The 68,299-nt window shown below is 43.6% G+C and overlaps 3 protein-coding genes across 5 annotated transcripts in view; all 3 read left to right on the top strand.

Annotated features, from left to right (window-relative positions):
- The first annotated feature begins 16,802 nt into the window (after positions 1-16,802).
- On the top strand, positions 16,803-41,400 carry GPR173 (G protein-coupled receptor 173). Its single transcript, XM_059385522.1, has 2 exons — positions 16,803-17,533; positions 37,370-41,400. The coding sequence occupies exon 2, from the start codon at positions 37,467-37,469 to the stop codon at positions 38,586-38,588; it is 1,122 nt and encodes a 373-aa protein (XP_059241505.1). The 5' UTR covers positions 16,803-17,533; positions 37,370-37,466; the 3' UTR covers positions 38,589-41,400.
- A 1,159-nt stretch (positions 41,401-42,559) lies between these two features.
- TSPYL2 (TSPY like 2) lies at positions 42,560-49,777 on the top strand. 2 transcript variants are annotated; one of them, XM_059385063.1, is made up of 7 exons: positions 42,560-43,525; positions 44,797-44,874; positions 45,002-45,113; positions 45,201-45,346; positions 45,482-45,579; positions 46,087-46,922; positions 49,033-49,777. In XM_059385063.1, the coding sequence occupies exons 1-7, from the start codon at positions 42,725-42,727 to the stop codon at positions 49,233-49,235; spliced, it is 2,274 nt and encodes a 757-aa protein (XP_059241046.1). In that variant the 5' UTR covers positions 42,560-42,724; the 3' UTR covers positions 49,236-49,777. The 2 variants fall into 2 exon arrangements, with proteins under 2 accessions (XP_059241046.1, XP_059241045.1); XM_059385062.1 differs by having other exon boundaries at positions 46,075-46,922.
- A 4,602-nt stretch (positions 49,778-54,379) lies between these two features.
- KANTR (KANTR integral membrane protein) overlaps positions 54,380-68,299 on the top strand; it is a 19,278-nt gene continuing 5,358 nt past the window's right edge. Inside the window, exons 1-3 of one of the 2 annotated variants that reach the window (XM_059384708.1) lie at positions 54,380-54,678; positions 54,790-54,863; positions 67,457-67,687. The gene's annotated coding sequence lies outside the window, so the exon portion shown is untranslated. The remainder of the gene's footprint in view (positions 54,679-54,789; positions 54,864-67,456; positions 67,688-68,299) is intronic. The other variant, XM_059384707.1, reaches the window with a different exon arrangement.

The raw sequence follows: 68,299 nt of genomic DNA, 5'->3' as shown, positions 1-68,299 counted from the left end.
GAAGCAAAATAACACTTCTAAATATTGTGTCAAGGAAGAAATAAAAAGGGGCAACAGAAAAAAATTCTTCAGCTTTATTGAGGTATGATTGACAAATGGAATTGGGGGAAGATGGGTGGGAAGAGGGGTGAAATAGGTGAAAGGAATTAAGCGCAGACTTACTGTGATGAGCACTGAGTAACGTATAGAACTGTTGAATCATTACATTATACACCTGAAACTATGTATGTTAATTATACTTGAATTTAAAAATACGTAAAATTTAAAAAATAAAAATAAAAGAAAAAATAAAGTGTGCAACATGATAGTTTGATATAAGTTTGCATTGTGGAGGTATTCCCACCATCATGTCCACTGCCTCACATAATAACTTGTGTTTGTGTGTGTGTGTGTGTGTGTGTGTGTTTTTGTAAGAACATTTAAGTTTCACTCTCTTAGCAGATTTCAATTATATAAAATAGTATTATCAAGTAGAGTAATCACCATGTTATATATTATATCCTCAGACATTATTTATCTTATAAGTGAACGTTTGTACCCTTTTACCTGCCTCTCCCTATTTTCCCCTGTCACCATTCTACTTTCTATTTCTGTAACTTCAACTTTTTTTAAATAGATTCCACATTTAAGTGATATCCTGCACAATGCCCTTCAAGGTCATCCATGCTGTTGCAAATGGCAAGATTTCCATCTTTTTATAAAGTAGTTTTCTAGAGCATCTAGGGATGAACCTTGGAAGAGGAGGATGGCAGAGCCAGAGCCAGGGGCTGAGGCTGTGACCATTTTGGTGGGAGACAGAAGGCTCCAGGCCCAACATGGAACCCAATGTGGAACTTGAACTCATGATTGTGAAATCAAGACCTGAGCTGAGATCAAGGCTCAGACACGTGACTGACTGAGCCACTCATGCACCCAAAGGGACCACGTTTCAAACTCCTTTACCAATTTGGGACAACCGAAGATTAAGCCTATAAAATCATTCCCCAACTGGTTAAGCCCTGTCACTAGAAGTAACAGTTGTTCCCATGTGCTACGAAATCCAGACAGGTGAAGTCCTGTTTGTAGTTTTGATTGCTGAAGGACAACAACAAGAGCAACAAAAGTGAGGTGAATAGTACTTGCTGGTATATGCTAAATGTGCCTACTGGAAAGACGAAACTACTTTAAATCAAGTTGGTTTCTGTGTCCGGCTGTGACTACAGTCTAACCATAAAAGCTTCTTACTTTGGAAGCTGAAGTTTCATCAGGCTGCCCTGCTACCATCCTAGTGGCTTGAACTTCTACCCTTTCATAAAGTCCACTTCTTGTTTATCCCTTAACTGAAAGAACTTCAGTTTAAAGTATGTATATGCATCTTCACAGCTACTGAACCTCCCTTTCACCTGAACACCTTGTTGAGAACTATTTAGGAGCCTGGCTTCATACTTCCTTTACAATAAAGAACAAAATGCTCCCGGCATAGTTTTCTTTCTCTCTTCCTTCCTTCCTTCCTTCCTTCCTTCCTTCCTTCCTTTCTTTCTTTCTTTTTTTTTAAAGATTAATTCACCCATTTTTTAGAGAGAGGAGGAGGGGCAGAGGGAGAAGGAGAGAAAATCTCAAGCAGACTCTGTGCTGAGCATGGAGCCCAGTGTGGGGCTTGATCCACAGCCCGAGATCACGACCTGAGCTGGAACCAAGGGTGAGACACTCAACCGCCTGCACCACCCAAGCGCCCCAAGATTTCCTTCTTCTTTAAGGCTGAATAATGTTCTTTTTTGTGTGTATGTATATATGTTATATATGCATATATATGCCCCATATATAAATATAGATAACCTTTGTGTATATGTATGTGTATATATGTATATGTATGATATATGTACATATAACACGCACACACACACACACAAACCACATTTCCTTTACTCATTCATCTGTTGATGGACACAGGTTGTTCCTGTGCATTGTCTATTGTGAATAATGCTGTAGTGAACATGGAAGTACAGATCTTTTTGAGATAGTGGTTTCATTTCCTTTTGATATATACCCAGACGTGGATTGCTGGATCATATGGTATTTCTATTTTTCATTTCTTGAGAAACCTCCATACTGTTTTCCATAATGGTTGCACCAGTTTACATTCCCACCAACAGTGCACAAGGGTTCCTCTTTCTATACATCCTCACCAGCACGTTATCCCTTGTCTTTTTAAATAACAGACATCGAAACAGGTGTGCGATGATATCTTATTGTGATTTTGATTTGCATTTCCCTGATGATAAATGATGTTGAGCAGCTTTAAAAATCCTACAGCTAATATCATACTCTATGGAGGAAAGACTGAATGCTTTCTCTTTAAGATCAGCAATAAGGCAAGAATGTCTGACCCTGCTTCTATTCAACATTGTACTGGAGGTTCAAGCCCTTGCAGTATGGTAAGAAAAAGAAGTAAAAAGTATCCAAATGTAAAGAAAGAAGTAAAACAGTCCTTTTCTCATATAACAACATTGTCTATAGAAAAATCCTAAAAAGCTACAAACAAAAACTAAAAACCTCTACCAAATGAGTTTAACAAGATTGTAGGATAAAAGCTCAATATTCAAAATAAACTACATGTCTATATACTAGCAATTAACAATTGGAATTTGAAATAAAAATACCATTTATGATAGCATTATAATATACAAAATACTTAGAGATAAATTTGACAAAAATGTGCAAGGCCTATAAGCCAAAAATTTCAAAACATTACTAGGAGCAATTAAAGAAGATCTAAATAAATAGAAAGGTATCTTGTGTTCACAGACTGGAAGACCCAATATTACAAAGATGCATAAGTTGACAACCCAATTATAAAATTCATATGAAAATGCAAAGGATCTAGAATAGCCAAAAAAAATTTTTTTAAGGAACAAAGTTAGAGCACTTACACTACCTGATTTCAAGCTGTAGTGATTAAGACAATGTGGTACTGGTGTAAAGATCAGTGAAAAGGAAGAGAGTCAAGAAGTAAACCCATTTCTTATAAATATATATACATATATAAAAATATATACTATATATATGTGTGTATGTATGTATATATATATATATATATATATATATATATATATATGGTTAATTAATTTTCCACTAGAGTATGTGATTCAATGAGGATAAGAATATTTTCAGTAAGTGGTGCTGGAACGATTGGACAGCCATATGCAAAAAAAAAATGAAGTTTGACAGTTATCTCACAACATATACAAAAATTAATGCAACATAGATCATATAACTTAATGTCAAACCAAAAACTACAAGAATTTATTAAAGAAAACATAGAAGGAAATCTTAGTCACCTTTGGTTTGGCAAATATTTCCTAACTAGGACTCAAAAAGCATAGGTGTAAAATAAACATTGATAACTTGGAGTTCATCAAAACTAGAAATTTTTCTTCAAAAAGAGATTGTTAAGAAATTCAAAAGCAAAAAATAAAAAAAAAAGAGAGAAAGAGAGAAGAAAAGAATTCAAAAGCAAGCCACAGACTGGGAAAATTTTTTTTGCAAAGTATGTATGTAATAAAGAACTTGTATCCAGGATATGTAAAGAACTCTGAAAACTCAGTAATAAGAAATCGAACAACCCAATTTTTTAAGTGGACAAAAGATCTGAATAGATACTTATCTAAAGAAAATATACAGATGACAAACATGCATGTGAAAAAATGCTCCTCATCATCAGTCATGAGTCAAATGCAAGTCAAAACCATGATTAAGTAAAACTACACACTTATTAAGATGACTAAAATTTGAAAGACTGATGATAGCAAGTTTTGGCAAAGAACGAAGGAACTGGAAGTCTCATACACTGATGATGGGAATGAAATGGTATAGCTGCTTTGGAAAATGGTTTAACTGTTTCTTACAAAATTAAACATACATGTACTATACAATCCAGTCTACTCATTCTTATGTATTTACCCAGGAGAAATGAAAGCATATGTCCATACAAAGATGTGTGCACTAATCTTCATAGCAGCTTTATTTGTAGTAGACAGAAACTAGAAACAACCCAGATGTCCATCAACAGGTGAATGGATAAAGAAATTGTGGTATATACATATAATGATATACTACTCAGCACGAAAAGGAATGAACTATTGACACATGCAACCTCAAGTTTGAATGGCAAACTAATTATGCTGAGTGAAAGAAGGAAGGCAGAAAAGAAGAAAATAGATTGTATGATTTCATTTATATGGAATCTAGGAAATGCAAATGAATATGTTAGTAGACTTCGGGATGGACTGGGTGCGAGGCGTGAAGGAGAGAGGAGTGAAAAAGAACTCTAAGAATGTGGCCTGAGCACTGGAAGGGCTGGAATTGCCAACACAGTAAGAAAGGCTGTGAGAGGAACCGGTTTTTAGGGTAAGGTCAGGAGTTCATTGTTGGTTGTGTTGAGTTTGAGAATGCCTATTAAATATTCAAGTGGAGATGTTGAGTGGAAAGTTGGATATGAGAGTCTAGAGATCAAGAGAGAACTGGGCTGAACAAACTCTGGAAGCCTGACTCCAGGACTTTCACTCTTAACAACCAATATGTCTCCTAGCCTCCTGCTCTTGCCCCTCCGATCCATCATTCCTGCCACGGCCAGAGGGACCCTTCAAAACTGCAAAATAGTCCATATGATGACGCTGCATTAAAAATAATGCGAAAAACATGGGGGCACCTGGCTGGCTCGGTTGGTTAAGCATCTATCTTCGGCCTGGGTATGATTTCAGGGTCTTGGGATCAAGCCCCTTGTGGGGCTCCCTGCTCAGCTCAGAGTCTGCTTTTCCCTCTTCTTCTGTCCCTCCGCCCTCTCGTGCTCTCTTTCTCAAATAAGTGAATAGAATCTTTCTAAAAATAAAAACAAATAAATAAATATAAGGAAAAAAATCAATGAGGAGGAGAGAAAACAATCTTTCGGTAGCGTTCAAATCCCCTAAGAGATAAAGTCTCATCTTTATCCTAACACCCTAGAACTTTCATGACACATCCTTTGCCTTACCAACTTTCCCTGCAACTGCAATTCTCCCCTACACCTCTAAAAGCAGCTCCCTCTGACTCAGACTTCCCCCAAACGCTACCAGGTCCCAGATCTTCACCAGGCTCTCCCTCTGCCTCGAAGCACCCTGTCTCTTTCTGTCTCTTTCTTCCTGTATCTTCTTAGAGAGACCCTATCTTCTCATCCTTTGAAACTTACCTCTGACATCTCAAAGTCCATTTATCCATAACTCCACATGTATAACCCTCATGGAGAGCTTGTTCTGCAACTCTGCCTCACTTGCCTGTCTTACCTATGGGGCTATGATCTGCAGGTTATTTTTTTTTCTTTTACAAGCCATGTACACACAACTCAAGTTCCCAACAATGCCAGTGAAGCAGATATTTTAAATTGTGATGTATTTATACAATGGGATGCTATTCAGCAATAAGAATGAACTATCTTCAGACAACAGAGTGGATAAATCTCACAAACATAATTAAGTAAAAGAAGCACATGCTCTTTTAGCTTTCCACTTAAATAGAGAGAAAAGTAAACCATGGTCTTAGAAATCAGACTAGTGGCTGGGAGGGGACAAGGTTGGGGCTTCTGAGGTGCTGGTCATGATCTGTTTCTTGACTTGGGTATATTGGCTTTGTGAAAACTCAACAAGTTGTCAATAATTTTTGTGCACTTTTATGTGTGTGTTATCCTTGAGTAAAGGCAAATCTAAACTATGGTGGCTAACCATAAAGAAAAGCCAAGAAATTACATGTCAGTTGTAGTTAAATAAAAAAAAAAAAAGAAAGAAAGAAAAAAGAAAAGCAAAGAAGTACATGCCATAACACTCAGGATGAGAGAGAGGGAGCTGTGATTGACAAAAGTCGCCCAGAGGACTTTTAGGGTGCTGACAATGTCTATTTCTTAACCTATGTGGTGGTTATATAATTATTACTTTAAAAGAATGTATGTTCACTCATATGTGAAATATAAGAAATAGTGCAAGTAAGGGAGGGAAAACTGACTGTAAGTCATCGGAGAGAGAGAAAAACCACGAGAAACTCTTAACTATGGGATACAAACTGAAGCTTACTGGAGGGGAGGTAGGCGGGGGTATGGGGTAATTGGGTGATGGGCATTAAGGAGGGCATGTGATGTGATGGACTTTGGGCATTATATACAACTGATAAATTACTGAATTTACTACACCTGAAACATAGTATGTACTATATGTTGGCCAATTGAATTTACATAAAAATAAATAAATAAAATGAATGTATGTTTTATGTACCTTTCTGTATTACATTTTACCACTAAAGTGTTTTTGTAAGTATTTACAGTTTCAAAATGTACTTGTGGGACGCCTGGGTGGCTCAGTTGGTTGAGCAGCTGCCTTTGGCTCAGGTCATGATCCCAGCGTCCTGGGATCGAGTCTCACATCGGGCTCCTTGCTCAGCAGGGAGCCTGCTTCTCCCTCTGCCTCTGCCTGCCATTCTGTCTGCCTGTGCTCGCTCTCTCCCCCACGCCCTGATAAATAAATAAAATCTTTAAAAAAAAATGTACTTGTAAAGCAAATAGTGCAAAAAAAAAAAGCAAAGTACAAGACAGTATAGTATGCTAAATTTTGTGTAAGAAAGAAGAAGAAATGAAAAACACATATTGTTTATTTGTGCAAAAAGAAACACAGTAAGGGTAAACCAGAAAGTAGTGGGATTTATTACCCACAGGGATGAGTGGGAATGGGTTGAAAAGAATTGGAGGATGGAAATGGGGTACAGAGGATGGGAATTATACTAATTTTTTTTGGTTATAGTTTTTGTATACTTTTGACTTTTAAAATCATGTTAATGTTTTACACAATCAACCAATCAACAAAACAAAATGGAATACGAACAGAAACAAATGAGCCCAATTCAAATGAATAACATAACTACACCAAAGGGGAAAAACAGAAAGAACTGTAAAGAAATATTAAGCCCTTGTTAGTAGCTTTATTTTTCACAGTGGTGTGGGTTGACAGTTCTGAAACTACTGAACGTGTATACATTAGAATGTGTATACATTAGAACTGAACAAGTAAGTATATTGTGGATAATGAGAACCAGGTTTCTCACTGTTAGAGAAGGGAGTTAGAAATATAGAAAGGGAGAAGACTAGAATGAACATTGTAGTTTGAGATTGGAACTGGAGTACCAGGATGAACTCATGATTTTTAAGATGATAACAGAGATTGCATAATAGATAGATTATATATATATTATATAGTATATATAGGAATGTATATATAGAGAGAGGATAATCCTAGCATAGAAAAAGGAATATATATGTAAGTATTATATATAAGTAAGTAAATATATATATATATATATATATATATATATATATATATATATAATCCTAATCTAGCTCTGTCCATTGAAATGGCCCAGAAGATGGGACGCCTGGGTGGCTCAGTTGGTTGGACGACTGCCTTCGGCTCAGGTCATGATCCTGGAGTCACGGGATCGAGTCCCACATCAGGCTCCCAGCTCCATGGGGAGTCTGCTTCGCTCTCTGACCTTCTCCTCGCTCATGCTCTCTCTCACTGTCTCTCTCTCAAATAAATAAATAAAATCTTTAAAAAAAAAAAAAAGAAATGGCCCAGAAGCAAAGAGTACACCTAATACCAATATCTTGGTATCGCTAACAAAAGGAACCAAGTCTGAATTCTTGGAGAAGTGGCTGATTCCAGAGCTGGGACAGGAAAAGTACAAGATGAGCCTGGAACAACTTGCTGCTCCAGAAAATTAAGAAGTGTTCAGGGAATGATGGGCATATCGAAAGGACATGAAAGCAAGCTTGAAAAGACTCCCCTTGTCAAATTCTGGGACAATTTGGGCATCAAAATAAATAATGAATGTTGCAATCTATAACCCACTGGAAAAAAATGAGAATCAACAAATCCATATGACTAAACTAAATAAGTGAACAAAGAAATAAATGGAGGAGAGGTTTTTCTCTTCCTTATTGTAGAATGTGAGCTAATAAATGTAGAAAGAATAATAGAATTAGAAAGCTACCATTTGGGGGCCCCTGGGTGGTTCAGTCGGTTAAAGGTCTGCCTCTCGGGGCGCCTGGGTGGCTCAGTGGGTTAAGCCACTGCCTTCGGCTCAGGTCATGATCTCAGGGTCCTGGGATCGAGTCCCGCATCGGGCTCTCTGCTCGGCAGGGAGCCTGCTTCCCTCTCTCTCTCTCTCTGCCTGCCTCTCTGCCTAATTGTGATCTCTCTCTGTCAAATAAATAAATAAAATCTTTAAAAAAAAAAAAAAAAAAAAAAGGTCTGCCTCTCGTCTCAGGTCATGATCCTGAGGTCCTGGGTTGGAGCCTTGCATGACATCAGGTTCCCCACTCAGCTAGGAACCTGCTTCTCCCTTTCCTCCCTGCTCCTGCTCTCTCTCGCTATCTCTCTGTGTGTGTTTCTTTCTCAAATAACTAAAATTGATTTTTAAAAAAGAAAAGAAAATCACCACTTGTCAACCACCATCAGAATAATTCTTTCAGTCAAGTGTAGTGGGATTAGGTGAGAGTGAGGGCAAACAATGGCTTGTTATTCCATACACTTCTGTGTTGTTCAAGCATTTCACGATGTGCATGTTCTCATGCATAACTTGTGTAATTAAAAATATGTTTATTCTTTTGACATGCTGAGGGACAAGTGTTTGTCACCGTCCGTGCTTACTGCAAGATAGTAAGAGATAAACAAGTCACACTAAGGTGGCACCCAGGGCACAGTCTCCTGAGAGACAGAGATAACAGCAGCAGCCCTAATTAACTGTAATACTGAGAAATACACTAGAACATTGTGATAAGTGGGGTTGTTCTTGCCTGAGTTGCTCAGCCCAGTGCCAGAAATATAATAACCACTGAATAGATGCTTGCAAAAGGTGAAAACAGTATATCCAGTCTGCTACCTTTGCTCAAGAAAGGGAGGAATGCAAAGTGTCAGTATTACATATATTCCAGGTCTGGAACAGGAAATACCCAGTATGAGTTCCAGACATCTTTTCATACAGAAACCAAGAAAACCATCAAAAACTACTAGTGTCACATCAAAAAAAGCACAGAAACAAGCCTGAACGGCTTCCCACCGGCCAAATGTGGGATAATTTGAACATCAAGCAGAATAATGGTTACAATGGATTGAAACACACTAAATGCATATTTTTTAAAACGCATAAGTTCAGAGTGACCTTAAAAACAAGAAGAAGTAAAAACCAAGCAGTCCAAACAAAAACCTCATTTGAACACTGGAATGATAAAGCCTCAATTAATCTAAAAATTGACATTTGTAATGTCAGAATTACAACTTTATCTTGTATTAACTGTATTTTGGATAACACAATAGCCCAAGTTGATGAAGGAAATTTTTTACTTACATAAGAATGTAGAAAATTGGTAGAATTTTAGAAAAGTTTTCAAAAAATTTCTGATTCAGGGGCGTCTGTGTGGCTCAGTCAGTTAAGCGTCTGCCTTTAGCTCAGGTCGTGACCCCAGGGTCCTGGGATCAAGCCTCACATTGGGTTCCCTGCTCTGTGGGGAGCCTGCTTCTTCCTCTCCCATTCCCCCTGCTTGTGTTCCCTCTCTCGCTGTATCTCTCTCTGTCAAATAAATAAATAAAATCTTTTTAAAAATTTCTGATTCAGGCAAAAATCATCAACAGCTGAGATCATTAGATGGCGAAATTTTCCATGGAGGGATCAGGCTATTACCACCTTAACCTACTGATGACCCTTAACATCATTAAAAGTAGGACCACCAGATATTGTATGCCTCCTGGTGTGATGAAATAGAAATCTCATAGTATCACCTATGAAGTGTTCTTGCAATAATAATAATAATAATAATAATAATAAATGACCTGAGTGCAATAAAGCTTCAGAGCTAACTTCCATCTCCAGGAATAATGGAGAGTAAAGATCATTGTTAATGACACCATCAGGAAGCAAACAAACAAAATCAGAAGATGAGTCCATCTATAGCACAACTGCAACGAGTCAAGAGCATGACACAAAGAAAGCAAGAAGAGAGGACCTGCTCTTGATTAAGGGACTCTCAAGAGACACATCAGACATTGCAGTGCATTCTGATTAGAACAAGCCCACTGTAAAAAGACATTTCACTATGAAGACAATTGGGTGACCGTGGATTTGCTTATTACTAGGCATTAACAAGGAATTGTTGCTATGCTTAAGTGTAATAATGGCATGGGATTTTAAAATTATGCCTCTTTTTATTATGCTAAATGAAGTAAGTCAATCAGAAAAAGACAATGATCATGTGATGTCACTGATATGAGGAATTTGAGAAACAAGACAGAGGGTCATAGGGGAAGGAAGGGAAAAATGAAGCAAGATGAAACCAGAGAGGGAGACAAACCTTAAGAGACTCTTAATCTCAGGAAACAAACTGAGGATTGCTAGGGGTGCAGATAGGGTGGCTGAGTGATGGACATTGGCAAGGTTATGTGCTATTGTGAGTGCTGTGAATTGCATAAGACTGATGAATCACAGACTTATACCCCTGAAACAAATAGTACGTTATATGTTAATTAAAAAAACAATAAAATTATGTCCCTTTTTAGAAATGCATACTGAAGTATAGAGGAATGTGATGTGATGTTTGGGATTTGCTTTGAAATACTTCCAAAAGGAAAAAAATGGAAAAGATGGAACAAATATTGCGGAATCTTATTGTCCAATCTTTGTGGGGTGTGTGTGTGTGTGTGTGTGTGTGTGTGTTCACGCTATTCTCTTCTTTATATGTTCGAAATGCTCATAAAAAATTTAAGTTTGTTGAAAGAATGAATGAGAGCCCTAAGAAAAATTGCAGAATAAATTGGAAAAGAAGCATTTTTATTCAAGCCTGGGGTAAAAGCCTCATCTAGATTCAGTAACTAGGACAGTTAAACATGGATGAGAAATGTACCAAACTATTTCCAGCTGTTTAGAGACCAAGTAAAACATTCCTTATGATAGGACTGTGTTCTTTCTTCTTATAAAGATTTTTATTTTATTTTTTTTATTTATCAGAGAGAGAGAGCGAGCACAGGCAGACAGAATGGCAGGCAGAGGCAGAGGGAGAAGCAGGCTTCCTGCTGAGCAAGGAGCCCGATGTGAGACTCGATCCCAGGATGCTGGGATCATGACCTGAGCCGAAGGCAGTTGCTTAACCAACTGAGCCACCCAGGCGTCTGTCTTCTTTAAAATAAGAGAATCATTAATGCTAGGGGCTTCTGGACACCATTAATATTCTATTTCTTGAGTTGAGCCGTGGTTACATGGGTGTTCACTTTCTAACTATTTGTTAATCTTATGTACATTTCTATCTATATATTACATCTCACACTTTAAAATGTTAAACTTCTCAAAGCATAACTGAGTGGTAAAACATGGCCCTCTTTCTCCCAATTCAGTATAGAAGACCCATCAAGGAGAACACAGCAGCCCACCAAGGTGTTTTTACCCACCTGGTGGTGGGTCTCAGTCATCTCATCTCAGAGATGGAACTCTCAGAGAAAGGAACATATTAGAGAAAGGAACAAGAGGAAAAAGAACTTCAAAAATCCTCTAAAAAATATGCTTACGTCCTTACCTGCTCAGGGGGTATACATAGGGACAAAAGCAGAAGGAAAGCAGGGTTCTCCCATTCCTAGAATGTTGGAGTGGACCCAAGATGGGAGACTGTGGCTATAAGTTTATGACTCAGTTTCCCCTATCTTCCCCCCTGCACCCCCCATGGCCTTGCCTGTTGGCTCTTATTTTCTCATAGAGATGGGCCTTTTTTTTTTTTTTTAGGTTTTATTTCTTTATTTGACACAGAGAGAGAGACAGTGAGAGAGAGAACACAAGCAGGGGGAGTGGAAGAGGGAGAACCCGGCTCCACACAGAGCAGGGAGCCCGATGTGGGGCTTGATCCCTGGACCCTGGGATCACAATCCAAGCTGAAGGCAAATGCCCCAAAACTGAGCCAAACAGGCACCCCGAGATGCCTTTTTGGAGAACCCTTTTCCCCCCTGCCAAGGGAAGAAGGCTGCTTCAGGCAGGAGGATAGGGTGGGGGGCTTGAATTCAGCTGGCCTCTCCTATGCTCCTTTTTGTGAGCCCTATCTTCCTCATTGTTGTTCCTCACTATCTCCAGTGGTCTCACCAGAACAACCCTTTCTCCTGAGGGCCTTAGAAAGACATGGGTTGGAGGCTAACTGAGGGGAAACCAAGCTAGCAGGAGTCAAGGTCAGGATCTCTGTCTTCAAGAAAAAGTCTAAAATCATCATCCTAACATTCAGGGCCTGGCCTGTGCCAGAGCAACACCACTTATCCGGGCCACAGCAAATTACTTTCACCATGCTCCAAGTGCATCTTGCCTCCTGGGACCCCCAAACTTTTGTATAGGATGTTCCACTTCCCTAGACCACCACTTTTTTTTTAAAGATTTTATTTATTTACTTGACAGACAGAGATCCCAAGTAGGCAGAGAGGCAGGCAGAGAGAGAGGAAGAAGCAGGCTCCCTGCTGAGCAGAGAGCACGATGTGGGGCTTGATCCCAGGACCCCAGGACCATGACCTGAGCCGAAGGCAGAGGCTTTAACCCACTGAGCCACCCAGGCACCCCCACTTTTTTTTGTAAACTTAATCATGATGTGCATAGTACTAATTATATGTCTTGGCATTATTTTTTTTAAGATTTTATTTATTTATTTGACAGACAGAGATCACAAGTAGGCAGAGGGGCAGGCAGAGAGAGGGGGGGAAGCAGGCTCCCCGCTGAGCAGAGAGCCCGATGCTGGGCTCCATCCCAGGACCCTGAGATCATGACCCGAGCCAAAGGCAGAGGCTTAACCCACTGAGCTACCCAGGCGCCCCATGTCTCGGCATTATTATAAACACTTTACAAATATTACCTCATCTATCCTCACAACCCCATGCTGTAAGCACTATTATGACCCCATTTAACAGATAAGGAATTTAAGATGCAAGCTGGGTGGGAGGAAGGGATTCAAACCCAAGCAGCCTGGAGCCAGAGTAAATGCTCTTAGCCATTACACTATATTGTCTCTTAAACTTCTTCCAACTTATTTGCATTTCTTCCACGCTTATCTTCGGTATCAACACCTCTCCCCACACTGCCCTGACATCCTTGAGCACCCACAGCTCCCATTTCCCATCTTTACCTCCCATTAGGATAAAACAATCTGACTGCTTATTTTACTCTTTCTTGATTGAAGTATAACACACATAAAGAAAAGTACAAAGAGGCATAAATGCACAGCTCTCAGTGAATTGTTACTAAGTAACCACCCATGTAATCAGCATGGAAATCAAGAAACACAACGTTCCTAGCACTCCGGAAGTTTCCTTAAGCCTCCTACTCAGTCCTTCAAGGCAATCACGAATCTGACTTCTATCACCATAGATTAGTTTCTTCCCATCAATGTGTAGTATTCCATTGTGTAAATATACCACAATATATTTTTCATGTTTCTGTTGTTGGCACTTGAGTAGTTTCCAGTTTGGATTATTACAAATAGTATTTTTATGAGCATTATTGCATATGTCTTTTGGTAAACACGTATAAGCATTTCTGTTGGGAATATACCTAGAAGGATTGCTGGGCTATGGGGTGTGCATATGGTCACCTTTACTTGATATTGCTAAGCAGTTTCCGAAGTGATTATATCAATTTATACTCTCATCAGCATTTTATGAGAATTTCATCCAATTCCACATTCTCAGCAACATTCAGTATTAATCTTATTCTTTTTAGTCTTTTTTGTGTGTTGATTTCTTTTGTATTTTCTTAACTAATGATGTTGTATTTTCATATCTTCCCTTATAATCCTTATGTCCTTTATTTATTTTTCTTATTTTAGTGTACTAGCCAGGACTCCAGTACAATTTGAATAAAAGTTGTTATTGTGGGTGTCCTTGCAGAAACCATTCAACATCTCTCATTAGGTATGATATTTGCTATAGGGTTTTTTTTGTAGATAACATGTATTAAATTAAAGAATTTCCCTTATGTTCTTAGCAAACTTTGTCATGATGCTTTTTTTGCATATATAGATCATATGATTTTTCTTCAATTTTCTGGAAGAAGTTGTGTAAAATTAGAAAATTGGGGGCCCTGGGTGGCTCAGTGGGTTAAAGCCTCTGCCTTTGGCTCAGGTCATGATCCCAGGGTCCTGGGATCTAGCCTCGCATCGAGCTCTCTGCTCAGCACAGAGCCTGCTTCCTCCTCCTCTCTCTCTCTGCCTGCCTCTCTGCCTACTTGTGATCTCTGTCAAATTAATAAATAAATAAAATCTTTTTTTAAAAAAAGAAAATTGGTGAGTTTAAGTATCCTGTAGAATTCACTATTGACTGTCACCAAATCTGGAGGGCTATGGAAAGCTATTTATTTATTTATTTATGAAGATTTTATTTATTTATTTATTTTACAGAGAGAGAGAAAAGGAATACAAGCAGAGGGAGTGGGAGAGGGAGAAGCAGGGTTCCCGCTGAGCAGGGAGCCTGATGATGATGATGATGATGATGATGATGATGATGATGATGATGTAGGGCTTGATCCTAGGACCCTGGGATCATGACCAGAGCTGAAGGCAGATGCTTAACAACTGAGTTACACAGGCGTCCCTATGGAAAGCTTTTAAATTGTAAATTCAATTATTTAATAGCTATAGGATTATTTATCTTTAAATTATTTTCTTGTGTGAGTTTTAGTGTATTGTATTGTTCCAGGAATTTTCCCATTTATCAAAGTTTTGAAATTTGTTAATATAAAGTTCTTCATAATACTGTCTTATATTTTAATGTATCCATGACTCATATTGTACTTCCTCTTTTGCTCCTGTTAATAGTTATGTGACTTCTATATGTATTTTTGGGGATCAGTTTTAATGATTTATCATTTTTCTTGTTTTTTAAAAGAACCCATGTTCAGCTTTGTTGATCTTCTCTGTAGTAGTTCTGTTATATTTTGTCAATTTCTACTCTTTTAAAAAGATTTTATTTATTTGTTTGTCAGAGAGAGAGAGCATGCAGAAGCAGGGAGAGCAGGAGGCAGAGGAAGAAACAGATTCCCTGCTGAGGAAGGAGCCTGACCACACGGGACTCCATCCCAGGACTCCAGGGACCATGACCAGAGCCCAAGGCAGACACGTAACCGACTGAACCACCCAGGCGTCCCTTGTCGATTTCTAATCTTATCTGTTATTTCTCTCTTTCTACTTTCATTAAGTTTAATTTGCTTTTTCTAACTTTTTGAGATGGATTTGCCACATTTTGAAAAATAATATATAATTTAAGCTATACATTTCGAAGCATCACCTTAGCAGCACCCCACAAGATTTTAAATACTTTTAAACTGACTGATATTTTCATTATCAGTCAGTTCAAAATATTTGCTAATTTCCACTGTGAATTTATCTTTGGCTCATGGGTTTTTCTCTCTCTCCCCAAAGCATAGTGTCCAAACTTCCATAGGCATAAAAATAACCACCTGAGGATCTTGTCAAAATACAGGTTTTGTAGCCTCATATCGAACTTCCTAGATTGGTATTTCTGGGAAGTAAATCTAGGGATCCACATTTCACAAGTTCCGTAGGGGATTTGGTTGGGTTGCAGGTGGGCTGGCTGCAGGACCACAGACCACAGACCACAGCAAGGGTTTTCTAAGGCAGAGAGTAAGTCTGATTCACCTGTATCTCCAGCACCCACCACTGGGCTTGGCATAAAGCCATGTTTAAGAGTGAGCCAGTGGGTGTGAGAAGGAAACAAATAAAAGAAAATTGTTTCTATGGTGACACTGGGAGTTTTCAAGTGCTATGAATTAGCGAACCACTACTGCATCATTTGGTCCCAATTTAATCCATTTAGGACAGAAATATTTTTTTCCTTGTCTTCAAATCTCTGCCTACTAAGCTTTCTCCTCACCTGTCCCATTCTGCTGTCCTGAATCATGGCCTTCAGTATTATGTGCTTGTCTATTGGCACAGAGAAAGTAGGGAAGGCCCTGGAGGTGTCCTGAGAGGGACTGTTTGGGGCTGAGCAGCGCTCCCTGCCCCTCTCCCCCCACCAGCCCACAGGCCTTGGTGGGAAAATGCCCACAGAACCCATTCTAAATGAGGTTATCTATCCTACCTCGCGGAGCTCTAAGCATCCCTCCCACCCCAAAGCTTTTGAGAAACTTCCACAGGACCTTTCTGCCTCTACGCGACACTTGTAGCCCAGGTGAGTTGCTCTCAGCAGCCCCTTGGCCGCCTCTCCCCACCTCCAGCGTGCCTCCCTCAAGCATCTCAGCGAGGCCGGAGTCTCACTTCCCCAGCCCGCTATTGTCCAGGCAGCACAGCCGCCCAAGCCAGCATCCACACCCAGTCGGCCAGCCAGTGAGCCGGCTGCTCCCCAGCCTCGCCAGTACCCACCGCGCCCCGCCCCGCCCCAGGGAGGACCAGGCTGGCGGCTGAGAGTCTCCTCGCCTGCTCAGCCTCCCTCCTTCCCTCCCTCTCCCTCCCGCCTGCCTCCCTCCCCCGCCCGCCCCTGAGGCAGGGACCGTGCAAATCGTGGAGAGGGGGGACAGACAGTCCGGATGGGGTCGGGCTTAAAGCCTTGGGCTCCCCACTGATAACCCGTTCTGGCTGTGGGTCCCCAACATCTTGGGACCTGGATTTGTGTGAGCTGGGGTGGTTCCCAGGCCAGGAGCGTGCCTCCGGCAGGCCCGCGGTGCCCCCGTTTTGCATCAGGACCCCCCCCCCTTGGATGCTCTGAGCCACCCTCCTCAACCCGGATCTAAAACCCGGGACACTGCTATCAGGCCAGCCTCTCTACCCACCCCACCCCCTCTTTCTGGCGTCCATCCCCTCCCCAACACCACCTCTGCTGCTGCCTCTGGCTGTGGACCTGCACCTCTTCCCCTTCCCCGCCAGGCCTGGGAAGCGGGGTGAGCCTGGATGAGAGCCCCCCAACCTGGGGCTCTCCCAGGCCATGGCCAGAGTGCTCCCAGAGAGGAGCCCTGGCCCCTGAGCATCTGCTAGAGGCTTGGCAGAGGCCCCGCGGGGACCGTGTCTTCTGAGGACAAAAGGCGGCGGCCAGCAGGCAGACGGGGAGGGGGGGGGGGGGGACCGGCAGCCAGGCGGGCAGACGGGTAGCAGGGACCAGCCCTGGCCCCCCTCCCAGCTTGGCGGTGGCATCCAAGATGGGGGTGGGAGTGTGTAGTGGGGGAAGCACCTGCCTGGACCCTCACTTGCCAGCTAGCTGGGCACCCCAAGGCTGTGTGCTGCCCACTTGGTGTTCCCCAGCGTCCCCAGCCCTGCCCGGTGCACCCCTTCGGTGCCTGCTCCCCCTGATGTCTGCGTTTTAGACCAGCCCGGCTGCTGTATCCACGGCAACAGAAGCAGGAGTGTCACTGGCCGCCAGATCGCTGAGGGTTCCACAATGTGGCCTGGGCTGTGATTTATCCTGGGTGAGACTGCTTGAGCCCCCTACCTGGATTCCAAGACAGCCCTGCTGAGAGAGTCCAGGTAAGTAGTCAGCATCCCTCCACAAGGATGGGGGGGGGGGGCTGAGATTTCTCTTCTGTCTCCCCACACATATTTCAGAGTCTCCATCACTGCCATGCTCTCTGTCTCTCTCTCACTAGGTTAGTGTGTCCCCCACCCCCGGTCCCCGCTCCATCACAAGGACTATTTGGAGACCTAAGCCTGGAGAGTCCTCTAGCCATCTCCATCTTCCCTAATCCCAAATGTCCCATGAGAAAGGGAACTACCACCTGTTTCCCCACTCCCCACACAGGGTCTGTCTTTATCATTGTGGTTGTGTTGGGGCATGAGGCTGTGTTAATATTCCTGTGTGTGCTAGCTATGGAAGGCATGCATGGGAGTCTCCTCAATGCCTGCACCCTGGGCAGGCTCAGCCTCCTGCAGCTGCCTCCTCTCCCTCTCCCTCCTCCTCCACTCTCCTCCAGGTTCCTTGGTCTGCATGCAGGGTATGTGTGTTTCTGTCTGTGTGTGTGAGCAGGCAGGTGGGTAGACATGACGGGAGAAACAGATCCCAGAAGACCACCCCCCAGTCTTTCTTTCCTTCTTCCCTCCCTCCCTGCTTCCCTTCCTTTTTACTTTTCCCTGTCTCTCCGCACAGGTAGCACAGACTTTTGCTTGCTCCCCACTGAAGATACTGCTGTGCTTCCCAGCTAGGGGGAGGAAGCCACCATAGGGAAAGTGGGGTGGGGATGGGAAGCACTTCCAGGCGCTGGGCTGCTTGATGGCCCTGTGGGGGCCAGGACCATGCCACACAACCTGCAGGGGCCACAGTGGGGGCCCAAGCTTCCATCCAAGGCTCTTTATGTCTGTTTCACATGTCCTTGTTGTGTTTGGGACCCCCAGATCTTATGGCCTTGTGCACAGTGGCCAGTGATCCCTGTGTCTGGAAGGGCAAGAAAACCCAATACGCGGAGAATGTGGATTCTCCTTGGACACTTCGCCCAGCTCCTAGCTCTGCAACTTTAGTGAGAATGTGCCATTTATTGAACCTCAGTTTTCCCATCTGTCAAAGAGACTGGTAACCCTTCCAGTCATGGGCATGTGTGGTGATTAAATGAGTTGGTGCATGCAAATAAAGGATGTGCTTAGTAGTAGCCCTGAAATGATATCAGCAAAGCTCATGGTCGATATTGTTGATTATTCATGATTAATATTGTTATTGATTATTTGGAGGAAGAACTGGTCCCTCTTCTCCAAGGTCTTGGCAGAGATCTAGAGAGGACAGCAGGTAGGCAAATGGGGGCTGGGGAGTGGAGGGGAGGCAGGAGCAGCTCGATGTTGTCACTCTTTCTTTGTAGGTAGTGATAAGTGGTGGCTATGGGCAGAGCCTCCCACCCCCACTCCACTCCAGTCTCCTTTCCCTGTACTTGCCCCTGTGTGTGTGAAAACACACACACACATGCATATGCACGCATGTGAGCATGCGCGTGCATGTACACACACACACACACACACACACACACACACACACACACACACAGGCTTAAGCTCCCATGAGCTAGCAGAGGCCTGGCTTGCAGCCTGCAGCATTCCTGGCCTTGGTGATGTAGGCGTCTCCCTGTCGAGGGGAGACTTGGCAAGAGTTGGGCCTGTGGTCAGTGGTTGGCAGTGCCAAGGCTGAAGCTTCTGAGATCGCAGAGCTTTGGGTAGAGCTGGGGTGTGGCCCATGCAGCAACCAGACCCATGGGAGTACGGGTCCCAGGGATTTGCACCTACAGCCTGGATTGGCGGAGGACAGTGGGGTCTGCTGTCTGGTTTCTGGGTGTGGAGATGTGGTGGAACATTGAATGAGGGGTGGGTGGCTGGAGGAAGGTCCTCAGGGCTGAGGGAGGAGGAGGGGGAGGGGAAAGTCTGAGATCTAAAAGACCTTGTGGTGAGGTTTGGAAGGGGTGGGCTTTGGGGTATAGTGTAGACTTTTCTGAAGAAGCATTTGTTGTGTAAGGAAGAGGACCTAGCCTGTGGTTTGGAGGCATCTGGGCCTGAGAGTGGGTATATATGTGTAACTGAACGTGTGCAGTCTGTGACTATGTGTCTGTCCATGGGAATTGTGGATGTATATGAGTCATGTGTGGACCAGACCACACGGTGGTGTGTGCAAGTGTGTGAGTGTCTGGGTAGGCTTGTGTGTGCACAGGGGAGTGGGTATGACTTTGCATGTCTGTCTGGGTGAGCAAATGGGCATGTTTGATTCTGAGGCTGAGTAAGATTGTGCTTCTGTGAGCCAACAGGCCTGTTGAATGTTTAGTTGTATATGTGCATGTATCAATTTGTCTTTGGGTGTCCATTCTGGTTATATGCATATGACTATGAGGGTTTCAGAATACCTGGGTATGCATGCCCAATTAGGTGAACATCTAGCTGTATCTGTGTACATTTGTTTGTATCTATGTGTGCACACGAGTGTAGGTATATCTAAATGGTGTGTTTGTGAGTGTAAGGGGGTGTGTGTGTCTGTGTGTCCATGCATGTATGTGTGTGTCAGTATGCTTCTGTGTGGGCGTGTCAGTAATGTACGTGTATGAGTAGGTCCATTTGTGGATGTCCATGTGGATTCTCCAGCATTTTCAATTGTGTATATGTCTGTGTGTGTGTGTGTCTGTGCACGCGTGTGTGTTTGAGTACATAGGTCTGTAGGCAGACCTATGGGTTCACATCTGATTAGGGAAATGTTAGTGTAGATGATCACCCTCATATAATGAGAACTAATTGTGTGGGTGGGGAGCAATGTGTGCATACATATTTTGTGCAAGAAAACATCTTTTGTGGGTATGCCCATGTGTACACATTTGATTCTGTATAGTTATGGCTGTGAGGGTGGGTCTCTGCCTGTGTATATATTCACAAAAGGCTATGTGCATAGGTGAAAGAATGCATTTGGGTACATGTCCAGTTGTGTTTGTGGGTACACTGTTATGTGTGAGTGCAAGTCTGGTTGTGGTATGCATGAGTAGCTAGATTTCATGATACCTGGTGCACATATCTCAATGTGTTTTGTCTGAATTTCTGAATACAAGTGTAAATGTGTCTGTGTAGATATGCCTGTCAGTGAACATTAGTGTACGTGTGTATATATGCTAGTATGTGTGAACATCTGTCTGTGTGTGCATTTGTGTGAACATGTCTTTATACTTGCCCATGTGTTCATACATCTGTGTGTGTGTGTGTGTGAATATGCCTGTGTGTGCCACTCTGACTGTACAGGTGGGTGAATGGACCAATTTGTGCAGTTCTTATTATTTGTATATATGTGTTTGTATTTATTCTGGACCGTATGTCATAGAGCTGTTAAGTGAATGTATATACATGACATACTTACATTTGTGGGTGTGTGTGTATGTCTTTGCCATGTGTATGTGCTAAGTGTTACCAATTCTTGTGCAGATGTACAAGTTCTTCCATGTGTGCATGTGTGTGAACAGAGCTTTGTGTCCAAGTCTGTCTGAGAATTTAAGTATAAATGAATCTTCATTTGTTTGCATAGCTTCTCATAGGCGTGTATGAACATGTGTTGAATACACGTGGCATGCATTCTTATTATGATTGTGTGGGTGTGTTTTCTAAGTACATTTGCCTCTCCAAGTCTGGTTGTGTGCATATAGGAATGAATGATGTACATGTCTGTGTGCGTGTGAGTATGCTCATAGGAATACATGCCCCGGTGTATGTGTATGTCTATGTGTATTACAATTTTTGTATACGAATACATAGTCTCATTGACGTGCAGGTACACATCTGGGTGTTGATGTACAGGAGTACCCTGTGTATATGTGAGTGTGTGAAAATGCTTATGTGGTCACATCTAGGTGTGTGTGTGTGTATACATTTGGGAGCTCACCTCTGGGTGTCATGTTTGTTCATTGTCTCATTGAGTGTGATGTCGAGTCTGGCTGTCCATGGACATGTGGAAGTATGCCTGTATGTATACCTGTGTTTGTGAGTGAATGTGTGTCATTCGTGGGCGTTATGTCATGTGAATGTATGCAATGCCTGTATGTCTATGTTTGAGAGTAAATGGGTGTGCAGATGTGGGACCAAGTGCTGTGTGAGTGTGCATTCTGTGAGTGTGCCTATGTGTGGAAATAAGTGTAGGTATTTGTACATGTGCTGGTCTGATGGTCCATATGTAAGAAAGAGACATTTGGCATTGGACCTATGCAGATAGGTCTAATCCCTGAGGGAGTGATAGAGGAGGGTGCTTACAAGTCTGTGTGATACTTTGTGTATACCCCATCATTTATTTGTGCAAGCCTAAGACTCAGTGACACCCTGCTAGACCATATCAGCTCTGTGTAGATGTTCTACAGGATGGCAAGCTATAACACCTGAGTAATCCATGACCCTCTTCTGGGGGTTCCCTGGCCTCAACCATGTGCTGGGCTTTTGTGGGACAGTTGGGGAGTGGGTGTCTCAGGATAATTCTTGTCATCATTCACACCCAAGAAGTAGGAACCAATCATGGCTTCCCCTCCTAGGGAAGGGGGCCTGTGACCTTTTAGAAATAGATTTCTTGAAACCCAAAGACCTCCCTTCCCATCCCCCCACTCTTGGAGGCCCAGAACAAAATGGCACTGTTGTGTCTAAGTTTGGCAAATGGTTTTCACAGAGAGCACCCAAATTATGCCATCCAGGCAGAAATCTAGATGTCAATGTGTATGTATAACTGAAGGTATATCTGGGTAGACTATGGTGTGTGTATGTGTGTGTGTGTGTGTGTAGAAGGTGGTATATATGGTAAGAGAATGAAAGAATGAGGGGGAAAGAGAGGGACAGGGAGGGAGGGAGGGGATCTAGGTTCTGTGTATGTTAGAGTCTGGTTAAGATATGCATGTGAGACATTTGGCTATATTTTGGAGGGGTGAGTGTGAGTGTAAGTGCATGTAAATGGTGCATTTGTGAGATGCTATAAGAACATGAGTCTATTTGGGTGGAAGATAGCATGAGAGTTACAGTATGGCTGGGTGGGAATATGTGTGAGGCTGTGTGTTTTTAAGGAGTATGTGGGTATGGGTGTATCTGAGTGGTGCAAGAGAGAGTGGGGGGTGTTGGATGATGTATGTGTTTTATAATGTAGATGTATCTGTGTTGTGTTAAGAGAGATTGTGGGTGTTTTGGGTAGAGTGTGTACACGAAGGAGTAGAGGTGTAATTGCATGGGAGCATTTAAGTATGGGTCTATCTGGAAGTTTTCTAGGTGGGTGAGCATATAGGTCTATTAGGCAGTGGAAATGTGTGACGAAATATATCTAGATGGTGTGTGTGCATAAGAGAGAGAATTTGGGCACATCTGGGTGATGATGGGGTATGTGTGTGAGCGTATATATGATTGGAGTATCTATGATGGTGTGTGGGTGTGTATGTGGATGAGATGTGTGTATCACAGGTGTGAGAGAGTATGGGTGTATCTGCATTGTGTGTGTGGAGTGTGGGTATTGTGGTGTTTAAACACTATCAGGTGTTTAAGAGAGAGGGATCTGGATTGTGTGTATGTGTAAAAGAGTGTAGGTGATTCAGAGTGTGGTGGGTGTGTGACAGCATAGATGTATCTGGTGGGAGGAATGTGTAGGTGTAGCTGGATGGTTGTAAGTGTTTGTGTGTAACTGGGTTGGGGGTTATGAGTGAGTGTATCTGGACATCGTTTGTGTGAGGTGTGGAGATGGTGTGTGAGAGACTGTAGTGGTACATGTGGGCTGTGTGTGAGACAGTGTGGGGGTATCATTTGGGTGGAGTGTGTTTTAATATGAGTGTATCTAAATGGTGGGTGGGTGAAAGAACAGGTGTTTTTGGGTGGTGGAATGTGTAGTAAGGCATATCTGGGTGGTGTGTTGTAAGAGCTTTGGTCATGTATCCGGGTGTGGATATGTGTGTGAGGGTGTTTATAATTAGATGGGATATGTGAGAGTTTGGGGGACACATCTGGATGGAAAGCACGTTTTGGAGTGTGAGTACATCTGAATGGTGTGGAGGGGATGAGAGCAGGGATGTATCTGGGCAGTGGAGTGTTTGGGGAGGGATAAATGGATGGCATGTGTGAGAGTTGGATATATCTGAGTGGGATGTGTGTATGTGAATGCAGATGTATTATGTATTTAGTGGGATGTGTGTATGTGAATGCAGATGTATTATGTATTTAGATGGTAGTAGATGTATTTATCTGGTTGATGTGTGTGTGTGTATCTCAATGGTCTGTTTGGGATGAATCTGGATGGTGTATATATGTTTTAGAGGGTGGATGTATCTGGGTTGGGCTGTGTGAGTGGGACTGTTCGGGGTGTGTGTGTGTGAGACAGAGAGTACAAGAGAAAATATGCGTGTATATGGATAGGATTTTTGTGTGAACAGGTATCTCTGGATAATGTGTAGGTATCCGTGTGTGCAAACATACTTGGTTGGGAATTTGTGAGTGTGAGTATCCGGGTTGGCTGTGGGTAAGTGTTGTGCCTTTGAATGGTGTGCATGTCATTGTGGGTGTGTGTCTTGATACCATGTGTGAAAGAGACTGTAGGTATGGCTGGGTCAAATATGAGGGCTCTAGGTTAGGGATGTCTGTGGGTTTGAGCATACCTAAATATTGCGTATTAGAGTGTGGGTGTACTGAGTTGGGAGTTTGCATAAATGTGGCTGCAGCTGGGTGGGATGGCTGTGAATGTAAGTGTATTGAGGTGTGTGTATATGAGGATGGGATGTGTGTGAGAGTGTGGCTGTATCAGTATTGGGTATGTGTGTGGAAGTGGGTGTATTGGAATGGTGTGTGTAAGAAAGAGAATGTGCACCTATCTGGGTCAGGGTGTGAGTGTGGGTGTAACTAGCGAAGAAGTGTGGGTTTCTCTCTGGCCAGGCATGAGAGACAGACAGGGTATATCTGGGTGGCATGTGAAAGAGAGTATATAGGTCAATCTGTGTGGGGTGTGTGAGTGTATCTGGGTGAGGGTGTGTGCATGTGAGTATATCTTCATAGTGTGTATGAGAGTGTTTGGGTGTATTTGGGTGGGGAATGTATCTGATAATGTGGGTGTCTCTGCGTGTGAGTGTGGGTTTATCCAGATGTTTCGTGGCTGGTGTATCTGGGTGTTTTGTGTTTGATAGTGTGGGTGTGTCTGGATGGGGTGTGTGATTGTAGGTGTGTGTAGGAACATGTACATCTTTCCTAGGGCATATATCCCTCTGCTAGAGTGTCTGTAAATGTGAGCTTATTCCTTTTTGTGTATGTGCTTACATGGGTGTGTCTATTGGTAGCCATGTATGTTGGTATGCAGCTTGTGTGTGCATGGGTTTGTGCTAGAGTGGTGTGAATCTGTTTGTGTGTGTGAGGTGAGTGTGTTTCTCCATGTAAGTTCAGTGGACAAGGTCTCTGGAGCCAGGCTCTGGGATTTGCATCCTGGTTCTGCCATTTATTAGCTGTGGGGCTTTGGGCAAGGCACCTAATCTCAATTAAGCCCCAGTTTCTTATTTGTAAAGTAAGGGTAATAATACTATCTATCATCATAGATCAGATGAGTTAATATTTGAAAAGGGCTTAGGACAGTGCCTGGCACACAGTAAGTCCTCTGCGCCATATCAGGTGTTACCTAGTACTACAATTATTGCACATACCTGGTGTGTAAGTAACAGTCTGTGTCCATCTGCAAGTGCAACAGAGTCATTTCTATGTGCATATTTGCCCCATTCTCTGTATCCATGTGTATGCATAAGTAAGTGAGCAGATTCTGTGTATGTGAGTGTTTTTGTACATAAAATTGGCTTTATACTTATACATGTCCCAGTGTGTATATAAAACCATGAGTGCGTAAGAAAGGAAGTATGTATCTAGGAGGTCAGTGGAGGGGATTTGGCCACACATCTGTATTTCCCAGTGTACATCTGGGTGTATGAATGCACACCTTTGTATCTGTAGCTATGTGTGTCCCTGTGAGTGCAGATGTTATCTGGGTTGCTGGTATGCTGCATATGTGTGCACACATACCAGTATTTTTTTTTAATTTATTCATTTGACAGAGATACAGAGACAGAGACAGAGAGCACAAGCACAGGGAGAGGCAGGGGGGGAGGAAGAAGCAAACTCCCTGCTGGGCAGGGAGCCCGATGTGGGGCTCTATCCCAGGATCCTGGGATCATGACCTGAGCCGAAGGCAGATGTTTAACCATCTGAGCCACCCAGGCGCCCCACCAGTATGTTTTTATCTGAATATGTAAGCAGGTTTGTAGTAGTCAGGATGTAAATGTGTACGTGTGAATCTTTGTTGAGTCTATACATGTAGGAGGGTTAATATCCAGGTTTATATATGATGATGGTAATGATGATGATGATGTATGTGTATAAATGATTCTGTCCATATGACCGTGTACTAGGATGTATGTTCGTGTTGTATAAGTGAATGCATAGTGTGTGCATCTGAGGATTTGTGTCTGTCTGTGTTTATAAGCATTGGTGATTATGTGGCTGTGTATGTGTGGGTCTGCATTGCTCTGTCTATGCCTGCCTGCCTCTGTGTGTGTGGCAGTGAACCTGAGCCATATGCCAGTATGTGTGAGCATACTGTGTGTATAATGTATGTGTACCGGGGCAACGTTTGTATAAAACAGTGGATTTTAAAAAATTTTTTGTTTAAATTCAATTAATGTATTATTATGTATTATTGGTTTACCAATAATACCAATAATGTATTATTGGTTTCATAGTTGGAGGTCAGTGGTTCATCAGTCTTATATAATACCTGGTGCTCATTACACCCTGTGCCCTCCTTAATGTCCATCACCAGTTACACTATCCTCCCACTCCTCTCCCCTCCAGCAAACCTCAGTTTGTTTCCTATGATTAAGAGTTTCTTGTGGTTCTTCTCCCTCTGATTTCATCTTGTTTTATTTTTTCCTCTCTTCCCCTATGATCTTCTGTTTTGTTTCTTAAATTCCATATATGAGTGAGATCACATGATAATTGTCTTTCTCTGATTTACTTACTTCTCTTAGCATAATACCTTCTAGTTCCATCCATGTCATTGCAAATGGCAAGATTTCATATTTTTTTGATGGTTGAGTAGTATTCCCTAAAATCATGGATTATAATCTCTTAATGTAAGAGCCTGGGGTGGGGGAGAGCCTGGATCTATAGCATACGAATTGGACTTACCCTGTGTGTGAATTTCAGTTCTTACATCTATGCATGCATGATTGTGTCTGAAAGAGTGTAGATCCATATGATTTGTTGTTTGTTTGTTTTTTTAAGAGAGAGAATACGGGACTGGGGAAGGAGGGAGGAGCAGAGGGAGAGAGAGAATCTTAAGTAGGCTCCATGCCCAGCGCAGGGCCCCAGTTGGGGTCAATCTCATGACCCTGAGAACATGACTTGAGCTGAAATCAAGAGTCTGTTGCTTAACTGATGGAGCCACCCAGGTGCCCCATGCCCCACACATCAATAATCGTATGCCCCTGGTCCATACGATTTGGTTTGTGTGTGTATGTGTCTGCATGTGCCCATGCATGTGGTGAGTTTTCCTCTGCCAAGGCCTGTATTTCTATTGAAGGGTGGTTATCTGTGTGTGTGTGTGTGTGTGTGTATGTTTGTGTGTGTTTTGTATATCTTTGCACGATTTGCCGGTAGGTGGGTACCAACACACATACCTAACTTTCTGTATAGAAGAGGAGTGTGTGTGTGTGTGTGTGTGTGTGTGTGTGTACCTGTACACATTCACCTGATTGTGCTTATCAGCTGGTGTAAGTCTGGATGTGAATGCAAACTTGAATCTCGATGTACACGTGTTCCTGTGTGCACTTCTCTGTCCATGTGTGCTGGTGTGTCTATGCAGTGTATCTGGATGTGAATGTTTTAGGGCACTCCCAATCTGGCACACGGAAAAGGTGAAATATCTATATGGCACATTGGAGTAAACTGAAGAAGATTAAGGGGTACTGGGGCTTGGTGAAAAGAAATTCTTTAACATTTTCTTTACACTATACAAATTGTGATGAAGAAAATAAACAATGCAAAGTTTTAGGGGAGTTATTAAATATTGAATTTGCATACAAGTTTCAAGTGAAATATATTTTTTTAGATTTTATTTATTTATTTGACAGAGAGAGATTGCAAGTAGGCAGAGAGGCAGGCAGAGAGAGAGAGGAGGAAGCAGGCTCCCTGCCGAGCAGAGAGCCCGATGCGGGACTCGATCCCAGGACCCTGAGATCATGACCTGAGCCGAAGGCAGCGGCTTAACCCACTGAGCCACCCAGGCACCCTCAAGTGAAATATTTTCAGGATTTTTTCATATTACACTGAGCTCACTTCTGAAAACTTAACTTTTATTCACTAATGCAAGTTTGTAACGGTCAGCTTTCATGGCCACTTCTGAGCCTTTGATCTTGAATGCCTTTATTTTATGGTAATTTGACTCCTTTAAGGACATTTTTGTCGTGATTTGGTAAAGTAGTTTGTGCTGAGCATCAATCTTCTACATCAAGTTATTGTGTTTCTTGGTAACCCCACCCCCCCCAAAGCCAAATGAAACAACCATTAGTACTTCTGACACAGATATAAACATCTATTGTGACCTGCTACTTCTTGACCTTGGAAAGCCTGTTGATGAAGGTTAAGACCTAGTCCATGGAGGTTGTGCGACACCATTTGCCTTAATGTCTTCAGTAATTAGCTTGAATGTATAAAACATAGCTGCATGATTCTGCAAGTCAGCAAAACTCACCTTAAAAGCATCAGCTTTGGGGTCATCAGGTACCATTTGGTTTCTCTGAAGCTTTCACACCATACCAACCTTTCTTAAGAAATGCAACAACTAACTGCTTATTCATCCCTCTGTTTTACCTCCCTTTGGTAACTCACTTGTTTTTGCCCTGGCCAGGCAAAGACCCAGGTTTTATGCTCGAAAGAGCTAATGATCTCTTTTGTGTCTTGGTGATCACCACCAACAGGAAACTGCTTGCGTGAGTAGGTGGCAGCAAATGGCCAAAGAGGGTTTTTTTTTTTAAAAACTGGTTAAAACTCCTTTCTTATCAATAATCGGAACTTGGATAATTCATAGTCTTTGTTTTTTTTAAAGTATTTTACTTGTTTATTTGACAGAGAGAGGGAGAGAGATCACAATAGGCAGAGAGGCAGGCAAAGAGAAAGAAGGAAGCAGGCTCCCTGCTGAGCAGAGAGCCCAGTGCGGTACTCCATCCCAGGACCCTGAGATCATGACTTGAGCGGAAGGCAGAGGCCTAATCCACTGAGCTACCCAGGTGCCCAATTCATAGTCTTTGAATTTTGTGCTCAAAGAGAGGATCCTTCTTTAAATCTAACACTTCCTTCTTTTCTTTCAATCAAACATGATGTTGAAATTTCTTGTAACAAATGCACATGAATTTTGAATCCAACCCAAAATTTTCATTTTGAGTATTTCAAAATAATTTATGAACCTTTTGCCCTAAGTAGACACAGATATTGCTCTACTCATCTTACTAAGTCTTTTTTAGTTGTCAACTTAATAACACCAACTAATTTTCACTCGGGGAACCATACATGACCTCATTTCTAAGTTGAAGTTTGGCTTTGAATCCATAAAACTTGACAGTATACATTCATATATTTTTGAGTGTCTTAAAATTTTTTGATGTAATTTTACTCACGTGCTCAAAGAGCCTTTTGTTGAAATGAGTGAACATCAAATCTGCAAATGAGAATCATTCACAAAAATGCTGATAATTTTCTTTTTTTTTAACATCTTAATTTAATTTTATTTTTTTCAGTGTTCCAAGATTCATTGTTTATGCACCACACCCAATGCTCCATGCAATACGTGCCCTCCTTAATACCCACCACCAGGCTCACACATCCCCACAACCCTTCCCCTCCAAAACCCTCAGTTTGTTTCTTTTAGCTCATAAATTTTTGATAGAATTCTTACACACTTAAGTTTAAAACAATAGAGAAAAGTGTACTGATCCCAAGGCTTCACAGAAATCCAACACACAGGTGGGTAGTAACTTGGATTTAATCAAATTCACCTAACATCATTTACTGTGGAAATTATACCTATAGGTAAACTTTTATAGGTGAGTGCTCCTTGGTGCATGAATCTTGGCATTTTCAGAACAAATTCCAGATGTAAACTTCATGCCATATCAACAGCAGCGTCAGTCCACAGACTAATGCAGAGTTTCCACAATAATAGAAAATATTCGTGTATCACTTTGAATATTTAAACCTTGAATATTCACTTTGAATATTTCAAATATTGAATATTTCAACCTTGAATATTTCAACTTATTTTAGTGCTTCTTGCATTTCTCTTCAGGCTCTCTGACCAGTACTATGAATTGAACACAATTAATCAATATTTAGAGATGCATCAATATAAAATGAAAACCCTTTTGATTCATCAGTCTTCTGAGTTAGTGTCATTTCAGCGTCTTTTGACCCATCATCACTGTGTCTCCTAATAGCAATAATTGAAAGTGACCTCTTTCCTATCTTTTTACTTCATTGGTCACAAACATGATGTGTACAATTTCCCAGCAGACTGCTAGAACGTTCCTGGCAGAACGCTGAGATACTACTGGAAGGGGCATCTTAGCTTTGCTTGTTAATCAGGCAATCCTGTCACTAGCTGGTTAAGCTCTATCTAAGAATTTTCTAATCCAAATTAAAAAGAGAAAAGAAGGGAGCGCCTGGGTGGCTCAGTGGGTTAAAGCTCCTGCCTTCAGCTTGGGTCATGGTCCCAGGGTCCTGGAATAGAGCCCTGCATCGGGCTCTCTGCTCAGCAGAGAGCCTGCTTCCCTTCCTCTTTCCCTGCCTGGCTCTCTGCCTACTCGTGATCTCTGTCTGTCAAATAAATACATAAAATCTTTTTTAAAAAAAGAATGTTCTAACCCATCTCATAAAAGAGTCAGATTTCTTAATGTGCATTTTCAGATGCTTTCTAAAAGTCCAAATATTTCTCTTTGTCAGAGTGCTTCATGGCCAGTTGACCAACATAGCCTACTAGGAAATAAAGTTTCTTTTTAAAAATCTTTTTAATTTAAATTCAGTTAGCCAACCTACAGTACATCGTTAGTCTCAGATGTAGTATTCAACAATTTATCAGTTGCACATAACACCGAGTGCGAAGTTTCTTTTGATAACTGTTCCACACAAAATTGGACACACAGACGGCGGATGAGAGGGCTTATTTGGGAGCTGGGTCCAAATTTCAGACAGTCCTTATTAAACTGCTTAAATCAGGGACAGCCTGGAGTTTTTGGAGGGGAGACTGTGTTTGTCTTGTGAGTCTCCTGATTTTCCAGCTTTAATTATAAAATAAATTTTGATGGGAAAAGAAATGTCTTAAAAATTAAGTCTACTTGAGTGTGCCTGCGTGGCTCAGTGGGTTAAAGCCTCTGCCTTCAGCTCAGGTCATGATCCCGGGGTCCTGGGATCGAACCCCACATCGGGCTCTCTGCTCAGTGGGGAGCCTGCTTCCTCCTCCCTCTCTGCCTGCCTCTCTGCCTACTTGTGATCTCTGTCTGTCAAATAAATAAATAAAATCTTTAAAAAAAATTAAGTCTACTTGAATATGAAGTATTGAAGGGGTCAGCAGATACTAGTGACTTCTGAAAACTGATTTAAATAAAAAAACAAATTTGAGGTCTCCTGCATTCTTAAGAGAACAGCATTTTGGAAACAAAGCCTTAAAGTTTGGTCTAGCTTTCTCTTTACTGGGTCAATTCAATTTAACCACAGTCAGGCTTTATTCTTTTATTGACAAATGTTTTTACCTAAAACAAAAGATAATAATTTATTATGAAATAAATTATGAAATCCCACCAATAATCCGATTTTGCTAATTTTTAATACTAAAAGCCAATCACAAGTTAATCAGTAAATAAACGAAGAAATAATAAAAATTACATTGTAACATTTTTAAAAGAGTCCTTTTCAAAACACCACAATATAGTTATGGATGAATGGTATAATATGCTTCTGAATACTCTGGAAGTGGGGGAAGTGGGTGAGGTTATAGGCAAAACAAGATCCTAAGGGTTGATCATTAGTGAATCTGGGCAATGGGTGCACCGAAATTCATTACAGGACTCTTTCTACTTTTTTTTTCTTTTTAAGATTTTATTTATTTGCCAGAAAGAGAGAGCACAAGCATGGAGAGCAGCAGGCAGTGGGAGAAGCAGGCTTCCTGCTGAGCAAATAGCCCGACATGGGGCTCGATCCCAGGACCCTGGGATCATGACCTGGGCCGGAGGCAGATGCTTAATCAACTGAGCCTCCCAGGCATCCCTCTTTCTATTTTTTTATATCTGAAATGTTTTAGGAGGAAAAAGTTTTTTTTTATAAAGGAAGAACAATCAGGGCAATTAACAAAATAGTTATATTCTCTTTATATATGCAACTCTATAAAATTAATAATAATAACTGTCATGCAACTATTTTTATAGAAAAAAAGTTGTGAAAAAATTTAAATAAGGTCAAATTAAAAAGAAAAACAGGTGTTGTACATGTATGGGCAAAACCAGAAAACCTACTGATCACAGTGTGGCAATCAAAGTAATAATCAGACTATCTGGGATGTTTCAGCAAGAAGCGATCCAAACATTTACAACCTCCCTTTGACCCCCTAGAACCTCTCTTGGTCTGGTTCCCTGCTGTGAGCTAAGCAGCTCTGCGAATGTTTCCACCTGAGCCTGAAGGAGTCGGCTGGTATGTGCATGTGTGAGGGTTTGTCTCTGTGTATAGACCTGTTGCAGGGTGTTTATATCAAGTAATGTGAACAAGCGCGTGTGTGTACACATCTGTGTGCAAGAGTGTTTGTACACAGGGGCGGTTTTTCTATTTGTGGTTGGTTGTGCTTGCACATTGCAAGGGTGTGTGTGTGTGTGTGTGTATTGGAGCTGGTATACTTCTCTGCACAAGTGAGTATGTACACGAATGGGTATCTATGTACCTGTGCCAGGATGTACTTGTCTTTTGGTGAGCGTGCCTAATTTATGTGAAAGGGTTTGGATTAGTTGGCCTCTGTGTGTTAGAGTATGTATGTGTGTGTATATATGAACAGTTTTTGCTTGTCTTTTTTTCTCTGTGCAAATATATCTGTGGGTATCTGAGGGGGATTCTGTCTGTGTACATGTGTGCCGAGTTTCAAGTGCATGTGAGTATGGTGACATATGTAAGTGACTTTGAGTATTATTGTGTAACAGTTTTTGTATGTGATGATATAGGTATGTCACTGTGTACATGCCTGTGTCACAGAAGTTTTTCTGATTATGTGAGAGAATTTAAATAATTAGGTAGAATGTATATATGAGTCTCTGTGTGAGTAGGTTTGCATATGTGTATCTATCTGTCAGGATTTGAGTGTTCATCTGTGTGTTTATGTATGTATGTGTGTTAGGGGAGTTACAATTGTGGGTTTATGAGCCATTGCACATGTGTGTGTGTCTGAGTGTGTCTGTGTATATGAGCAGTTCTCAGCCCCCTCATACCTAACACTCTATTTTACATACCATATTTTGTAACACCCATTAACAATACAAGCATGAAGTTCTTAGATAATATAATCTCTCTGCACATGTAATTTCAAAAAGAAAATCCATATAGTATTTCATATGATATGCATATTTTCTGAGCTCTAAAACCAAAAAAATTAATTAAAGGAAAGTGATTTATAAGGTAGTAATTTGTATTTTGATATGTGAAGCTTTGAGCATGCAACTCCTCAGGAAATTCAATAAGGTAGTTAGAGGCTTGTAACATCTTATGAGTAAATGTGTTTTTGGAAGGGGAAAAACCAAAATGTTTCCCCTTGCTCAAAGTGCAGGAAAATGACAGGCAGAGGCCTAGGGGTGATATTTTCCGAAATAGTTAACAACTCAAAGAAAGTGCTCTCCCAAACAAAGTGCAGTCTCCTTTGGACTTAGCTGACAGCTATTTTCCTGAATAATTCAGGATATATTAAACTAGGGGGGATTTTGTGAAATAGAGTTCTTAGATTCAGGTTTCAGTTCATTACAAACCCAAAGTCCTAGGGGATTCTGGACATATGCTGAGTGTGTAGAACCGCCCCACACATCACTGGATGGCCAGCATCCTTGCCCTGGACCCCTAAATGTTAGAAGTACATCCTGCACCCCAGCCTTGTGGCAACCAAAAATGCTCCTGCAGATTTCCAAGGTGTCCCCTAGGGGGCAGTAATGCCTATGTTGAGGACGATGCCCTGGCATTTAGGCAGGTTATAATCTGTCTGTGGAAGAACATATACGGTGTGTGCATGTGCATGTGCGTGTGAGTTGATGTCCCTGTGTGTGAGCCGGTTGTTGTCCGTAGGTCTCCACAACAGGATCCTATGTGTCTGTGTGAACGTGTGTGTAGTTGTCTGCATATCTTTCTTAGGGCGTCGGGGCATAGGCAAGTGTGTATGTGTTTGCATCTGCTCACACTTTTAGCCTAGGATGGGCCCAAGCTATGGCTGCCAGTCGGCTTAGAACCCTCTCCTCACTTGTAGAGTCGCCCCAGCTTTCTAGGCAACACCAGGATTTTGTTCGTTTGCTGCTATTGTTTTGTGTTGTTTTGTTTCATTTTAGTGTGTGTTTGCTTTGGTTTGCTTTGGTTTGCTTTCCCTGAGACTCTGGGCTACAAATTATCCACCTTCTGGATCTTAGTGTGTTTCTCTGTGTCTCCCTCTCTGTCTTTATTTCTGCTTCTCTCTGTCTCTCTCCCAACCCGTCTCTTTATCTCTCTCTTCTCTTTCCTGGCATTATCCCTCACCTATCTCTCTCTCTTTGTCTCTCTCTTTCTCCTTCCCTTCTTCCCTCTCTCCTTTTGTCTCTCTCACTTTCTTCTCTTTCTTTCTCTCTCCTTCTCTGTCTCTCTTTTTCTCTCTGTCTCTACTTTTCTGTCTCTATTTTTCTTCTTTCATGCTCTATGTGTGTGTCTCTCTCTTTTTTCCCCTCACTCTTCTTCCTCCTTTGTCTCTATTTCTGTCTTTTCCTGTTTGTGTGGAAGTCCTGGTCCCTTTCTCTGTTTATTTTTCCCCTTCTCCCTCCTATGTCTCAGTCTCTTTCTCACAAACATCTCTCTTCTGTCACTCTCTGCATGCTTCTCTGATTCTCTTTTATATTCAATCTCTCTCTGTCTCTAATGCTTTCCCCCTGCTTCCCCTCAAGGCTGAGGAGTGTGTGTGTGTGTGTGTGTGTGTGTGTGTGTGTATGTACACATTTACGCACACCCAGCTGTCAGCTGGTCCACAGTTCTGTGGGAGCTATTAGGCCTTGAGGGGGCTGAAAGGGGACCCACGAAACCCACTTCTCCCAAGCCCCTGCCCTAGCATCTTCTCATGGCTTTTTGGCACTGTGTCTGAGACTTCAGGGTGCCATGAAAAAGCTTGGCTCCAGGTGGCTGTGGCAGGCCATGTTGGAGCAATCTGGGAAAAAATACCAAGGGGTGACTTCCTGGGAGAGAGAAGGTAGAAAGGTTCCACTCAGCCCCGTGTCCCTCAACCTCAAGCCCAACCCAGCCCGCAAAGTTCTGAGCTTCTCCAGCTTGCTGCCTTCCCTTTGGAACCTACCATGTTACATCATCACACTCCTTGCCCTCCTGCCCCCGGTCCAAACACACCAGAAGCCCTCCTGCCCCCCGCCTCCCGCCACCAAGCCTTGCCTGTGCCCTCTCACTCCTGTACTGCCCAGGCTGCTTTTTCAGCAAATCCTACCTGGATGCCTCCAGGCAGCCCTCCCTGAGCCACCAGCTGTTTTAGTCCCTCAACCAACTGATCTGACAGCCTTTGACTGAGGGCCTAATGTGCTATGCACTGCTCTTCTAGAAGAGAGTGTCTGAGTCTCTAATCCCTGTCCTGTGGAGCTTTCATTCTAATAGGGAGAGGCAGACAATAAACCGAATTTTAAGTAAATTATATAATGCATTAGAAGAGGTAAGTTCTACGAAGAAAAATAAAGCAGGGCAAGGGTCACAGAGTGTTGTTGATTCTCACCTGAATTACTGTAGGAGTTTCTTATGTAGTCTCCCTACTTCAACCTTTGCCCCACCTGGTTTGTGCTCCTCATACCAGCAAGGGGGATCTTTTTCAACCCCAAGTCATATCACACCTCACCTCTGCTCCCTTGGCTCTCATCTCATTCAAAGTAAAAGTCCTCATCATGGCCTCCATGATCTGGCCTCACCACCTTTCTGACCTTACCGCCCACTGCTTTTTGATCACTCACTCTGTTCCAGGAGTAGTGGTCTCCTTGCTCTTCCCCAAATACACCACGTGTGATTCCACCTCGGGGCATTTGTGCTAGCTGTTTCCTCTACCTAGACTTCTCTTCTCTCCAATACCCACATGGCTCACTCTCACCTTATTTAAGTCTTTGCTTAGATGACATCTCCTCCATGAAGCCTTCCCTGTCCATTTCATCTAAAAGTAGACCTCCTCCACCCCTAGGACTTCCTAACCCCTTTCCCTCCTTTACTTTTCTTTTTAGGAACTTATCATCATCTGACCTACTATACTCTACCTGTATGTCTTCTTTATCAATTAGAATATCAGCTCCATAAGGGCAGGGGTCCTTTTCTATCTGGTTCACAGCTGCGGCCCCAGTGGCTGGCACAAGTAGATGCTCAGTAAATCGTTTTTCAATGAATGAATGCACACAAGCACACTCACATCTTTATAGTCACAATACTCCCTCCCCCACTTAAAATAAAAATCCAAGTCCGGGGGGCCTGGGTGACTCAGTCGTTAAGTGTCTGCCTTTGGCTTAGGTCAGGTCATGGTCCCAGGGTCCTGGGATCAAGCCCTGCATCAGGCTCCCTGCTCAGCAGGAAGCCTGCTTCTCCCTCTCCCACTCCCCCTGCTTGTGTTCCCTCTCTCGCTGTGTCTCACTCTGTCAAATAAAATCTTTAAAAAACAGACAAACAAACAAACCAAGTCCGTGTCATGGCCCACAGCCCTGTATAATCTGGCTCCAGACCCCTTTCTACTTTATACCACTGTCTCCCCTGCCTGACCTTTTCCAACCACACTGGTCTTCCCACTCTTTCTTGAGCATGCTAAGTGCCTTCCTGATCATGAATAAGAAAGCTCATTTAATGGCTGGCTACCAGCATCAACAAAAAATCGTGAAATAGAACAGAACTAACGGAGTACATTACACAGAGGGTCAGTCGTGTTTTGTGAAACTTTTGGTTCAGTTATGTGTGCACGTATGTGTATGTGTACGAGGTTGTAATGTAAAATGTTTGTCTTACTATGGGTAGCAGTTAAAAAAGTTTGAAGAACATAACCTTAGGGCTTTGCAAAGGGGGAGAAGAGCTGCACCAACACCCCTGCCCCACAGACCCACCAATGGAGGAAACAGGTAAAGGAGAACATCCAGAGAGGTGAAACAGCCTCCTCACCCAGCAAGGAGGGGGTAGGAGCAGGAGCAGGAGTGGGCCAGGGGCAGGACCTGATACCAGCCGGGGAATAAGTGTGGAGACCAGGTAGACCCATTAACACTGCCCTTTCTGTTTCTTCCTCACCTTTCCATCTGTATCTCGCTGTCTCTTTTTCTTGTGTTTCTTTCTATCTTCCCCCCCATCTTCCTCTCTCTCTTTCTCTCTCTCTCTCTCTCCTTCCTTTCCCTCTCTCCCTGTCTTTCTGATTCCTTTTCTTCTTATCTCTGCTCATTCTCATCCCCACATTTGCCTCTCAATTTGTATCCATTTATATCTTTGTCACCATTTTCATTTCATTCTATCCTTTCTTACTCTCTCTCTGTGCCTCTGTCTGGGTTTTTCTCTCTGGCTCTCTCCTGCCATCATCTCTCTTTCTCTCTATGTCTGCGTCTCCGCCATTATCCCCATTTGCAGGTGCAGCCCAGCAGGACAACTGATGGAGTCCCCCAGGACCCATCGAATACCAGACTGGCTGATCCCATAGGGTTGGGAGCAGCCCCTGCCCCTCAGTATGGCCAACACAACTGGAGAGCCCGAAGAGGTGAGCGGCGCACTGTCCCCGCCATCAGCATCAGCATATGTGAAGCTGGTGCTGCTGGGACTGATCATGTGTGTAAGCCTGGCGGGCAACGCCATCTTGTCGCTGCTGGTGCTCAAGGAGCGTGCCCTGCACAAGGCTCCTTATTACTTTCTGCTGGACCTGTGCCTGGCCGACGGCATACGCTCTGCTGTCTGCTTCCCCTTTGTGCTGGCTTCTGTGCGCCACGGCTCCTCATGGACCTTCAGTGCACTCAGCTGCAAAATTGTGGCCTTTATGGCCGTGCTCTTTTGCTTCCATGCGGCCTTCATGCTGTTCTGCATCAGCGTCACCCGCTACATGGCCATCGCCCACCACCGCTTCTACGCCAAGCGCATGACACTCTGGACATGCGCAGCTGTCATCTGCATGGCCTGGACCCTATCTGTGGCCATGGCCTTCCCACCCGTCTTTGATGTGGGCACCTACAAATTTATCCGTGAGGAGGACCAGTGCATCTTTGAGCATCGCTACTTCAAGGCCAATGACACGCTGGGCTTCATGCTTATGTTGGCTGTGCTCATGGCAGCTACACATGCTGTCTATGGCAAGCTGCTCCTCTTCGAGTATCGTCACCGCAAGATGAAGCCAGTGCAGATGGTGCCAGCCATCAGCCAGAACTGGACATTCCATGGCCCTGGGGCCACCGGCCAGGCTGCTGCCAACTGGATCGCTGGCTTTGGCCGTGGGCCCATGCCACCAACCCTGCTGGGTATTAGGCAGAATGGGCACGCAGCCAGCCGGCGGCTGCTGGGCATGGACGAGGTCAAGGGTGAAAAGCAGCTGGGCCGTATGTTCTACGCGATCACACTGCTCTTCTTGCTCCTCTGGTCACCCTACATTGTGGCCTGCTACTGGCGAGTGTTTGTGAAAGCCTGTGCCGTGCCCCACCGTTACCTGGCCACTGCTGTTTGGATGAGCTTCGCCCAGGCTGCTGTCAACCCGATCGTCTGCTTCCTGCTCAACAAGGACCTCAAGAAGTGCCTGAGGACTCACGCCCCCTGCTGGGGCACAGGAGGTGCCCCGGCTCCCAGAGAACCCTACTGTGTTATGTGAAGCAAGCTGGTAGACAGACAGGCAGGGAGATGGTCATGGCTACCGTGATGGAGCCAGCAGTAAGGGAAGGGTGGGCCCCATATAGGAGCCTTTCTTTCTGAGCTCCAGCCCTAGCCCCTTGAATCACCCAGAATCTAGGCATCTTTGCCGACACCTCCCCAGGGTTGGAGACTGGTGGGGGACTAGAAAAGAGGCTTTTCTAATTCTGTGGGGCCTGTCTCCGCTGCCTCCTTCTCCACTTCTACAATCTCTCCCCTTCCCCCTCCCCCCTTTTTCTCTCTTCCTTTCTCAGAAGTGACAATTCAGAAAAAGAAATTAAGACTGAAAATGCAGGTTTTTCTACTAACAGCTGAGGAGACGGGCTTTCTTGCTTTAATGTCTCTCCTTCTGACATTGTCCAGAAGGGGGAAATTTGTTCTGTAAAATAGACTTCCAGAGCTCTTATTGCCACCTCTGCTCCCATGCACCCTTCCCTTCCGAGTCCTTTAGCAAGGGCTGGATTTTGAGGGAGAAATTTATCTGCTGACAACAGGGACCAAAGAGGGTGCTGGGTCCCCCAGGAGCAGAAACGTTTAATTGCTATGTTGTGTGCGATGTTGTTTTAAGCTAACCCTGGTCCCAAGCCTGATTTCCTCTCCCTCCCCACCATGTCCAGACCTCCCAAGTGTTTCTTGAGCATCTGTTCTAGAAGACATGAGGGGAGGGAGAAGGACCTCTGGGATGGGTCCATGCTAGGTGAAGAATGGGATGTGAGCTGCACGCATCGAGCTGAAGAGACCCGAGCTTGGCTGCATTCTTTCGAGCTGCCTCCTGGATCCCCAGTCCCCAATTCTTCTTCCTGAGGATGGAAGTCCACTCCAGCCTCACTAGGGTTAATATGGGTGCCATATAGGCAGGTGCATTCCCCCAGGGAAGTGTAGGAAGAGAGCAAAACTCCCCAGAGTAACTGGATCCCAGTGCCTGGGTCAGAGCAGAACTCGGCCCCAGAATTGTCTCCTGGGTTCACACTATTCTCCTGAGGATGAAAAGTTGGGGGATAGCATAAGCTTCAAGGCACTGTGGACTGGAGTCCATTCCTATCTGACCTCGTTTGGTCCCCTTCAAGCCTCGGGGGTCTGTCTCAAGCCCCTCTTGGTAGCCCTAGGCCTTCTGGGCCCTCAGCCCCCAACTTCCTTTCCCAGAACAGCCCTTCTCCCTCTTTTTCCCTCCACCCCAAATGGAGCAGACTGCAGCCAGATTCTCCAGGTGGGAGAGCCCAAGCCTCCCTCCCAGGGCAGAGTCCACTCTGGGCTCACATCACTGCCAGTTCTTATGGACTGGTGAGCCAAGCTGGCATTCTTTTGCCTGGCCTTGCCCAGATTCTTTGTCCCCCTTCCCCCATTTCCTGGGGGAGGGGGAGATCTGTATTTATCTATCCTCCTTTCCCTTCCTGATAGAAGCTGTTGTCCTAAGCTCTTTCCCTACCCCCAAGACAGCCCCAGAATTGGGGAAGCCTTGACCCAAGAGGAATGGGGAGGGCACTCTAGGCAGGAGAGACATTAATGAGCCTGGCTGTGGAGTGGCCCTGGAAAGGCAGGCCAGAGTGGCTGAGAGGCTGGGGTGGAGGGTACCTGTTCTCTCAGTGATAGTGATGGGGGTGCCTTTCCCAGGGAGTGGGGTGGGAGGGAACCACAGGGGTGGGAGTAGGTAGGGTTTTCCTCCATTTCTTTTTTCTATCTGCCTGGATTCACCATTGGATTTTGTAAATGGAAAACTGAAAAGAACAATGCTATATTGGATGTCTTCTCTTTCTGACTCTGTGTGTGTGTGTGTGTGTGTGTGTGTGTGTGTGTGTGTCCTGTCTGCATGACCACATGTGAGGAGGTATGGTCAAGTGGGACTGTGTCTGTGGACTTTGTGTGGAGAGGCACCACTGCCTGGTGCACACATGTGAGCAAATGCTGTATGTGGAGACATATGGCACACACACACACACACACATACATGTATGCACCTAATTGAAAGGAGACAAACTAGAGTATGCGTCTGCAGTAGGAAGTAGAGTGGTCGGAGAATAGAATTTTAGAACCATACATATGTATGCAGCAAGAGGGTAGACTCCCATCTTGTAAAATCTTACTCCTTTGGCCCAGGCTCTGAACATGGAGGACAGGATACTTGAGAACCCTATCTCTTCCATAGCCTGGAGAGCCCTGGGTACCATCCAACTCCTGTGTCAGTCTCCTTCCGAAAACGGGAACAAGGTGTTCCTGAAAGTGGACCACTTTGGAGACTAGGGACTGGGAATTGGGGATCAAACTTGAATGGGGGAAATAACGGGGTTAGAAAATGTCCCCTACAAGTAATGGCTTCTGGAGGGACTACTCAGTCTGGGATGGGAGCCCTTCCGAAGTGTCCACTGTATACATCTGGGACTTTAGTAAGCTTTGACTAAATTCAGAGGAGGGATGCTATGGGGGGCGGGGGGAGGAGCCAAGCCTGGGAGTCTACCCAGCTAGCCTGCTCCCTGGGCCCTCAATTTACCGTTTATTTACTTATTCTCTCAGGTGCACAGAATTGAGTAGACCATACTCCTCAGTTCTTGGCACACTACATCATCGTTGGTCCATGCGAGTCCCTTTTCTTCTTTGTTTTGTTTTGTTTCTTCCCCCTTCATCACCCATCCCTGATCCAATACCCCCTCCCATATAGGCACCCACTCTTGTGTATTTAATGTATGTCCTTCCAATTCACCGTTCATGTGTTTATTTACATATATGTGTATCTGTGAAAAATATATGGTATTGTTATGTTTTAATTTACATAAACAGTATTGTACTATAAATCTTGTTCTGTTTCTTTTTTCACTAAACATTCTGTTTTCGAGAGATCCAGCCTTGTTGCTGTACGTAGATCTAATTCATTCTAGTGGTCCATTTTCTACATCTATCACATGTTTCTTATCCATACCCCTGGTGATGGGTCTCTAGGTTGCCTCCAATTTTCTGCTACCACAGAAAGGCTGCAATGGGCAGTTTCCTACATGTCTTAAAGATGCCTGATTTAGAGGACAGGAAACAGTGTCTCTGAGGACACACCCTCAGAGAGAGGGAGTGATTTGCTTAGGGTTACAAAGTGAGGAGCACACCCGTGATGTGAATCCCAGACCAAATCCAGAACCCCACCACCACGCCAAAGGAAAGACCATCAATCTGACCCTCCAAAATCTAAAATACAATTAAAAGCGGCATATACTGAGGAAAGGATTGGAAGGAGGGCAAGTATAAAGTGGACGAAGACAGAGAAAATCCTAGAAAAACCTGGTGGATGAACGGAATCACAATCATTTTAATGACGCAGACGAAGTTACTTTTTGTGTGTGATTATTTCTAGAGCCATTTTGCAGAGAGGCAAAAAGCCACGTCAAAAATCTGGCCCCAAACCAAAGGTCCTAGGTTTCTAAATTCCAGGCTCCTTTAGGGCAACCCTAGCCCCGGGGGCCACATTTCAGATCTCCACAGAGGGAAACGCCGGGAATAGAGAAAGGGACAGATTTAAGAAGTGCGTAGTTGTTGAGGGGAGGGCAGAGAAGGGGGGAAACGATAGCGAGGCTCTCCCAATTTTATTTGAGCACATCCTGCTTCGAAGCTGCGTTTGTTTTTTGTTTTGTTTTTTGGTCTTCAGAGCCACTGGTACTTTTCCCATTGGATAAAACGCTGCAAGGGTGGGAGAGGGGTTTCGTCCCCCCTCAGTTTTCCTTGCAGCCAATCGCCATGCAGTTTCCAACTCGTCGCTGGGGGAGTCAGCTCGATGATTGGCGGGCCTGAGAGGAGCCAATTGGAAAGCGATGAGGTGCGGTGTTGGCAAGCAGATTGCGTGAGAGCGGGCAGAGGTCGGGGGAGAGCGAGTGCCTCGGCGGGGGCTGGCAGCCAATGGAGAGACAGAACGGGCCCTTTACGTCAGGGAGGGGGTGGGTCTTGGACGCTTGGCGCGGAGGGAGTAGGACAGGCGCTGTGGGAGGGAACGCCAGAGCGAGGCTGTGAGGAGAGGTGGTGGCGTGAGGTGCTGCGGCTCAGCTTCAGGTGTGACAGGCAGCGGCGGCCTGGCTGAGAGCGGAAGGGGCGAGTGCGATCCCCTGAGCTGTGAGCGCGGTCACCATGGACCGCCAAGATGAGGGGCCTCCGGCCAAGGCCCGCCGCCTGAGTAGCTCAGAGCCCTCTCAGCACGACCAGCTGCCGCCGCCGCCGCCGCCGCCGCCGCTCCTGCGACTGCCCCTACCTCCACCCGAGCAGCGGCCGAGGCTCCGGGAGGAAACCGAGGCAGCACAGGTGCTGGCTGACATGAGGGGGGTGGGACTGGGCCCAGATCTGCCCCCGCCGCCGCCCTATGTCATTCTGGAGGAGGGGGGAATCCGTGCGTACTTCACCCTGGGTGCTGGGAGTCCCGGCTGGGAGCCCGCGATGGAGTCGGGGTACGGGGGGGCGCCCCCTCCTACGGAGAGCCTAGAAATATTCTCTCCTTCGGAGGCTTCTGGGGGAAGTGTGGAAATTGACTTTCAGGTTATGGAGCCCAGCAGTTTTGCTGGAGAGAAGGCCCTAGAAACCTGTAGCGCAGGGGAGTGGGGGTACCAGGAGTTAGCCGGTCCGAGGGGGAAGGAAGAAGCTATCATCATCGTGGAAGATGACGACGAGGATGAAAAGGAGAGTGTGAGGAAGAGGAGGAGGAGGAGGAAGAGGAAGCAGAGGAAGGTGAAGAAGGATAGCAAGGAGAGGAATGCCGAGAGGATAGAGTGCATCCTGCAGGCACTGGAAAACATTCAACTGGACCTGGAGGCGGTGAACATCAAGGCAGGCAAGGCCTTCCTCCGTCTGAAACGCAAGTTCATTCAGATGCGAAGACCCTTCCTGGAGCGCAGAGACCTCATCATCCAGCATATTCCAGGCTTCTGGGTCAAAGCAGTATCCTTGTCATCTATATTCATGGGCCAGGAGCCCATGACAAAAAGGGGGGGTTGGGGGGAGAGAAAGGGTTGTGGGGGTGGACCCCTATTGGAAAAATGACTAGGTTTGGTGGAGGAGGAATGGAAGGAGAGGGGCAAAACATCAGAGAAGCTGGACTAGAGATGGTAAAGGGGGTAGAGGGGCACACAGCATAAAACCTGGACCACAAATGGAAAACGGGAGAGGAGGAACGTAATATAAAAAAAAAAAAAAAATGCATCACAGGCAGTGAAATGGGGAGGGTAAGAGAGGGCACACAGCAGAAAAATTAGACCAGAGGTGGTGAAAGGAGGAGGGGAGGGACACACAGAAGATGAACTGATTCAGAAATGATGAAGAGGGAGGGGAATGGCACATAGCAAAGAAATTGCCCAGAAGTCACACCTAGCTCTGCAAGGCTAGGTCTCTGCTTAGGTACTAGGGAGACCCCAATCCTGGCTGGAGAGAAGGAGACTAGAAGGGGGCTTGAGCCCCTTAAGGGGCAGGCAAAGGAGTACCAAATAGTGGAGATCAAGGAGTTAAATGAAGGAAATAAGAGAGTAAGAAGAATCTTGTTTGCTACTGGTGAAAAGCTTATCTCTGGGGCATATACAGACATACATACAACATGTTAGGAACACATGGGCTTAACTTCCTGGTGGAATTACATTGATATAGACCCTTGACACTCTCCTACAAAGTATCACATGATCACAGTCTGTTAGCACTCAGGCACACACATATTTTGTGGCCGTGGGTTCTCGGCATGCAGACACAGAGCATCATGTGAATATTGGTCCTCAGCACCCAGACACATGGCATCACTTGGACGCAAACCCTCACAGCCAGATTCACAATACCACGAGGACACAGACATCTAAATGAACATCATGTGACTCCAGGCCCTCAGCAACCAGTTACAGCATCACTTGGGCATGGGCCTTTAGCCCGCAGAAACACATGTCTTCTAAATACAAACTCTTATTAGCACCCAGACACACAGCACATACATACCGAGGTAAGGCAACCTAACACAGAGGTTTGACATTGCATAAACACAGGCTCACTGCATAGTATCATGGGAAGAAAGGTGTGGGTTATGTCCCATGACCCACTTGCTCCACACACATCACATAAATCATAGAGGGAATTCTGCTCCAGCCTCTCTGTTGCTCTGCCCTGCTTGGCCTTCCCTCCCTCCTTCTCTCATTGAACAGTCACTCCTTGACCTAAACTGCTCCCTCCATCAGTTCCTCAACCACCCCAAAATTTCAATCTTGATCAACCGACGTGATGAAGACATCTTCCGCTACTTGACCAATCTGCAGGTCAGGCCAAAGATACATTTTTTTTACCAGGATCGGGCAAGGAATCTGGCCCTTGGAGGTGAGGGGGGGTAGAGTGGGAGGGGCCTTGGTATGGTGGGGATCCCAACATTATCTCTATCCTGAGCAGGTACAGGATCTCAGACACATCTCCATGGGCTACAAGATGAAGCTGTACTTCCAGACAAACCCCTACTTCACAAACATGGTGATTGTCAAGGAGTTTCAGCGCAACCGCTCTGGTAAGAGGCAGTCCTAGGGAAAATCCACACCCCCACCCCCCATCTGTCCTTGTCTGCTGCCCTCTCCATAGCCTCCTTTCCCTCCAGGCCGGCTGGTGTCTCACTCCACTCCAATCCGCTGGCACCGGGGCCAGGAACCCCAGGCCCGCAGGCACAAGAACCAGGACACCAACCACAGCTTCTTCAGCTGGTTCTCAAACCACAGCCTCCCAGAGGCTGATAGGATTGCTGAGGTGGGGCTCCTCCTAGCATTGCCAGAGAAAGCCTTGCTAGGCTTGCCTCTGGATGCTTGGGGAATTGGTAATAGGCTCTGGGGCTTGTACTCATAACTATTCCCCTCCCCCCACCCCGACCCTCTTTTTCAACAGATTATCAAAAATGACCTGTGGGTTAACCCTCTGCGCTACTACATGATGGGAGAAGGGGGCTACAGAGCAAACAAAAAGAAGCAAGAAAAGGAAGAAAGGTGATAGCGGTTGTGTGGCTGAGAGGTGGTTTGTTAGGAATGGGATAAAGATTAGGCTAGTATCACACAGGATTTGTAAAGCCAAAGGGACTTTTTTTTTAAGATTTTTTATTTGACAGAAAGATCACAAGTAGGCAGAGAGGCAGGCAGAGAGAGAGGAGGAAGCAGGCTCCCTGCTGAGCAGAGAGTCTGATGCAGGGCTTGATCCCAGGACCCTGGGATCATGACCTGAGCGGAAGGCAGAGGCTTTAACCCAGTGAGCTACCCAGGCGCCCCCCAAAGGGACCTTTGAGAGAATCCAGTCCAATATGTTTTACAAGTGGGTAGTGATGCCCATAAATGGGTGTGATTGCCCTGAGGTCATGCAGTCAGGAGCAGAAATGGGACTTTCCCCACCCTAACCTCCTCCCTGGGATCCCTTGTAGCTTACTGCCTCCCCAGTTACTACCTTTCAGTGTCTGCCTTACCTCCCACCAACCCTATACTCAACCCTAGGCTTCTCCACAGTAAAAACAGGGACAAGTGTGAGGTTGTGATCCTGGAAGACTCTGATGACTATCATCTAATGGAAGACATTATCAGTGAGACCTCAGACAGTGATGGTATCACTGACAATGAGACCATTCATGACATCAAGATCTCTGACTTCATGGAGACCACCGACTGCTTTGAGACCACTGACAATGAGATAACTGACATTAGCGAGTGCCTCTGTGACAGTGAGAGCCCTGACCACAATGAGAGCCCTGACAGTGAGACCACCGACAACGAGAGCCCTGATGACAGCGAGACCACTGATAATAATGAGAGCTCTGATGACGAGACCACTGACAACAATGAGAGTGCCGATGACAACAATGAGAATCCAGACGACAACAACGAGAACCCTGATGACAACAGTGAGAACCCTGAAGACAACACTGATGACAATGAAGAGAACCCTGATGACAATGAAGAGAATACTGATGACAACAATGAGAACCCTGATGGTGATGAGAACCCGGATGGTGGTGATGAGAACCCCAAAGGTGGCAACCATGGCAGCAGTGGCAACAACCAGGATAGCAGCGATAGTGACAACGAAGGAGACAATGAAGGCAGTGATGATGAAGATAATGACGGCAACGAAGGCGACAATGAAGGCAGTGATGATGATGGCAATGAAGGTGACAATGAAGGCAGCGATGATGATGACAGAGACATCGAAGATTACAAGAATGACACTGATGACCCTGACAAGGATCAAGATAACAGCAACAATCAGGATGACTATGAGGATGAGGTAGAGAACATCTCTGAAGAAGACTCCTCAGTGGAGGAGGAAGAAGAAGGCAGTGAGGAAGGTGAGCCTAGAACCCCTCTTGTTTTCCCTCCTTTTCTCTTCTCAGAAAAGCTGGCCCGGATCAAGGCATGAATACAGTCTGCACTTGTGGGGAAAAGAAGCATTTTGTGCAACTTTTTAAACAAAGCAAGACTAGGGAACCTTTAACTTACAAACGTAGCAGAACCAAAGAAACAAATTCCAGTTCTAGGTGGTGGGTAGATAGGTTGTAACAGAGCAAAAGTCACAGGAAGAGTGAAGAGATAGGAGAAGGTGGGTAGAAAACTGAGAAGGACAATTTCACGCACAGAAAGCAGGGAAATGACAAACACTATAATTCAGCATACACTGTACCCAGCCCAGGACTTCAGGGAACTTTCAGGCTTGTTTGTCTTTTGAGGATCCTTCACTAGTTCTGAAAGCTGCTTCTCACAAAAATGTCCAGTAGGATATGTGGGGACATACTGCACACATTAATATTCTCAGGTAGAGTCACATGTACATTAGCACCTTAAAGGCTCTGAAAAGCCCTGCTGTAAGAAACCCTTTTAAACATTGCGGAACTTGAAATTGGAATTTCCCCAAACTTCTTGACCACAGAAGCTATTGTTTAGCATTCACCAAAACATGCATTTTAGGAAATGCGGAGAAAGGTTTGCCTGCCGAGGTTTGAGGGAGAAGGCAGTCCTTAAGATGACTCCCAGGTTTGGTCTGGCCTGGATGACTGGCAAACAGAGGTGCCAATTCTTAGGATAGGGAATGACATGGTGGCAGGATTGATGAGGTGCAGGGAGGAACATGGAGTTGGGAAGGCCTGTTGGACCTAAGATACAGGTAGCCCAGGCAGGTGATTGGTTTTATGTCTAGGAAGTCAGAGGATGTAAATAAAGGAGGTAATAAGCCAGAGCAGAATCCTAGCCCTGGATTCTGGGACCAGTTAGCATTAATGAAGTATTTACTGTGCACCAGGCACTATTCTGAGTGATTTACTGTTACTGGCTGATTCATTTAATCTTCACAGCAAGTCTTAAGAGGTAGGTACTATCGTAGATGAGGAAACTGAGGCTCTGAGAAGGTAGGATTGGGAAGAGAACTGGGTCATGGAATGTTCTCAGAAGGAGGGGATAGTCCTCAGTATCTAGTGCTGCTGAAAGGTCAGGTAAAATGAGGACTGGTTTGTGTCCATCGGATTTAGTGCTGTGGCCTTGGCAAAAGTAGTTTCAGTATATTAATGGGGGCAGAGACAGACCACAGTGGGGTAGGAGGAGGGAAGGAGCAAGGAGCAAGGCAGTAGAGTCAAACCTTAGCTAGGAAGGGGATGGTAGAGGGTGGGCAAGGGAGATGTCTGAGCCTGGCTGTGGGCAGGCAGACCTTGGAGAGGTGGGTCCCTGGGGAAGATAGAAGGAGCTGGAGGTAGAAGACCAACCAATCCTGGGGGTTTTGGCAAATTTCCATTGAGTGCAGGGGCAAGGAAGGAGGCATTGGATGAGTAGATTCAGTGTAGAAATATATTCAGTTACAGAAACTGAAGGATGTGCCCCCGGATGGTATCTTCTTTCAGAGAAGGGGAGGAAGAGCTATCTGCCCAGCGCTGGGGTGGGGGGTGGGGGATTGGGCTAAAAAAGACAGACTGGGGCCTGTTTAGATCAGACTGTGGAGAAAGAGCGGGGGAGCTGCCTTAGAATGAACAGAAGGTTTATTCAGCTGAGATCAGAACTCAGGAAGACACACATTGACACATTACAGGGGGAGAAAAAGCAACTTTCAGAGTATCAATTTTGATAGGCCAGAGGCAGGAAGCCCACCCTGCTTTCCTGCTTCCCTTCCACTCCCTCACTCCAGGCTTGCTTGAGTAAGCCGAGCGTGTGTGTGTGTGTGTGTGCGCGCGCACACACACACAGGCTTGTCTCACACACACTGGCTTGTTTCAAGCAGAGGTGCTTGGCAAGTGTTCCAGGCCCCCAAAATCCTGGCTCTGCGTTCTGTTCCCTGTTAAAAGAGTGCTGTCCTCCAGTTTCCAGAACAGTGAGAAGATAAATTTCTTTTGTTTAAACAACAAAAAAAGAATTACATCTACCTGTTCATCTAATCACCCTCCATTTTCCTCTCCTTGCCTCTCTCCCTCTTTGCAGACAGTGAACAAGAAGGCGAGGAGAGTGATAACGAGGAGGGAAGTGATAACAAGGAGGGAAGCGATGAGGAGGAAGGGCTCGATGAGGAGGAAGGGATTGAAGACTCAGAAGGAGGGGAAGACTCTGATGACTCTGACATGGAGGAGGTGCTTCAGGTCCAAAATGCTTGGGCCAACCCAGGGAAGAGGGGCAAAACTGGATAAACATTTCACCCTTGCAAGGGCTGCCTCTCTGTATCCCTCTCCACCTGCCCCATTTGCCCTCCCCCTCAGCTAGGGCCGCGCGGCCCCACATTGCACTTCTGGGGGGTGACCGAATTCGTACACGGGTTTAAAGTTTATTTTTATGGTTTAGTAATTGCAGAGTTCTTATTTTGGGGGTAAGGGAAAGGGGGATTCCCCCTTCCTTTTGGCCCTCCTCTCCTGCAGGCTTCTGTGTGCTGCTAAACGTATTTATTGTGATGCCTTGGTCAGGGCCCCTCTATCCTCCTCCTCGTGCTGTGTGGAGTAGACACCCTTGATCCTGAAGCGGGGAGAGCCACCGTGGCCTTGGGGGGCTCTGCTGCCACCCTGTTCTCCCAAGCCTCTCTTTATGTCCATCCCTTGCCCTGCCCCACGCTGTGCCCGCTAGCCCGCCTTGGTGTCTATGCAAGGGCGCTTGTCATTGCAGTGTTCCTGCCCCCCCCCCCAGAAGCCCCTCCTTGTTCCTTGTGAAACTTGGTAATCCTAATAAAATTCTGAGCAAATTCAAAGTGCTTCTTGTAGTCTTTTGTCCCGCTGGCGAGCCATCCTCAGGAGCCAGTCTCTTCCACAGACCCTCAAATCGCTATCTCCTCTACGCACTGGTCTGCCAGACAGTGGTATGTGTGGCGGGGTTGGGGGGAAGGTATTGGTTTTCTGCTGGAGAGCTCTGCAGGCCGCAGAGGTGCTGCGTCAGAGCAATGCGGACCATCCTGGCCAATGGCAGGGCGAGGCTGAGAAAGCCCCTCCCCCACCAGCGGCTGCAGTGGTCCTCCGCAGGTAGCAAACAGCTTCCCACGCCTTCCCCTCCTGCGCAGGTGCAAAGAAAAGTCCTGCGCCCTAGAATATCCATTTGTTCAATGATTCATCTTTTTATTTATTGTGCGTCAAACCTTTCCTCAGGCCTAGTGTGAGCTGGGCATGGGGAATCATGGGAATCCATTTTTTTCATTTGCTTGTAATTTTTAAAAAATAGTAATCTGTCAAGACGTTACATCCCAATAATTCAGGAATGCTCTCCTGTTTTAGAGAGATGGTGTTGGATTCCTGGAACTGGACCTGGAAGAAGAAGGCAAAAAAAGATGGCTCAAGCCAAAGAGTGCATAGCGAGAAGGGGAAAGCAAAAGGAAATTACGATATAGTTGTGCGATGGGGTGGGGAAGGGATCAGGATTTGGGTGTCTGAAAGGCAGACCTCTGGAAGGCCGAGTTGTTTTAAATTTTGGATAGAGTAACTTTATTTCGGCGGACACCAGAAGTACCTCTAGATCCTTTGTGGCTAATAATGATAACATACAAATATCCAGGTTGGTCTTCTGCAATATACCTCCCGAATTTTCCATCCAACGCCCACGTTTCAATGAAAGGCTTCAGAAACGGTCAGATTGCAGTTTCAGAGAATGCCCTCTGCTGGATGCCAGGAGAATGGATTGGAGGGAGGGAGAGCCGTGAGGAAGTTGATGCTGTTCCTCAGGTGAGAGTGGTGTAATGGGCGGATACGGAAGGTTTTTAAGATACATTTTTTATTTCAAAAGTTTCAGATTTATAGAATTACTGTGAAGATATTACAGAGAGTACCCATATATCCTATAGCCAGTTTCCCCCCATTGATCTTGTATTAATATGGTACATTTGTCACAATTAATAAACCAATATTATTATTATTAACTGAAGTCCATATTTTATTCAGATTTCCTTAGTTTTTAATGTAACTTTTCTGTTACAGGATGCCATCCAGAATATCATATTACATTTAGACAGGAAGTGTCAAATTATTGGGCAATTCTTTTTTTTTAAGATTTTATTTATTTGACAGAGAGAGAGATCACAAGTAGGCAGAGAGGCAGGCAGAGAGAGAGCAGGAAGTAGGCTCCCGTTGAGCAGAGAGCCTGATGCGGGGCTCCATCCCAGGACCCTAAGATCATGACCTGAGCCGAAGGCAGAAGTTTAAGTCACTGAGCCACCCAGGCGCCCCTCATATTACATTTAGTTTTTATGTCTTCATAGGCTCCTCTTGGCTGTGACTTTTTCTCAAACTCTCCTGGTTTTTGATGACCTGGAGTCATCAATGTTTGAAAAATCCTGGTCAGATATTTTGTAGAATGTCCCTCAACTGGGATTTCTCTGATGTTTTTTCTCATGATTAGCTTAGGGTTATGGGTTTGGGGAAGGAAGACCACAGAAGGAAAATGCTAGTCTCATAAAGGGTACATACTATCAATGTCTTATCACTGTTGGTGTTAACTCTGATCACCTGGTTGAAGTAGCAGTGTATGTCAGGCTTTTTCACTGTAAAGTTACTCCCCTCCTTGCCCCCAGCCCCCTTTCCATACCACACGCTTTGGAAGGAAGCCACAAAGTGTAGCCCATGCTTTGGGAGTGGGAAATTAAGCTCCATCTCCTTGAGGGGGATGTATCTACATAAATTAATTGGAATTCTCCTGCATGAGAAACCTGTCTGTTCTATGAGAGCTTTTTAGATGCTAGAACCAATGGGCTTTACATATGGGAAAAGAGGGGACTGAGAGGAGTCAGGAATGACTTCCAAGTTGTTGTGGGACCTTTGGCAAGGCCCCTTCCCTCTCTGGGCCACCTCTGTGAAATAGCTGGAATACCAGATCTTGGACATGCTCCATGATTCTGACAGATGTTTTGGGGAGAGTATGAAGGCTTTGATTCCTCTGGTTCTGACCTGGGGCTGCACTGTCAGAGGTGGGCAGAAGAGACTATAGCCTGGTAAGGGGAACATCTTGCCTCATGGCCAGAGCTGGGAATTCAGGATCTTGAGTCAAAGGCATCTTGTGCGGAGGGAAGAGATACCTACATTCATAATCAGGAGCTAGTCCCAATGACCAGGGGGTGAAGTAGAGGGGAAAACAGCAGGGGCAAAGGGCCTAGAGTGGGCCAGGAGAAGAGGTCAGCCTAGCAAAAGGATGCTAGGCAGTCTGAGAGTCAGATGGCTTGGGTATCCTTTTCCTCAGTGTGCTCTGCTTCACAATGTGATTCCACCACCCTTGCTAGAGGGCCTGGGTTTTCCCATCTTCAAACTTAGGTTAATCTTACTGGGGATTAGTGCTGGAGAAGCAACCTGCCTAGAATCCCAAGATGGAAACTAGCCTTGAAGCAGACCTCTGAAGCCTGGCCCTGATCATGTCTTCCATGATTCTTTTCTCCTCCCCTAATCAAATCCCCAGCCCCTCATTCTGGCATTAGAGGCTCTTTTTCACTCACCTTGTCAGAGAAGGCCTCTGGCTTCAGGAACACTGTTAGGAGCCAACTTTGGGATTCTAATATATTTGGCTAGGGTGCTCATGTTTTGGGTTAAGGCATGGAGAAGAAGATGTTCTTTGCCTAAAGTGACATCTTTTCCCTGTGTCCTCACTCCTTAGTGTGTGGTGTGGCCCAGTCTGGGCCTCCAAAAGGGAGGACTGTTCTCCAAGGTCTTTAAGGTCACATCCAAGTCCAAAATATAGTCTTTGCTGAAGACCAGAGAAGATAGGCCCCCTTTGCTGGGACTCTAAACAGAAACCAGAAGGAGAACCAGGTGGAGGATAAGGAGCCATGGACCTAATATGCCTCAGGGTCTGTTACCATGCTGAAGCTACTTGTCTTTGTTTCCTTCACAGTTTACCCTACTCCTCTGCTGCAGAGGGCCCTGCGCCTGGGGGTGAGGTTCTCAGGGACCAGGTTCTCCTGGGATCAGACTTTTAAAGTTCCACACACTTCTGTGAACAAAAGCAGATTGTCAGGGACAAAACCAGATTCAGGAATATCCCTCCTTCTCAGGTGACCAAGAATGCCAGCACTAGCTCCCTTGGTTGAGGGTATGGAGGATGGTTGGGAAGGAATCCTATTCATTTAGTAAACATTTATTGAACACCTACTGTGTGTCTGATACTAAACTGGGTGATAGGGATACAATAAAGAAACATGATAAACCAGGTCTGTCTTCCTTCCCAGAGTTTAAGACAATTTGTGCCATAGGCCTATTTGGTGATCTGGTGAAGCCTTATGGACCTTTCCTCAGAAAATAATATCTTTTAAATATATAAAATGAAATAGAGTTACAAAAGAAACGGATTATATTGAAATATAATTATTAAAATGTGGAAAAATCAGATATGTGCTTATGGTAATATATTTTCTCCTCACTAATCCCTTACATCACAAGACACAGTAGAGGGTCTAATGACTATCATGATATTAAAATAAGGATGAGATTACATGATATTTCAACAGATTCATAACATCTATAATGTGATATGAAAATCTTTGTGATTTTTATTGGTGACAGAATCACACGTACTACAACTATGTTACATTCTTTACTGAAAATAAAGGTTAAATTTCAATTAGAGTGAATAAAGATGTATATTTTTTCCCATCCAAATTCATTGGCCCCTCCAAACCCTGTCCGAGGATTGAACTGGATGTCCATCGACCCAAATTAAGAACCCCTGATTATAGAAATGTCCTTCCTGTCTCTCTTCCTTCTTAAACAGCTTTCCTTTGGAGCACGGAACTTGGGTTTTATTCAGGGTTTTATTGTTGTGTAACCTCAAGCCAATTTGCCTCTCTGGGCCATGGTTTCCTCAGTCTGAAACAATGGGAAAGGTAAGAATCAAAAGGGCAGACCTTAACTATATATGCTCCAGGCAATTAATTTGTGTACTCTAAATCCTCACAACCGCACTGTTAGGAAAGATTTTGAAATTATCTTCCCATTTCAAAGTTGGTTAAACTGAGGCTCCTAGCGAGGCTATCACTTGACCAGTGTCTTAGCGGCAGGAGCTGGTGGGTGACTGGCCAGACCCCAATAACCACATACTCCATGGATGAAATTAGGAACTACACTCTTTTGGATCAGAAGAAACCTGGCCCAGAAATCCCTGCAGGTGGGGGGTAGAGTCGTGTCTCTGAGACCGTTGGCTTACGCCAAGTGGCTTACGGAGAGTAAGACGTCAAGAAGCCGGGGATCTATGATTGTGCAGTGACTGGCACGCAGCCTACTTTGGGCTTCGCGCCTGCGTGTTCCCAACTAATTCCCGAAGTGCTGTCAAACAGCCTGGCAAAAGGGAACAAGTCCTCTCCTGGCCAATCCTGTGAAAGGGTGGGCTTGGCTCATAAGCCAATCAAAGACCCCCCCAGGGGGCGGAGTTTTCTTCGGCCTGGATCCGGGCCTGGGGCGTAAAGCTAAAGTGTTTCCATCTCCAGCCAATCCCAGGGAAGGCAGGAGGGCACTCTTCCAATGGGAGCCAGAGAGTGGTCGGTAGCTGTGGAGGCCTGCTAACCCGCTAGCTCTCTAGCGGGCTGGAGGGACGCGTCCAGTGCGTTCACTAGAGCCAGCCGCCGGCCCCTCGAATCTGCTAGCGCTCGGCAGCGGCGGCGCGGAGGGCAGGAGGTGTCTGGTGAGACGCTGTAAAGACGGGGGTGTGGGGTGTGAGGGAAAGAGGCCGGGCTGGAGCGCCTGAGGGGTGGGGCCTGGGCGAGCTTTTACCTGGGCGGCCTCTTAACCCTAGGTCAACGGGTTGCGGAGGATCGTGCGGGTAGCAAAGGGAGGGCGAGTGCCCCTGCAGTCCCAGACAACAACCAGGTGAGTACCCTGCGGAGCCCATCACCCGTGCCCATCCCTGTCTCTTGGGAAACGGTTCCGTGCAGGTCTGCAGCTCACGTGATCGTCTGCGTGCTTGTAAATCTCCGTCTCTCTGCTGCCCTTCTCCCTCTCTTTCTCCATCTTTCTGTCTATGTGTCCTGTATTTCTGCCTGTCTCCTTCTCTGAGACATACTAGACGTCCCAGACCTAGAAGGATGAACCCTGACGCTACCAAACTAGCTATGAGACCTTGAGCCATCTACATCACTCATATAGACCTCAGTTTCTTCATCTGTCAAATGGGAGTCTAATAATCTCCATCTGAGACAATATATGTGCATCTCTTTGCCCCGTGCCTGGCCCCTAGAACTTTTTCAATAAATGATGACTGTCGTGACTGAAAAAAAATATATGATCTCTTTTGGTCTTTGGCTTTGTTTTCTCCCTGCTTCTCTCTGATCCTACCCCCATTGATTCTTCTTTCTCAATGGTTCTTTTAATGTTACTGTTTTTCATCTTTCTATCTGTCTCTTTCCCATCTCTAAGCAGGTTAGAGGTGCATTGTTTATAGCAATGAGTCTGGCCTGAGAGCATCTGTGAGCTTAGCCTGGGGCTCTGGACTGTTCTGTGGGTTAAAAAAAAAAAAAAAAAAGGAGCCTGGCCTTGGCCTGCTTCTGGCCTCACTGAGGAGAGAGCCCTCCTTGTTCCCCACCCTACTGTGTTAAACACGGAGAGACCTCCAGAGTGGGGGGCAACTCTGATGAAAAAGTGAACCAGGCCCTTTATCCTTTATTATGTTGGTCACCACAAGAAGACCAGGTTACATCACCACACAGCCCTCTTTTCTGTCCCCATCCTGAAATCCTTTAACCTGACCTTCTGGAACTCACTGTCAGCAGCAGCAGAATCTCCATTCTCACCTTGGCTTCTGAATAGTTCCTTCATTTTCTTGCCATGCCTTAGTGGTTCTTATACCTATCAGACCCAACACTCTATTTTTATAATTTCTATTTTGAAATGTCTCTTTCACTGTCCTGAAATGAAGTGCATAGATAACAGAATCTGTTTACACACATAATTCCTCCCAACCAATGTAATGTCCTAATTGTAATATAAGGGAGAAGTAAACAAAGAGTAATTTCTAATAAAACAATATGTATTTCAATATGTAAAGGCTGGGATATAATTTCGCTAGAAGACATAATGAATGGTCTTGCATATAATGATCCTCGTGTCTGAGAATATGACACATCTGTGTTGATTGCTGACTCAGAAACCATGGGTAGGGTGATGTGATTTTCTGAGTCATGAATAATTCTTCATAAAGTTTTAAACAAAACCAAGGGTAGTCCTCCCTCAATTTATATGGATCATTTGAATTTCTAGAATAGTCAGTATATACTAAAATCCATGATCTGGCCCCCATAACCTCTCTGAACTTCTCTCCTACCATTCTCCCCACTTGTTTCCTCTATTCCACCCACACTGGCCTCCTTTATGCTACTTGAACATATTAGGCACACACCCACCTCAGGGATTTGTACTAGACCATCCCCCAGACCTGGAAGGCTTTCCCCCCAAATATATACTAGGCTCATGCCCTCACTTCCTTCAGGCCCATACCCAGATGTCACTTTCTCAGGGAGGCCTACCCTGACCATCCTGTTTAAAATTGCAGCTCTCCCCTAACATAGACCCCAATCTATTTTTTCCATACTGCTCCTCACCCTCTTCTATAATATATAATCTACACCTTTATTGTGTTTGTTATTTATTGTTTGACTCTTCTACTGGATTGTAAGCTCAGAAGAGCAGAGATTTTTCTTTTTTGTGCCTTGGTGTATGCCTATTACCTAAAACAGTGCTTAGCATAGAATAGCTCTCTCAATAAATGTTTGTCGAATGAATAAATGAATGAAATGCACAGGTTTTTCACTTACATTGTTGTTTGGGGGGATGTTCTAAAGTTGTATGGTATGCAGCACAATTATTTGCTGTGTGGAGCTGTCTTGTGCACTGTAGGATGCTGAGCACCCCTGGTCCATGGCCACTAAATGTCACTAGTGATCTCCAGTTATTGCGAAAATAAAAAATGCCCCAAAACATCCCTTGACTGTCTACCCCCCTGCTGAGAACCACTGCTTGAATAGAAATTAGCTTTCTCCTGAGCATGCCGCTCCCCAGGAGTCCCCTCACACCCCTCTTACCAGCAGGCCAAGAGGTGAAGATAGGTGTCATTACTCTAATTGGCCTACCCAGACACTTTGTCTCTCTCCTCCTCAAACCACCTTTTTCTTAGAATTTAAACATTTTTTATTTTTAAATAACTTCAGGTTTAAAAACCTATAAAAATAGTATGAAGGATTCTCATATATCCTTCACTCATATTCCTTAAGTATTAATAAATTATTCAACTATCGTTCAATCAAAATTAGGGATTTAACACTGGTAAAATACTATTAATGAAAGTATAGAACTTATTCAGATTTCATCATTTTTTCCACTAATATAAATTTTCTCTTTTGGGATCTAATTCAGGATCCCATATTGCCTTCAGTTGTCATATCTCCTTAGACTCTTCCAATCTAGGACAGTTCTTTAGTCTTTCTTTGTCTTTCATGACTTTGATACTTTTGAAGAGTCCTGGCCTGCTATTTTATAGAATTTGGGTTTTTCTGATGTTTCCTTGTGATTATAGTTAAGTTATGTAATTTTTTTAAAAGATTTTATTTATTTATTTGACAGAGAGAAATCACAAGTAGATGGAGAGGCAGGCAGAGAGAGAGAGAGGGAAGCAGGCTCTCTGCTGAGCAGAGAGCCCGATGCGGGACTCGATCCCAGGACTCTGAGATCATGACCTGAGCCGAAGGCAGCGGCTTAACCCACTGAGCCACCCAGGCGCCCAAGTTATGTAATTTTAATTTTGGCAAGAAGACCGCAGAAGAGATATGTCTTCGGTACTTTGTATCAGAAGGCACATGATGTCAGTTTGTCCCAATACTGGTTTTGTTCACTTTGACTATTTGTTTAAGGTGGTGTCAGCCAGGTTTCTCCAGTATAGTTCCTCTTTTTTCCTTTGTAACTAGTAAGTAATTTGTGGGAGGATACTCTAAGATTATGTACATGTCAACCACCTTGGTTTTTTGTTTGTTTGTTTTGTTTGTTTTGGTGGTTTGTTTGTTTGTTTGTTTTTTAAGAGAGGGTGTTAGGAAGGGGCAGAGAGAGGGAGAGAGAGAACTCTAAGCTGTCTCCATGCCCAGTGTAGAGCTCAACACGGGGCTTGATCTCACAACCCTGAGCTCATGCATGACCTGAGCCAAAATCAAGAGTCAGGCACTCAGCCATCTGAGCCACCCAGAGGCCCCACAACCACCTTGCTTAAACTTCAGACCATCAGACTAGACCATTACCCACCCATCTGTGTTATAGTCAGGTACAGACATACACACATACCTGTCCCCATCATACTTCATTCTAGAATTTAGCTACTAGCTCACTGTCAGTGTTTAACACTATCCCAGTTTCACTTCTTGGTGACTTTAGTATCCTCATAAATGATCCTTCCAATGTTCCTGTCACTTAGTTCTGTGATCTGCTTTCCTATAATGCTCTTGCCTTTCAGCCGCACCTCAGCCACACTCTCCAACGATCTTACCCTTCTTGTCAGCATGTATGACGGCACCACTTCTATACTCTGTTTTGGGCATCCTGCTGCCCAGCCAGTGCTTCTTAACCTTTTAGTTTACTCCTTCCAGCTCCCCAACTCCCAACAATCCCTCAACACCACCAAGACTAAACATTTTCACTACCCTTTACTTCCTCCGTGTTCCCATGTCCTTCCTTTAATCAGCTTAGATTCCATGGTCTATCATGATAATCATCCCTTTGCATACATCCTCGCTTCTGTGGTGCTGTGTACTTCAGCATGTTTATAGGACGAAACCCCAGCCCTGCTTAAATCCAACTCTCTGCCTGCCCCACTGCACTTCCCTAGACCGTTCACTCCCCTGTCTTCCTAGCTGACTGTTTTGTGTCTTTTCTCTCCTCAAATCTCCTGATACCACTTCTTCCATCTTGTGCTCAAGCTTCTGGCTTAACTCAAGGATCAAAACCATCAGAAAAAAACCTGTACGGATTCCCATGATCACACCTAACCACCAAACAGCATCTGTATTCACACACTCTGCCTTCTTCTCTGTTATTATGAATAAACTAGCCCTGCTGTCATCAAAATCCAGTCCCTCTACTGGCACTAGAACCCATCCTCTTTTATCTCCTTGAAGACAATGCTTCAGCAAATTCCCCCTCTACAAGATCATTTCCATTAGCACACAGAGATTCGTTATTGTTCTCATCTTTTTGTTACAGCTTTATTGAGGTATATTTAATATCATAAAATTTCAGTGTTTTTTGTATATTCACACAGTTGGCAACCATCACTGCAATCAATTTTAGAACATTTTTATCGCCCCCCCAAAGAAGCTTCATACTCGTTAGCAGTCCCTCCCTGGACCTCCCCTCCTCTCAGTCATAGGTAACCACTAATCTGCTTTCTGACTGTATTTATTGATTTCTCTAATCTAGACATTTTATGTAAATGAGATCATATAATATATTGTTTTTTATGACTGACTTCTTTCATTTAGCATAATGGTTTTGAGGTTCATCCATGTTGTTGATATAGCATTCCTTTTTACTGTCAAATAATATTCCATTATATGGGCATGCCACATTTTGTGTATCTTATCCATTTGTTAGTTGATGGACATTTCAGTGGTTTTCACGTTTGGTATTATGAATAATACTGCTCTGAACATTTGTGCACAAGTTTTTGCGCAGATGTATGTTTTCTTTTCCCTTTGGTAGATACCTGGGAAGTGGAATTGCTTGGTAATATGGCAAATATATGTTTAACTTTTTGAGGAACTGTTCACAGAAGTGGCTGTACCATTTTAAATTCCCAACAGCAATGTATGAGGGTTTCAATTTCTCCATATCCTCACTCCTCACTGACACTTTTTACTGCCTGTCTTTTTTTATTATAGCCATCCTAGTGAGTATGAAGGGGTACCTCATTGTGGTTTTGATTTACATTTCCCTAATCACTAATAATGTTGAGCATCTTTTAATGTGTTCATTGCCTATTTGTGCTTCTTCTTTGGAGAAATGTCTCTTCAAATCCTTAGTCATTTTTAAATTAGATTGTCTTACTGTTGAGTTATAAATGCTCTTTTTATGTTTGGGACAGAAGTCTCTTGTCAGATATGTGAGTTGCATATATTTTCTCCCATTCTGTGGGTTGTCTTTTTACTTACTTGATGGTGTCCTTTGATGCACCAAAGTTTTTAATTTGGGGAAAGTCCAATTAAGCAATTTTTTCTCACTTGAACATTTTGTGTCAGATCCAAGAAAACATTCCCCAACCCAAAGTCTCAAAGGTTTCTTCCCGCTTTTTCTTCTAGGAATTGTATGGGTTTAGCTATTACATTTAGGTTAATGATCCATTTTGAGTTCATTTTTGTGTATGATGTGAGGCAAAGGTCCAAATTTCATTCTTCTGTATGTGGATGGCTAGTTGGCCCAGTACATTTTGTTGAAAAGAGTATTTTTACCCCTTTGAATTGTCTTGGCAACCCTTGTCAGAAGTCAAATGACCATAAATCCTAAATGTAGAAGTTAATTATCTGGATTTTCAATTCTACCTCATTGATCTGTAGGTGTGTCACTATGTCAGACCACCCTGTCTTGATTACTATAGCTATGTTGTAAGTTTTGACATCAGGAATGGGAGTCCTCCAACTTCGTTCTTCTTTTGCAAGACTGTTCGGACTATTCTAAGTCCCTTGCATTTCCATATGAATTTTAAGATCAGCTTGTCAATTTCTGCAGAAAAACAGCTGGGATTTTTATAAGAATTATATTGAATCTATATATCCATTTAGGAAGTATTGTTTTTTAACAATATTAAGATTCCCAATCCATGAACATGAGATGTCTTTCCATTGAGACCTTCTTTATCTTCTTTCAGAAGTATTTTGTAGTTTTCAACATATAAATCTTATACTTCTGTTTTTTTAAAGATTTTATTTATTTTACTTGACAGACAGAGATCACAAGTAGGCAGAGAGGCAGGCAGAGAGAGAGAGTGGGAAGCAGACTCCCTGCTGAGCAGAGAGCCCCATGTGGGGCTCCATCCCAGGACCCTGAGATCATGACCTGAGCCAAAGGCAGAGGCTTTAACCCACTGAGTCATCCAGGTGCCCCAAATCTTACACTTCTTTTGTTAAATTTATTCTTAGGTATTTTATTCTTTTTGTTACTATTATAAATGGAATTATTTTCCTAATTTCACTTCCAGAGTGTTCATTGCTAGTGCATAGAAATACAATTGATTTTTGTTTCTTGATCTTCTATCCTGACACATTGCTGAACTGATTAGTTCAAATAGTTTTTTACTGGATTCCTTAGAGTTTTCTATATACAAGATCATGTCATCTGCAAATATAGTTTTACTCGTCCTTTCTAATCTGGATGCCTTTTCTTTCTTTTTTTGACTAATTGCCCTGACTGATCTTCTAGTACAGTGTTGCCTAGAAGTGATGAGAACAGACATTCTTGTCTTGTTCCTGATTTTAGGGGGAAGGTATTGAGTCTATCCATATAGTATATTGGTCTAGAGTTTTCTTGTGATGTCTTTGGTTTTGGTATCAGAGTAATACTAGTTGCATAGAATGAGCTGGAAAGTGTTTCTTCCTCTATTTTTGGAAGAGTTTGGGATTAATATATGCTTTTTTAAATGTCATTTGTCTTTTCTGTTCCTTTGTTCTTCTGTTCCTCTCCTGTGTTCAGTAGCTATTTTCTATTTTAACTTTTTAATTTCCTTGTTAACTGTATATATGTTTAGTTAGATTTTTAAGGCTTCTCTGGGGATTACAATTAACATCTTAACTGGAAAAAATCTACTTCAAATTAATTCAAATTTCAGTAGTAACTTTGTGCCAATATGCCTCTGTTCCCTCTTTCCTTCTTTTTTTAGTGTTATTATCATATGAATTACTTCTTACGTTATAAGCCCATCAACACAGTTCTATTATTATTACTTTATACAGTTGTCTTTTAAAACAGAAGAATAAGAGTTACAAATTAAAATACTTTCTTTCAGGGGCACCTGGGTGGCTAAGTGGGTTAAGCCTCTGCCATCAGCTCAGGTCATGATCCCAGGGTCCTGGGATCGAGCCCCAAATCTGGCTCTCTGCTCAGCAGGGAATCTGCTTCCCCTGCCCTCCCCTTCGTGCACCCTGCCCCCCGCCTCTCTGCCTACTTGTGATCTCTGTCAAATAAATAAAATCTTTAAAAAAAATACTTTCTTTCATAATACCTATTTCAAGTTACCATTTACTGTCCTTTAATTTAAGCCTGAAAGTAGTGTTTCTTGTAGGATAAGTCTTCCAGCAACAAATTTTTTTCAGTTTTTGTTTATCTTAACTTCTCTTTCATGATTGAAGAACCAGTTTATCTAGATACAGAATTCTGAGTTGACAGTCTTTTTCTGTAAATATATATTTTTTTAATTTATTTGTCAGAGAGAGAGCGAGCGAGAGTGAGCACAGGCAGACAGAGTGGAAGGCAGAGTCAGAGGGAGAAGCAGGCTCCCCGCGGAGCAAGGAGCCGGATGCTGGACTCGATCCCAGGACGCTGGGATCACGACCTGAGCCGAAGGCAGTTGCCCAACCAACTGAGCCACCCAGGCGTCCCTTTCTGTAAATATTTTAAAGATGGCATCACATTATCTTCTGGCCTCCGTGGTTTCTGATGAGAAGTCAGCTGTTAACTTTATTGAAGGTCCCATATATGTGATAAGTCAGTTTTCTCTTGCTTCAGTCAAGATTTTCTTCTCATCTTTGCTTTTATCGGTTGCATTATCATGTATCTAGGTGTGGATTTCTTTGAGCTTACTCTGCTTGCATTTACTTCTTAAGTGTACAGGTTAATATTTTTCATCAAGTTTGCAGTGTTTTGGCCCCTTCTCTTCCACTTGCCCTTTTGGTACTCCCGTTATGCATATGTTGGCACTTTTGGTGGTGTCCTATAGATTTGTGAAGCTCCGTTTTTTTTTTTCCCCCTTGGTTCTTTTTTCTTTCTGTTCTTCACAATGTATAATTTTTTTTAAGATTTTTATTTATTTGTTAGAGAGAGAGAGAGATAGATACAGAGCGCAAGCACAGGCAGACAGAGTGGCAGGCTAGAGGCAGAGGGAGAAGCAGGCTCCCTGCCGATCAAGGAGCCCTATGTGGGACTCGATCCCAGGACGCTGGGATCATGACCTGAGCCGAAGGCAGCCACTTAACCAACTGAGCCACCCAGGCGTCCCATAATGTATAATTTTTATTGCTCTATCATCACCATTACCCTTTCTCCTTTCTGCCAGCTCAAATCTCTTATTGAGCTCCTCTAGGTGAATTTTTCATTTCAACTATTATACTTTTCAACTCCAGATTTTCTGTTTGATTTTTTTTTTATGATTTCTATGTCTTCGCTGATATTTTCCATTTGGAGAGACATTGTTCTCAAACTTTTCCTTAATTCTAAAGATATACTTTCTCTTATTTCTTTGAAAATATTTATAGTAGGGACGCCTGGGTGGCTCAATTGGTTAAGCGGCTGCCTTCGGCTCAGGTCATGATCCCAGCGTCCTGGGATCGAGTCCCACATCGGGCTCTTTGCTCCGCGGGAGCCTGCTTCTCCCTCTGACTCTGCCTTCCACTCTGTTTGCCTATGCTCGCTCTCGCTCACTCTCTCTCTGACAAATAAATAAATAAAATATTTTAAAAAAAAAAAGAAAATATTTATAGTAATAGTTTAAAGTCTTTGTTAAGTTCCAAACATGGACTCCTTCAGGGACATGTTCTTTTGGCTCCCTTTTTTTTTTTTTTGGTACATGTAACATACTTTTTTATTTCTTTTTATATCTCATATTTTTTTGTCAAAAACAGCATTTTTTAATGTTCTTATTTATTTAAGTAATCTCCATACCCAACATGGGGCCTGAACTCATGGCCCCAAGATCAAGAGTCACATGCTCTTTTGACTGAGCCAGCTAGGTGCCCCCAAACCTGGGCATTTTAGATACTCTAGTCTAACTCTGGTATTAATCTCTTCTACCTTAAGGTTTGTGTTTTCTGGGATATGTGTGTGTATGTGTGGTATTTGTGTGTATGGTTGTTTTTATTTTTCTCATTGCTGTTTATTTGCTCAGTTACCTTTCTCAACTAATTCTGTGGATTCTGTATTCCTTGCACTATGTGGCCCCCAAGTTCTCTGCTAACTTTTTTTTTAACTTCTTGTTTCTGTTTTTAAGCCTGGATTCCTAAGAGATCACACCTGTGTAAGTATATGTTGGTGGTCAGCCAGTGATTGGCTGTATTTCCTTAAATGCCTTGTCCATATGTCTTCCATCCTTTGCCAAGAGGATCTGTGTGAGAGGGCATGTCTTCAAACTTTAGCCAGTTTACAAGGCAGCCTTAGCTTTCACATGCTGCTTATAGTCAGCCAGAGGTGAGTGACTTGGGGCCTGTCCTTTTCCACCTCTTTTTTGGGCATGTGCATAGCCTTGAAGCCCTTTAAATACCTGGGAATATATCAGGGCTTTTCAAAGTTTCCTGTGATTGTCTCATTCTCTAGGATTTCCTTTTAAATTCCTGGTCAAAGGAGTCAGTCCTCTTTTTGTCTTCAATTTATTTATTTATTTATTTATTTATTTATTTTAAGATTTTATTTATTTATTTGACAGAGAGAAATCACAAGTAGATGGAGAGGCAGGCAGAGAGAGAGAGGGAAGCAGGCTCTCCGCTGAGCGGAGAGCCCGATGCGGGACTCGATCCTAGGACTCTGAGATCATGACCTGAGCCGAAGGCAGCGGCTTAACCCACTGAGCCACCCAGGTGCCCCTTGTCTTCAATTTAGTCAGCTTTTGCCTACTATACTACTGAGCTAGAGAGGGAAAGAGGATGGGAATTAGCTACAAGTTAAAATGTCACAGAACCCGTTGTCTTACCAAGATTCAGTTGTTTCTCTTAAATGATTTTTCACTTCATTCTGTGTCTTTGATTAACTACAAGTTTTGAAATGGTTGTTCTTAGTTGGTTTGCCCATATTTTAATTGTTTTAAAGAGAAAGCCAGTTCACCAAAGTCCTTATTCTGTAATTCCATTGTTCTCCTATGGCTCCCATCTTTAAAAAAACTTTTAAAACACGATTCATCACACATCCCCGTGCAACTATGACTTTCTCTATTACCCTAACAGCAAAACTCTCCAAAAGAACTGTCATTTCTCACTTTCTCCTACTCTTCTATTCTGTTTGTTCATACAAAATATATTAGATATGTAATAAAAAATTACATACATGAGTTATCAAGAACTAATGTAATGAAAACTGAAGAAGTCACAACTCCACCCAAGAGTAACATTAATGATAGCATCTATGCCTATGTCCTTTACTGTTCTATTCCCCATATTCTCCACTGCCAGAAATTACCATTCTCTTGAGTCTTATGTTTAACATTTCTCTTGCTTTTTTGATATATTTTTTTCATATTTGTGGAAATGTTTAACCAATACCTTATTTATTTGGCTTGGTCTTGATCTTTGTAAAAAATAGCATCATACTCTATGTGGCCTTCTGTGACTTACTTTTTTTCACTCATTATTATGTTTCAAAGATTCACCTGGGTTCTTGTATGTAACTGCAGCTTGTTCATTCTCAGTGCTGTTTATTTCATTGGGTGACCATAAAACAAATTATTCATCCACATATCTGTTGGTAGACATTTTTTGTTTTCAGCTTTTTGCTCTTAAGAACAGTGCTACTATGAATATTCTTTTTTAAAATATTTTTTTAAAGATTCTATTTATTTACTTGACAGAGATCACAGGTAGGCAGAGAGGCAGGCAGAGACAGAGGAAGGGAAGCAGGCTCCCTGCCGAGCAGAGAGCCGAGTCAAGGGCTGGATCCCAGGACCCGGGAATCACAACCCGAGCTGAAGGCAGAGGCTCTAACCCACTGAGCCACTTAGGTGGCCCCCTACTATGAATATTCTTGTGCATATCCCCTAGTACACATACATACCCACCTTTTAAAGGTGTATACTGAGAAATAGACTTGCTAGTTGATAGGATGCTTAAACATTCAGCTTGACAGTATCATGCCAAAATGTATTCCTATTTGAAGGTTACCAGTTTATATACCTTTCAGCAATTTGTAAGAGAGCCCATTGATACACACCCTAATCAGTACTTGATACTATCCCACTTTATTATAATGGGTATGAAATGATATCTCATTGTGGACCTAATTAGCATTTTTCCTATCACTAATATGGTTGAGCATTTTTTTCATGTTTATTGGCCATTCATGTTTCTTCTTCAGTAAATGGCTGTTAATGTCTTTTGCCTATTTTTAGAATTGGGATTTTTCTCATTTTTATTGATTTGTAGGAGTTACTTAATTATTTGGATACTCATCAGTTGCCATTTATACATGTTGAATATCTTTTCTCAGTTTGTGGCTTTTTTTTCTTCAAGATATCTTTGCATGAGCAGGAATTCCTAATTTTTGTTGAGTTGAACAATTCAATCTTTTCTGTATAGTCAACATACTTTTTTTTTATCATAAAGACATTCTTTATTTTCTTTGATTATGAGTTTAAAATTTCTATTTTTCCTATTTATGTCCTTAGTCCAAATGGAATTGATTTTTGTGTGGTATAAAGGTATGAGGGAGGGAGCCAGTTTCTTTATTTTCCACACAGATAGCCTCATGACCTGAAATGCCACTTCAGTCATACACCAGAGTTCCAGATCTGCTATTGGCCAACTTTCTGTCCCTGAGCCAGTATCACACAGCCTTAATTACTCTACTACCTTACCACTTTAATTGCTGTGGTTTCATGAAGAATCTTAACATTTGGTACAGCAATGTCTTCCCATCTTATTCTTCTTCAGGAATATTGTATGTTCCTGGTGCTCTGTTATTTTAAACACATTTCAGAATCACCTTGTCATGTCCTACAGGAATATTGGAGTTGCAATGCATCTATAGGTGAGTTTGAAGAGAGTTGATATGTTGGTGATGCTGAGTCTTTCTAGCTACGAACATGACATACCCTTTCATTTTAAATTAATTCTTGGATGTCTCTTGGTACGGTTACCTAATTTCCTGCATAGGGTCTTGCATATCTTATGTTAGACTTATTCCCTGGTATTTATGGTTTTGCTGCTATTATAAGGTAGATCTTGTCATTTAACAGGTCTCATCTCATTTGCAGGTGTAGAGAAATGAAGTTGATTTTTTTATGTTACTATTCCAGCCATTCACCTTGCTAAACTTTTATTTTTTTAAGCAAACTTTTAATTTTAGACAATTTTACAGTTACAGAAAAATAAGTAAAGAGATAGTATGGAGCATTCCTGTGTACTCCTCACCATATATTTGTCAAAACTAAGAAAGCCATATTGGTATAATCCTATTAACCAAACTTCAGACTTTATATGGATTTTTCAGTTTTCCCACTAATGTCTTTTTTTCTGTTCTAGGATCCAGTTCAAAATACCACATTGCATTTAGTTGTCATCTCTGTTGCCCTCTGCTCTATGACAGTTTCTTAGTCTTCCCATGTTTTTCATGCTCCATAACAGTTTTGAGGCGTATTGTATAATGTCCCTCACTTTGGATTTGTCTGAAGTTTTCCTCATAATTAGACTGGGGTTGTTTTTGGAAAGAATGCCATAGAGTTGAAGTGCCTTTTTCATCACATTATATCAGAGGTATGTGATATCCCTATGACATCACTGATGTTGACCTTAATCATTGGTTAAGGTAGTGTCTGCCAAGTGTGTCCACTGTAAAGTTGTTATTTTTCCCCTTTTATTTTCTGTTCTTTTGAAGAACCTAGCCCCCCTTCAAGGAGAGGGAGAGGATTAAACGCCATCTCTGGAAGGGGCAGTATTTACATGTAGTATTTGGAATTCTGTAAGAACTATTTCTTTCTTCTTGTTTATTTACCTGCCCATTTACTTATTTATTCAGTCACCTGTTCGTATCAGTATGCACTGGTGCATATTTATTTAATAATTTGAATTATAAATCCAATATTTTGTCATTTGTCTTGTTGCTCAAATTGTTCCAGCTTTGGCCACTGGGAGCTCTTTCAAGTTGGATCCTTTGTCCCTTTTCAGATGTCTCCATCTTTTGTTTTTTTTTTTAAAGATTTTATTTATTTATTTGACAGAGAGAGATCACAAACAGGCAGAGAGGCAGGCAGAGAGAGAGGAGGAAGCAGGCTCCATGCCGAGCAGAGAGCCTGATGTGAGGCTCCATCCCACAACCCTGAGATCATGACCTGAGCCGAAGGCAGAGGCTTAACCCACTGAGCCACC

This window comes from Mustela nigripes, chromosome X (genome assembly GCF_022355385.1).
Source record: "Mustela nigripes isolate SB6536 chromosome X, MUSNIG.SB6536, whole genome shotgun sequence".
NCBI classification, from domain to species: domain Eukaryota; kingdom Metazoa; phylum Chordata; class Mammalia; order Carnivora; family Mustelidae; genus Mustela; species Mustela nigripes.
The sequence above is the reverse complement of the archived record's forward strand: the minus strand, read 5'-3'. Positions and strand labels throughout refer to the sequence as shown.

What these genes read in the sequence shown, in the direction of transcription:
- GPR173 (XM_059385522.1), top strand. Translation starts at nt 37,467, where the DNA reads ATGGCCAACACAACTGGAGAGCCCGAAGAGGTGAGCGGCGCACTGTCC.
- TSPYL2 (XM_059385062.1), top strand. Translation starts at nt 42,725, where the DNA reads ATGGACCGCCAAGATGAGGGGCCTCCGGCCAAGGCCCGCCGCCTGAGT. An exon ending in CAGGCTTCTGGGTCAAAGCA is followed by an intron (nt 43,526 to 44,796) that starts GTATCCTTGTCA and finishes TCCCTCCATCAG; the next exon opens with TTCCTCAACCACCCCAAAAT. An exon ending in AGAAGAAGGCAGTGAGGAAG is followed by an intron (nt 46,923 to 49,032) that starts GTGAGCCTAGAA and finishes CCCTCTTTGCAG; the next exon opens with ACAGTGAACAAGAAGGCGAG.